Below are 68,240 nucleotides of genomic sequence, written 5' to 3'. Positions count from 1 at the left end.
CAGCCCGGCCCTCTCAAGGCTGGCCGGTAAATAGCTGCTTCCCTTCCCGGGCTGGGCGCCCCCGTCCTGGCCCCTTGCAGCCCCTCCTGGGCGCCGGGCAGCAGCCCTTGTCCTGGCTGGGGAGACCCGGCACAGAGAGAGTGTTGCTGTTCACGGGGCTGGGGGCTGAGTCGGGACGCCTTGATGCTGCCAGCAGGGCTCTCCCGGTGCAGCAGGACTCTGCAGCCCGCTGGGGACGGAGGACGCGTCTTGTCCCCTCAGAGTGGTCACTCCCACGAGGAGCTGGAAGCCAGGCCGGCTGGGCCCCGGCTGGAGTTGGGCCGCTCCCCAAAGCAGCCTCAAACGCCACCACGAGTGGGACGCTCCCGAGCTCGGCGCGGCCCCCCCGAAGTGCAGGGAGGGGCCCATGCGCAGCGACAGGGACCCCCGCCCCGCCCCACCCGGCCAGCCAACCTCCGAGGCAGCCGCGAGGGGTGGGTGCAGCCCTCCCTCCTGGCCTTGGTGGGGAAGTGGTCCCTGCGGCCCGGGGCCTGGGCTGCGCTGCCTGCATGAGTGCAGCTTGGCCATGCGCTGGGGCCCAGGGAGCAGGTGTCCTTCCACAGGACACGCTGGCCCGCCTCCGTGTGGGGAAGGGGCGGCCATAGGAGCTGGGCCTGGGGGCTGCGTCTGCCCTGAGCCAGAACCGTTACTGGGAGGCGGGGCCCCAGAAAGCAGAGTGAGAGAGGGGGACTCAGGCAGAGTGCCCGAGGCCCGGTGCCCCTCCCTGCCAGGAGCCCCCATAGAGGGGAGTCAGGGTGCTTCCCCACCCGCACGCCACAGAGGAGCACTCGGGGGCCTGCCCCTCCCCTGCCTGCCTGGGGAGGGCTGGGGGCCGCATCAGGCCTTCACAGTGAACAGGCCCCAGGCCCCTTCACTGACCCTCAGGAGAGGCAATCGGGGTGTGGTCCTGGGCGGGGCCCCAGGGCATCCTTGGACAGATGCGCCTCTGCTGCACCGCCCGGGGCCCCAGGCAGACAGGAAGGTTGGGGCGCAGCAGCCCTGCCCCCACGGCCCCCATCGGGGACTCGGAGCACGGCCGAGGCACCTGCCGGGCCACCCATCCCCTTGGGAACCAACGGGGCCTGGGGAGGTCAGCCGTCCAAGGAGGCTCTGGGCAGCTGCAGCCCTGGGGACCCTGCGTGTCCAGGGGTGGGGCTGGCTGTTGGGAGAGGATGACCCACTAGCGCTGGCATCTCAGGGCCGTGACGGGCTGGAGACTCCCATGGGACAGCTCTGAGCTCCCCCCAGCCCTGTGCTGGGCAGCTGTGGGACCCTGCAGGCATGGGTGAAGGGGTGGGACTTCCTGCCGCGCAGGGCATGTGGCACAGCTGCCCAGCCCAGGCTGGGGCAGAGGGAGGGCCTGCTCTGAGCTCTCTAGGAGACGCCGAGGCCCTGGCGGTCCTGGCTGCACAGACTGGCAGAGGAATGGGTGCTCTGCAGGCCTAGCTGGAGACTTGATGACCCTTTGGGCCCAGGGCTGCTGGCAGCACGGGGCCAGGGGGCAGTGGACCAAAGTCCCCGTCTCAGGACCTTTGGCCTGACTGTCCCCTCTGGCCTCACCGGCACTTACCTCCAGGGGTCCTGCCTTGGCGTTCATCTTGGCTTTGCCACAGACGCAGGCCCTCAGCTCGCCAGCGAGAGCCCGATCAGGTCCCACCTGCCTCCTCTCTGCAGCCTGCTGCTTCCCCTTCTGGCCACTTGCTTTTCTTCCTGAGTACCTCCCTCTACGCCCTTGACAGACATCTGGAGGTGGGTGGGCCAGCCAGGGGGTGGGGCTGAAAACTTTCACATCCAGAGAAAATCCCTCCCCACCCCCCAACCCCAAGTCACAGGCTTATGCATCTGAGTTAGTTTTGGTGCCGAGACACTTGACTTGAGGAACCAGGGCTTGAACGTTGTTTTTCTCCATCACACTGACCAGATTCTGGGGCTGGCAGCCTAGGGATGGTGCTGGCTCCACAGCCATCAGGAGCCAGGTCCCTCCAGCTCACAGCTCCCAATCCCTAGGGTTGACTGGCAGCCTCATGGCCCCATAATTGCTGCTGGAGCTCAGCCATCACCTCATGTTCCTAGCAGAGCATAAGGGATATCCCAGAGGAACCATCCTGGAGGTCCCACAGGGCACTTCCATTTATGTCTCATGATTCAGAACTTAGTCACATGGCTGCATCTAGCTGCAAGGGAGGTTGGGAAATGGAGGCAGCTAGGACCCCCATCCGGGAGAACGCAGGTCGGTGGCTTACTGGGCTGCCTGCAAAGGCACGCCTGGCTATAGTTCGCTGGTGCTCAGCCTGGGTCCCCAGCAAGGATTTCTGCCTCCGCCTGCCCCATCCCGCCACCACCCTGCCGACCAGGACTCTCTGAATACAGGACCCTTTCACCCCCCGCCCACCCCATGCCCCCTGCCCCCCCCGCCCCCGCAGACAGCGGCCTTTAGAATAGCCCTTCTCTTTGCTTTTTGTTTTTGGATTTGGTTTTCTTTTCCTCCCTTCGGCTGCTCTCTTCATTCCTTCCTTTTTTTTAAAAAAATAAATTTATTTATTTTTAAATTTCTGGCTGCGTTGTGCCTTTGTTGCTACACACGGGCTTTCCCTAGTTGTGGCAAGCAGGGGCCTACTCTTCATTGCAGAGCACAGGCTCTCGGCACACGGGCTTCAGTAGTTGTGGCGCGTGGGCTCAGCAGCTGTGGCTCACGGGCTCTAGAGCGCAGGCTCAGTAGTTGTGGTGCACGGGCTTAGTTGCTCCGCGGCATGTGGGATCCTCCCAGACCAGGGCTCGAACCCGTGTCCCCTGCATCGGCAGGTGGACTCTCAACCACTGCACCACCAGGGAAGCCCTCTGGATTGTTTTTCTTATTCCATTTTCTCCTGTTCCCTTCATTCTAGGCTTTGGGGGATGATGCTTTGTGATGGAAACTCACACAGACGCAGGGGAGGACTCTGCTCTGGCCACCCTGTGGTCCGGCAGGTCACCAAACAGGTCCTGACCGATGCCTTGTGAGTGAAAGGGCGTTACGTCAGTTCTCTTCTGAAGCCTTTAATCCCGGGTGTAGGAAGCACCACTCTTCCCTCCTGTCTGTTCGGGGCTCTGACCGTGCAGCCCCGATGGGAGAGCTCCTCGGGCTCGATCGGCAGCAGACTTCGCATCAGCAGTAACTACGCTTTGGTTGTGCTGATCCACCGGTGTTAGGAGGTGGTGTGTTTCCACACGACTCAGCTTATCTTTAAAATTTCGCCCCACAGACATGAGAAGATATATACATAAGAAACATCGTTCCCTCTTCCTGAACTATGTGAAGACGTCTGAATACTTCAACTCCAGTGATCTCCTCCTTATATTCTGCTGTTGTCATTTTTTTCCTAAATTCCAGCTTGTAATACTATTATTATTATTATTTAAACCCCAAAGGGAGTTCCCTGGTGGCCTACTGGTTAGGATTCCGGGCTTTCACTGCCATGGCCCGGGTTCCATCCATGGTCAGGGAACTGAGATCCCACAAGCCGTGCGGCACAGCCAAAAAAAACAAAACAAAACAAAAAGAACCCCCCCCAACAAATTTTGCATCTTATAATTATTTTATCCACTCAGGGTGTGTTTAAGAATTACTCACTTTTATGGATTTATCTACTCATCATTCCTTCTTTTATTTCAGAGCTTCCCTCTGTGATCACCGTCCTTCTTCCTGAAATAATCTTTTAGAATGGACTTTATATAAAATTTATATTTTAAGGCAGGACAGGAAAAAATTAAACGTAAAGTTCTCTCTCTGTGTTTGTTTGGGCCTCCTCCCTCCCTAGTGTGCCAGGTGCATCTGCGTCACACCTTAGCCAGAGGTCCTCAAAGGTGGGCCTGCCTGCCCCCCTGTAGAGATTGATTTTTCCTTTCTTCTGACGCTGGCAGTGCAACTTCTTAAAGAATAGCGTTCCTTCCCAGCTCTGTAGGGGTCACGGTGACCCGCTGCCCACTTTGTACGTGCTTCCCTGGGCTGTGCCTCCTTGGTGACCTTTATGTAAAATGCCGCATGTCATTCTGACGTACGATCCTTTGTCCCGAAAATGTGCGTGACTGTGTCTTCCACTCCGAGCAAGCAGGACCGTCCTCAGAGCTTCTGAGAATCTGCTTCCCCAGTGAGAATCCTCAGTTGGCTTGAATGAAGTTCGCTTTTTTCTTCTTAACTTGATAGTTCCTTGAATTTTCATCAACAGACTTGACTAATCGTTCAGCTGGGGATAAAATTCTCAGTTGCCCATTATTTTCCATGAACTGGGAGCGTGTTGACAAATGCTCAGTTTTTAGTAACATGAAAATGTCTCTAATTCTCCTTCATTACTGAAATGACTTTTCTAGGTACAGAATTCTTAACTGACAGTCATTTTGTCTGGAACCCCAAAGTCTTCCGGGTTCCATCATCATTGGGAGACCTGCTGTCACTCCTTTGCAAGGACTCCTTTGCTCTGCTTGTGTTTAGCGGATTCTCGTTGTCGATGTCTGTTACCATGATGTAACTAGGTGTAGTTTCCTTTTCTTCCTTTTGTCCTGGCATACATTATGCTTCCTGTAGCCGTGGATACATGTTGTATTCGTTTGCTAGGGCTGTTGTAGCGAAGTATCACAGACTGGGCAGCTTAAACAGCAGAAATTCACTGTCTCCCAGTTCTGAAGTCTAGGAGACCCAAATCAATGTGTCGGCAGGGTTGGTTCCTTCTGAGGCCAGGAGGGAGAGGGAGGCTCTCCCCTCATTTCTGGGGGCCCCTGGGGTTCCCTGGCCTGTCTGTGGCGTTCCCCCTGTGTCTTCACGTCATCCGTCTCTGTGCCCACATTTCCCTTTTTCTAAGGACACCAGTCATGTTGCATTAGGGTCCATCACAGCGACCTCATCTTAATTTGATCATCTGTAAAGACCCCATTTCCAAATAAGGTCACATTCGCAGGTCCTGGGTGTTAGGACTTTAACGTCGTTTTGGTGGACACAATTCAACCCACAGCACATGTCTTTCCCAGTTCTGGAAAATTCCTCTCTGTTCTCTCTGTGAATACGTCCTCTCCCCTGCTCTTCCCTTTCCCTTGTCAGGAACACCAAGTAGATATGTTCCACTTTGTCACTCAGTCCTCTCTGCCATCAACCCATCTCACAGCTTCTACTTCCACATTCCTGTGCATTGCATTTGGATAACTTCCTCTCGTCTTTCTCATCACTGACTTATTCTTTTCTTTTCTTATAAGTTTATTTATTTATATTTGGCTGTGTTGGGTCTTCGTTGATGCAGGCGGGCTTTTCTCTAGTTGCGGTGAGTGGGGGCTGCTCTTCGTTGCGGTGCGCGGGCTTCTCATTGCGGTGGCTTCTCTTGTTGCGGAGCACGGGCTCTAGGCACACGGGCTTCAGTAGTTGTGGCACGTGAGCTCAGTAATTGTGGTGCACAGGCTTAGCTGTTCCGTGGCATGTGGGATCTTCCTGGACCAGGACTTGAACCCGTGTCCTCTGCATTGGCAGGTGGATTCTTAACCCCTGCGCCACCAGGGAAGTCCCCGCTGACTTATTCTTATTTTAGCTGCGTCTAACCCGTTATTTAATTCTCTTATTGAGCTTTTTACAAAGCTTTCTTCTGAGTCATTATCTTTCTCAGTGTGATGCCTTTCCAGCTCTGGCTATAGTTTATATTCTTTTGCTCTTTTCTAATCTTTTTTTGGGTTTTTTTTTGGCCAATCTGCACGGCATGTGGGATCTTAGTTCCCCTACCAGGGATCAGACCCATGACCCCTGCATTGGAAGCACGGAGTCTTAACCACTGGACTGCCAGGGAAGTTCCAATACAATTTTATTTGTTATTTCATTCTAGTGTCGCTCATGGTGTGTTTTATGACCTTTGACCAGGAGTTCATCCTGGGCTAGCCGTACTGTGGGGCAGTGGAGGGTCCTGGGCTGAAGAGGCCTTTCTCCAGACATGATTTGCATTTGCTTTTGTGGGAACCCGGGATGGCGACCAACCCAGAACCACTCTGTGTACATCACTCATCCTGGAGGTTCTTTACCCATCTGGGGCTGTATACATAAATTTGAGCCCCAGGCCCACGTGACACAAAGGAAACTGAGAAGAGACACACGTGGGTGGCGTTCACGGCTCTTCTTTCTTTCTGTAGGTTTGGAAGATGCTGGCGCAACGGTTCCAAGTTGGATTAATGAAAGAACAAGCTGACATCGAGTCCTGGACCCAGAAACTCTTAATACGAGTCTTTACCCAGCCAGGAGGCCTTGCGGTGGGAGCTCCCAGATGGCATCTGCTCCGTCTCCCACTGACGGCATAGAGATCTTCAGGGATCTGGTGTGTCTCCCTGGTTTTTTTCCGCTGAGGTAGCTGACTTACAATGTTGTATTAATTCTAGGCGTACAACACAGTGATTCAGCATCTGTAGAGATTACACTCCATATAAAGTTATTATAATATAATTCCCTGTGCTGTACATCACATTTCTGTAACTTACTCACTTTATACCTGGTAGTTTGCACCTATGCTCCAGCTCCACGGGGAGAGGACAGCTGGCCCCACAGGGCACCCAGGGCAGTGCTGGGCCGGTCGCAAGGCAGGGGGCGAACCGGGAGGAAGCGCCTTCGTTGCGGTTTCTGCGGGAAGGGGGGGTGAGGCAGGGCAGGCAGGCTGAGGATGGGCCGGTTATGTTTGAAGGGCATCCCACCCCAGAAGCTGCTGGGAGTGTGCCGGGCGTATAGCTTGAGGCTGTGAGGACTCCAGGTACCCCAGGCGAGTCTTCATGTGCTTAGCGATGGCTAACAGGCCCTCAGGTGGGTGATAAAGCATCAACTTACAGATAGTAAAGTGTGGCTAACACCCTCCCTGACGCCTTTTCCTAGCGCAGCCGGCCCGTCAGTACCCGCCGAGCTTGCCTCTGTGCAAGTCTGTGGGGCCCTACAGACGGGGTGCTGCGTTTCTCCTTCACTTACGTGTGTCTAACCCATGTCCCACTATCTTCCACGTATACCAGGCAGGGCCTAAGGCTTTCTGTTCGGTATCCTTTACACAAGAGAGTTTTGGGGGGTTTTTGTTGGGGTTTTTTTTTTTTCATCCAAAGCTGGGGCAGAGACAGACAGGTTTCTTCAAGTTTGAAGGCAGGGACTTACTTCCCTGGTGGCGCAGTGGTTAAGAACCCGCCTGCCAATGCAGGGGACACAGGTTCGAGCCCTGGTCTGGGAAGATCCCATATGCTGCGGGGCAACTAAGCCCGTGCACCACAACTACTGAAGCCCGCGCTCCTAGAGCCCACAAGCCACAACTACTGAGCCCGCGTGCTGCAACTACTGAAGCCCGAGCGCCTAGAGCCCGTGCTCTGCAACAAGAGAAGCCACCACAGTGAGAAGCCTGCGCGCCGCAATGAAGAGTAGCCCCCGCTCGCCGCAACTAGAAAAAGCCCATGCACGGCAACGAACACCCAATGCAGCCCAAAATAATAAATAAATTAAATCAATAATTTTTTTAAAAAAGTTCGAAGACAGGTGGATTTTTGCCTTTCTACCCTGACACAGAGAGTGTAGCCCCTACAGAGGCCCCAGATTGGCGTAGCACTCCCCGCTTCGGTGGGCCTGTGGCTGGGGCCAGAGGTCATCAAACTATAGCCCTGGGCCAAATCCAGCTGAGTATGATCCTTGGCGTTCATCTCATCACAGCAAACCTCCACTAAAAACAAACTCAGTGGAGGTCTTTCGGAAAATGATCAAGGAAGGAAACATGGAAATCCAGGAGGCAAAGTAGAATACCAAAGGTACATGCAGGGAAAGGCAAATGGACTTTAAAACTGACAGCCGAGGCCCTCCCTGGTGGCGCAGTGGTCGGGAGTCCGCCTGCCGGTGTAGGGGACGCGGGTTCGTGCCCTGGTCTGAGAAGATCCCACATGCCGCGGAGCGGCTGGGCCCATGAGCCATGGCCGCTAAGCCTGCGCGTCCGGAGCCTGTGCTCCGCAACGGGAGAGGCCACAGCAGTGAGAGGCCTGCGTACCGCAAAAAAAAAAAACCAACAAGAACTGACAGCTGACTCTGGGGTTTACGATGTGTGCAAGGACAGGGCAGGCGAGGGGACAGAGCAGGTCCGGGTACAGAGCAGGTGTGGGACAGAGCAGGCGTGGGGAGCTGCTTGGGTACAAGTGACCTGCGAGCGGCTCTGGGGTGGGCCGCTTGCTCCTGCTGCCTGTCCCTCTTGCTTCTGGGTCCTCCCTGTAGCAGGAGGTGGGGGACAGTATCGCCCCTGGGCTGGAGGCACTGGGTGATGTGATGTCACCCCAGAGCGGGTGAGGCCTCAGACCCCTCTGAAGCCATAAAAAGGGAGAAGGAGTTGGGAGCAGCTGGGCCCCAGCACACAGCGCCAGCGCCCCTCCTGCGCTACGTGCACACGGGATGGCCTATTTTATAGGGCGCTCTTGGACCCTGCATCACTGACCGGCTTGAATAAAATAACTTTTCTCTCTTTGAGGAGCAAACGTCCGGAAAGTTCCCTGCTTTGCTTTCTTGCCTAGGTCTCCCCCTGGTGGCAGCATGTCTGCATCGCACCGTGCCGGTCTTGGGGGTCAAATGGGATTTTCCAGCCCAGGAAGGGAGACCCCTGGGCTGAGCACCCGGGGGTGGCAGGGAGCCCCTCCCTGCACCAAACACCACCACTGGAGAAATGAGGCCAAGGCGACAAACGCCGGCATGTTGCCACATGACAGAAGAATGATTTATTAGAACAAATTCCATGACAAATCATATAAAATAACCATTTTCTGAAAGACATCCATAGACCACCTGAGGACAAGGTGCACGGAGGCGCCTCCAAGAGCCTGACAAACGAGTCACCAATCCCAGGGCGGAGGCTGGAGGGCGGAGCGTGAATTTGTGAAGAAAACAACTGTGCGGCGACGACCGCGGGGGGTGCGAATGGGAGTGTGCTGGACGGACGGCCACTGCTCGTTTCCGGGGGACAGGCTGTGGGCAGCTGCGCGGAGCGCGCGGGGCGGGGCACCAGGACCAGCACCCCCTCCGCGTGCACACATCAGGCTCGCGGACGGGGCCGGCCGCGGACCCCACTGCCACTCACACACGTACACACCGGGCAGGGGGCACAGGGCCGGGGCGTGGGCTCCACGTCAGCTAATGTAAACACGGACACACGCGTCACCCACCGCGGCCCCAGAGCCGCGCCCGCTGTGACCCCGGCCCCCGCAGTCGGTCCTGCCCCGCGATCGATATCAGCGCAGGTGCCAGGCAGGGTGGGGGCGCCCCAGCCCCACCCGCCGCAGCCAGTGGGCTCTTTGGCTTCGAGGCTGCGGGAACATCAGCCCCCGGGAGGGGGCTGGGCTCTGCTCGCCTGGCACGTTCCCAGCTGAAAGAATCCTGAGAAATAAAACTGTTCCTGGGGGGCTGCCCCTACCCCCCCCCCACAGGACCTGGAGCAGAAAGGCCCGGGAGGCACCCAATTAATGCCCACAGAGTCCGCAGGACAGCGGGGAGGGGAGCGGGGGGAGGGGACGTTGTCCAGGGAGCTTCTGAAGCCCGGTTTTTGGTCACTTTGGTTAATCGCTCCCCTCCCTCTGGCCCAGAACCACCGGAAGCGGGTGCCGGGCCCGCCTCCCTCCCTGGACGTGCCGCGTGGGGGGCTGAGCCTGGGCTGTGTGAGCGCAGACGTGCCTGACGAGTGCTCGTGCCTGTGTGCACGGCGCCCGGCCCACGCGCTCGGTGAGTTTGGCAGTTGTGTTGGCACCAAAGGCTCGAAGCAGTGGGGTTCCTGCCACAAATGTTTCCACAGGCTGCGTGCCCGCCCCGGGCCACTGGACTCTGGGGCGCCTGGGAGCTGCCATCGCCCCGCCCAGCACGCACTCTGCCGCCTCAAGTCCCGGGGCGTCACGAGGCGTCTCCCCACCACCCTGCTCTGTGTTTGGCACTGAAAGACCGCATCGCCCAGTCCTCTCCCCCAACCTGGTCCCAGCCAGCACAGAGGAACAGGGCGGGTACGCACGTGCCCCCAGCCCACGAGGCAGAGTGGGACCCCCCGGGCCGGGGAGGCTGCTGCAGTGGCACAAACTACTCCTTCCTTGAAAGCTAACGACAAAGTAACAGCGATGGAGAGGAGGCTGGGCACACGCCCGGACACTGGCCCTTGGCATCGGCCACAGTGGGAGCTGGGCCAGGAGGCCAGTGGGGCGGGGGGGCGCTGGGAGCTGAGGAGGGGGCCTGGGCACCCACGGGGTTATGGCACGTGTGGGGGTCTTTGTGGTGAACTGTCCAGGCCCAGGGTGTGGGGAGGCTGCCCAGCCAACACCTAGATCAGGAACTGCTCCGTGTCGGGGAGGAAGGAGGGGTCCGGGAGGCCGGGGGTCCCGCAGTTTGCCCGCTGCGGGAAGCTCCTCGCCAGCAGGGCCGACGGGGGTGAGGACGGACTCTGGGAGGCCGGCCGGCCTCTCCCGAGCTGGGCCGAGCCCGCAGAACCCCGGTTTCCGGTCAGCAGGTCCAGGTTCCCACTGGGGTCCACGATGGCGTTGATAACTGGGGGGGTGGGGAGGGTCAGGCCGGCCGGAGGGTCCTGCCCTGCCTCCCGTGCCCAGCCGGGGGCCTCCCGGCCGGTTAGCTGTGAGTGTGGGCCAGGCTCCCCAAGGCCCCCGACGGCCCTCCCAGCGCCCCGCACGGCCACACCCACCTTCCAGCTGCTTCTGCACTCGCCTCAGTTCCTTCAGGATGGAGGTGATTTCCTGGGGGCAGGCGGGAAAGAGGCCGCTGGAGCCGGACCCCAGCGCTCGCCTCTCCCTGGGGTCCCGGGCTCGGGCAGCTCCCCCCAGTCTCCCTGCAGCCAAGCGGGCCGGGGGCGCAGAGGGGCCCCTCACCTTGTTGGACGTCTTCAGGATGGGCACCTCGTTCTCCGCGTTGATCCTGGCCTCCAGGTCTTCCCAGGCTCGCCCTGTGTTCTGAAAGAGGATCCTGCACCCCAAGGGGCGGGGGTGGGAACAGGCAGAGGACAGTGACCAAGAGACCCAGGCATGGCAGCCTCCCAAGCCACGCCACCAGCCACGGGGAGGTCCACGCCAGCCCCTCCTGGGCACACGGGGAAACTGAGGCCTGGAGCAGGACCTGGGCAGGCCGGTCCCAGCGTCCTGTCTCTGGGCCTAAAGTGCGGAAGGCTGGGAGGAAGGAGGGGGCAGGGAGGGAGGGGCGGGTCATCCTGGGGGCTCTGGCCCTCCCAGGCCCAGGGTCTGGTTGCCAAACCGCACGCGCATGCGTGCGTGCACGCACACGTGGCACAGTCCTGGCACACAGGCACACGTCTGTACCCGTGTCAGGGCCTCAGGCTGGGTGTCCGCTAGGCAGTGGTGGCTCCCCGGCCCGTCCCAGGGGCTCTCACTGGCCAGCGGCACGCGGGCCGACTCACTTCATCTTCTCAGCGAGGTGCTCCGTGTTCTCGCGGATGGCCTGGGATAGCTGCGACACGGGGTTCAGCATCAGGTTATCGAAGATCACCTGCGAGGACCTGGCATCAGCCCGGCGCCTGGACGCCCCAGGAAGCCCTGTGCCCTCCATGCCCTGACGCGGCCCAGAGCCCAGAGCGAGCTCTCCGAGGGGAGGGGCGCCTGCCTCCTCGCGGTTCCGAGGCCGCGTCTTGCCGGCCAGCGGGTCCTCGCAGCGGTCGTTCATGTTCTGGTCCAGGTCCTGAGAGCGCGGGGTGCTAGGTGGCACCTTCTGGAAGTTGAGGCTGGCCTCGGGGATGCGCTGCACCAGCTGCAGAGGTGGGGGAGCAGGGGCGTGGCCCATGGGGCGGGCAGTGGACAGAGCAGACGCCGCCCGGCCGCTCAGGGTCCCTGGGCACCCCGCCCTCGTGGAGCAGGTACCGGGCCCGCACTCTCAGGGTGGCTGGTGGGGGGCGGTGCTGGGCACGGGGTGTGGCCCCGGGGAGGGCTCACAGCCACGGCCCCCCACCTGGGCGTGCAAGGGGCTGCCGAGGGCAGGCTCACCTCCTCGCGGGCGGAGATGGTGGAGGCGGGGGTGCCGGGCACACTGGCGCGAGAGGGGCTGTGGGCAGGCCCCGGGCAGCCCGGCGAGTCGCCGTCTCCGGCCACATCGTGGATCTCACGGGCCAGGGTGGCCACGTCCTTCACCAGCGTCTGGCTCAGCCTGCAGCGGCAGTAGGGAAGACAGGTCCTGCGGGGTCCTCCTGCGCCCGGCCTCAGTGCAGGGAAGTGTGGGGACAGGAGCCAGACGGGACACGACGTCACCCCCCCACAGGCAGAAACCCCCATCCCCCCCGCCCAGGTGGGGTGGGAGTCCCTCCCAGGAGGCAGCCACTGGGTCAGGAGCAGGGCCAGGGGTACACAGCCTCCAGCCTGGCCCAAACTACACCCAACCAGCCACCAGCAGCAGTGCCAGGGGGACTCCCACTGGGCGCCTCAGCGCCCGACCCCCTGAAGATGAGGGGGCTGGGGCGGGGCCCTGGGAGGAGGGATGGGCAGATACACCCACAGGCTCCTGGCCACCAGGGCCACATGAGCCCCGCTCCACAGGCAGGGAGACGGAGGCAGAGTCACTGACAAGGGTCAGAGCCAAGCAGGCCCAGAGGCCAGGGACTCTCCACAGGGCAGGGAGGCCAAGCCTGCAGCCCCAGAGACAGCGCAGACCTCCGTCCCCTCCGCCCTGCCGATGGTAACACACACTTCCCTGAGAGACTCCCGGGCCACCCAGGAAAGGACACAGGCCAGCTGGGAGCAGCTCCCTGCCGCAGACTGCCCGTGAAGCCCCAGGGCTGGAGCCGAAAGCCTCCGTCGCCCGCCCTCGGAGCACCTCAGCCCCACGGCCGGCGCGCTCTGCGCTACTCCAGCCCTTGGCCAGGCTCGGGGCAGGGGGACGGGCTCCGGCCTTTGGCTCCCTCAGCCCTCGACGCCTGCTGTCACTCCAGGGACGGGACCCCAGGACCCACCAAGGACCAAGGACCAGGTCTCCGCACACAGCTGTCCCAGCTCTGCTCAGGGCGCCCCCCGAGCCGGCCCTCGTACCCGTCCACTCTTCGCGGCAGCTACAGCCCCTCCCGACAGGCGCTGGGCACAGCTGGAGAAATTTCCCCGGCTGGCCTCTGCCTCCCACCAAGGGCTGCCCCAGGCCCCATCAAGATAGGGGTCCCCGACTTGGTCCCACCCTTCCGACATCAAAAACACAGAAGGACCCCCTTTGAACTGCTGGTGACCTGTGCCCCTGCCCCCAGCCAGCCCCGCCCTCCGCTCCCTCTGTCCTCCGCAGCCTGCAGGCTGGTGTGTTCAAGCTCGCCCACTCGGGAAGCCCCCTGGGGCCCCCACTTCCCCTTCCTCTCTCCTTCCACCTCCGCCCCCTTCCCCTCAGCCAGGTGGGGCGCCCCCTCCAGAACCCCACACCCTGTCTCCTGGGCCGGCCCCTCGGCCCCCTCCCAAGCATCACTCTGCACAGGCAACTTCCCCCCAACCACCCTCCAGGTGTCCCGAGAGCCCTGCCCCAGCCCTCTTCTCTTCATGCTCTCCACACCCTCACACCGCCCACAGCCTTGGTCACCGTCTTCATGCTGGTGACGCCCACACCTCCATCCCCCACGTGGGCCACTGTCCTAGGAGCCACTGCCCCCGCTCACCTCCCTCCAGGTGCCTCACCAGCACAAGCTCAGCATCCTTGGCACCAACACTCACCACTCACCAGCCCCAGCCGCTCACCTCCTGCCCTCTCACAAGCCTGCAGTCAAGCCGTCACAGCACAGACCGCTACTCAGCGAAAGCCCACTCTCCTTCCCTGCCACCTCCGCACTCACCACTCACCAGCCCCGCTCCCCTCCTGCCCTCAAGCCATCACAGCACAGACCGCTACTCAGCGAAAGCCCACTCTCCTTCCCTGCCACCTCTGCACCATCCTTTTCAACGCCTGACCTGGAGGCGATCCTTCCACTGAATGACTGCATGAAGGAACTCATCTTTAATAAAAACCTTGGTGAAGACCTTCCTGTACCAGAGGTTCCCCCACCCTTCTGGGCAGATCTGCATCCATCCATCCAGCCACCCGCTACCCATGCAACTGCCCACCCATCTATCCATTCATCACGCACCCAACCGTCCATCATCGATCTATCCACCCACTGCCCATCCAACTACCCATCCACCCAACCGTCCATCATCGATCCATCCACCCAACCGTCCATCATCGATCTACCCACCCGTCCATCATCGATCCATCCACCCACCCATCATCCGTCCATCCATGCACCTATCCATCCCCGACAAGCATTTCTCAAGCCCTTTAGGAACTGAACCCCCAGCCCAGTCCCAAGGGGAGGCGCCCTGTGGATCAGCAGCGTGTGCCGTCACCCGTCACCACTCACCTGGCAATCTCAGCGATCTCGGCTGTCTGCACAATGAAACCATAAGGGTCGGGCTCTTCTTCCTCGTCGTCTGTGTCCCGGAGGCCAGGGGCCCGGGGTCGGGCCCGGCCAGAGCTGCCAGCCCGTGGGGTCTGCGTGGCTGTTGAGGCATGGGGGCGGGCGTGTTTGGGGGAGCCGTGGTGGGAGCCATACTCCTCCTCGGATGTGGATGTGCAATCCGAGCCCTGCTGCCGGCGACTCACGTCTCGGGTGAGTGAATTGGTTCCAAAAGGAAGAACAGAACAGAGCGGCCGTCAGCACCTGCGGCAGCCCCGAGGCCCCTCCAGGCAAGGGCCCGGCACCCCGCACTCAGACGCCCTTTGACTGAAGAGCCAGCAGCTGCTGGGCTCCGGGGACTGCAAGGTCACTGCCAGCCCAGAAGCACGCACACAGACGGGCAGCCTGGCGTGTCCATGGGCCCTCGTGGAGCAGCTCAGGGTCGTGGCTGGTTGGCGGTGGCAGGGGCCACGTTCTGGGGGAGGGGTCTGTGCCCATCAGGCAGAACCAGCGCCCTTGGTTAGGGTTAGGGTGAGGGAACTGGGAATTGGTGTCTGCAGACACGCCGGGTGGGGGTAAACCACTGCCGTGGATCAGCGACGGCCCTGGGCTGGGCCGTACGTGTGGCCGCACAGCCCGTGGTCAGAACCCAGCTCAGCCACCGCAGCCCCTCCCTGCACCTGCCCGCCTCAGCCCCGACTGCTCGCCCACCGCTGCGCTGAGCCCCTGTGGCGGCCGCAAACATGCACAGTACAAGGAAGGGTGGGGCAGCAGGTTCCCACCAAGCAGGTGTGGCCCTCACCCCTTGGCCATGGGGCAGATGCCACCTTGGCCCCCTGAAGACCTGGCAGGCAGGGAGGGGCCCGAACTCCAAGGCCGTGGGTGCGGGAGGGGTCGGGGGTTGGGGCAGGTGTGGAAGCAGCAGCACGGGGCTGGACCAGCAGTGCTGACACCTTAAACCAATTCATTCAGAGGATGGGTCAGTCCCCACGCAGGGCGAGCCTGGCTGCAGGGATGCCCACATCCACCCCGGCAGGAGCCGGCTCCGGTGCCACGGCAGCCGTCCCTCCCTGCTGCACACACGGGGGCCGCAACTCCAGGGAGGGGCAGGCCCAGCCCCCTGTCTGCAGTCACCCAGGCCTGCTTGCGAGTCGGGGCAGTCCCTCCAGGCTGGAGATGGTCGGGGTTTTCTGCGTTCACACCAGGACCGCCTGGGGGCTGCAGGAGGCCCGCCACCCGTGCACAGCCGGGTGCACGTGTATGTGTGTGTGTCAGAGGGAGAAACACCTGCCGACGGGAAAAGGGGCTCCTCCAGGGCCAGCACTGGGGGCCCCGTAGCTGGTGCAAGGCCGACGCACAGAGACCTGCAGACACACTGCGCGTGCCGACCGGACCCAGGGCCGCCCTCCCGCTCCCCACACTCACTGGGTGAGGAGTACCGGGCGCTGCCCGGGCGGGCCCTGCTGAAGGGCTGGCGGGGGGGCGTGGTGGCGTTGGCGGCCTTCCTGGCCGTGGCCCGAGCCTCGGCCACGGCGGGCTTGCGGCTGGCGCAGTACAACTCGACGCTGCGGCCGGAGAAGCCGGCGCGGGTGGGGGCCGCCTCCGAGTCGCTGGGCCCTGTGAAGGAGCCGGCCCGCTTCCGGGGCATCGCCAGGATGTCCAGGCGTGACAGCTTCTTGGCCTGCTCGGCAGCCGGCTGCCCCGCTGGCTCGGGATTGGCCGGGGGCCCCCGTTCGCCATCTGCGGCCTCTGTGTCCGAGGCATCCCCCAGCCGGGCCCGCCTCAGCCGGGAGGCCCGCGTGGGCCGTGGGGCGGACAAGCTGTTGGAGCGGGTCAGCGCCTGCTGCACCTTCTGGAGGCCGGCTGAGCCGCGGCTCTGCTCTTCCCGGGCAGCAGGGGACGGCGGTGGGGCCGTGGGTTTCCGGCGAGGCCCCCGCCGCCCTGCCCCCACGGCCCCGGAGGTCTCGTGGTCAGAAGTGACCGTGTCCACACCGGGCAGGTGGGCAAGGCTGGAGCCTCGTTCCTCATCGGGCCAGTCCAGGGACCCTTGGGGCCCGTGGCCACGCCGTGAGGCCAGGCGCCTTGCCGGCTCCCCACGGCCCGCGTCCGCTGGGCCCGGCGGGCGACGCTGCTTCTCTGAGAGACGCTCGCGGGCGCTGCTCAGGCCGACACCCCCCACATCCTGCACTGCCGGCGGGGACGGCGGCTTCTCCTTCTGCAGCCCCGAGGGCTGCGGGCTGGGCCCGTTCTTGCCGCTGAGAAGACTGACGGTGCTGGCCGTGTCCACGTCGGAGTCCCCGGACAGGGAGTCCTCTGGCGGCCCAGGGGCGCCGCCCAGCTCACCCTCCGGCTCCTCCACGGACTTGGAGAGCAGTCTGGCCTCCAGGGCGGCCAGCGCCGTCTCTGTCTCCTTCAGGATCAGGTGGGTGTCCTGAGGGTGCAGGTCCATGCGTGAGGCCCGGGCCGCGGCCAGGTCCTGCAGGAGGGGGTGGGTGCTAATGTACGGCAGCTGGCCAGGAGCTGCAGGGCCGCTGGCCGGCTCCTTGGTGAAGCTCTCCTGCCGGACGAACGCCGGGGCCTCCTTGGTGGGGGCCGGGGCGGGGCCCTCAGGCTCCGGGGGCTGCCCTGTCCGCAGCTGGATGACCATCCTCCCACTGGTGCTAACGTACACGCTGTCCCGTGTCGGGGGGCTGGGCTGCGCTGCCCGCCCCGGGCCCTCCACCTGCCCTGGAGCCACAGTCGCTTTCCTGGGGAAGGCCACCTCCCCGTTCTGGTCCCCAGCGAAGAATGAGGTGGGGGCCGGCTCCCCAGGGGCCCTCGGTGAGCGCCGGCCCCTTGTCCACGCCGGTCCCTCCTGGGGGCTCCCACGTCTTTCTTCCTGCAGGCCCCCGCCTGGCTCAGGGCCCCGGCCTCCGTCCGACCCACTGGCGTCACTGAGGCTGTCGGGCTCCAGGTCTTCCTGTCCCAAGAGGCCGGCCTGCTCGCTGCCCAGCTCTGGCGGCCCCGGCCCGCTCCTCCTGGTGGCCTCGGGGCCGGCGGGGCTGTCCGCCCTGTCGCTGGGCAGCTGTGGGAGCAGCCTTCGCTGGCGCACAGGCAGGGCCCCCTCCAGCTCTCTGGCTCTGCGGCCGGGGCCGTCGTCTGGAAGACAAGGGGGCTGGTTCGAGTGAGCGCTGCCCGCGGGCCCACACGAGGAGCCGGCCCTCCCCCGGGCACAGTGGCCTGCGCTCGCGTCTGCCTAGCTGGTGGCCTCGGGCTGCCCCCTCCCTGCTGCGGCACTGGGGCCACTTACCTGACAGGCCCGGGTCCGAGTAGCTGTCGGCCAGACTGGCCCAGCGGGACACCCACTTCTGACCCCCGGGGGAGCCCGGTACTGGGAGGCCCTACGGAGAGGAGGGCAGGAGCGTGTCCGCGGCAGGGAGAGACAGGAGCCCCACGGGGAGGTGCTGGGGGCAGGAGGGGGCGAGGCAGCCCGCCCCAACACCTGCCCCCCAACAGAAGCAGCCAGAGGACCCCCGTGGCCTCACCTGGCTTGCGTAACTACCCACGTCTCAGCCCGGCTCAGTGGCTTGGAGGTCAGCGGTCCCTGCCCCCCCAAGACTCAGCCGGGCCCCGCCCGTGGGCACATACACGCAGGCACCCCCGACCCTCTGCACAGGTGGGCGCCAGGACCTGGAGCCCACAGCTCGGGCAGGACCAGAGCCTTCGAGTGCATACAGGACGCAGTGACCGGGGCCCCGGCCCAGATGCTGTCCTCTCCCCGCCCAGTCCCTCCCCAGGGACGTGTCTGGGCTCAGTCCCACACACCTGGAGCTCCACCGGGGGGGTTCCAACCCCGCCCACTGGCCGGGAGGCAAACTCCTGCAGCAAGGCCATCCGCTGGGCCACTCCGTCACCGGACTCTTCTCTGTCCCCTCTGATAACTGGACGGAAGGCGGCCGAGGACGCCCTGGAGAGCTCAGGGGACTCCCGTACCCCAAAGACCTGCCGGGAGGGACAGCCGGGCAGCAGGTCAGAGCCCGCGCCCGAGGCCGGCCTCCCGGGCTCCGGCTGCAGCACGCCCACCTGGTCGATCATCCGGCGGGCCTCCTCCACCTCCCGGTCCTGCGCCTCCGTGTCGATGGTGTAGGTCCCTGCGTCACTGAGGCTGTCGTCCTCCTCCTGCTTGCGTGCCTTTGTCACTTGGGGGTCAGCAGGGGGTGGCGGCGGCGGCGAGGGGGCCGCGGGGCTGGCCCCGCGGGGTAGCGGGGGGGCGGGCGGCGTCGGGGGCGTCTTCTCGGGGCCTGACCGGGCAGCCGGGGAGCCGTCCCGCAGGCACTGGGCCATGAAGTCCTGGGCCAGGCGGGAGCGGCGCCCCACGCTGCCGAAAGGGCGAGCTGAGGCCCGGGCGGCGGGCGAGGGGCCGCCCAGCCGCTCCTCCGCCTTCTCCCGCTTGAGAGAGCCGGCCCGCTGCGGCCCCGAGCTGCCGCCCGCCCCCCGGGTCGAGGCCGGGGCGGGGGCGGCCGGGCGGTCCCTGTCGGTCGGCCCGGGGCCGCGGCGCCTGTCGGGCCTGGGGTCCCCGGGCGGCGTGTGCGTGAAGGACTGGGAACGCTTCTTGCGGGGCGTGTCCTCGTCGAAGAATTCGATGACGAACGCCTGCTGGCCGTGCAGCAGCTCCTGGGGGTCCCGCCTGAGCTGCCTCTGTAGCCGCACCTGCTCCCCGCCAGCCTCCGAGGGGACCCCAGCTGCCCCGGCCGCCTGGGCCATGGGGTCCTCCGAGTCGCTCTGTGTGCCGTCCTCGTGCTTGTGGCCTGGAGGGGGCGGGGGCCCGACGCGTGAGGCCGAGGGAAAGGAGACGCCCGGGGGTCGACACACAACCACCGCCGTCGTGTGGTCGGGGACACACTGCCCCACCATGGACCCAGCCCACGTGGCCCAGAGAAGCAACAGGACCAGGCCGGACGGCCCCCGACAGGGCAGGCGGCTCTCGGGCAATGTAAACGGACCCGGGAGACGAGGCCACCGAGGCGAGGGCGGGCAGCCGTGCACTCACCCTTCAGGGTGCGCGTGTGCACCGGCAGGTCGCTTTTGGTGCTGTGCCGGTCATCGGCGGGGCCGGCCCGGTGCAGCAGGCTGGGGTCGCTCTGCACCAGCCAGTCGGCCACCTTGGTCTCCGCAGAGACCACCTCGATGGCTGTGGGCTCCCTGCCAGGGGGCCGGCGCTGGCGAAGGGAGAACTTGGTGACGTGGTCCTTGATCTTGACCTTGCCGGGGCTGCAGTCGTCAAACTCGATGGTGAAGCAGGCGTGGCTCTGCACCACGGGGGCCACCCCGCCCCCGCCCGCCTCCGCATCCCTGGTAGGCGCCTCGTGTGCCGGCACCTCTGGGGCCCGCGACGGGGGGACCTCCTTGGTGGGGATCTCGAAGTAGCTGGGCTCCCGCCGGAACGAGTAGCCCTGCGGCTCCGCGGGGGCCCGGAAGGCGGCCGTCGTCCCCACGAGGTCACTGTCCCGCTGAGCCAGCTCCTTGGGCCGCTCTGTGGGGGAACACGTGCTCAGGCCAGGCACGTGCTCACGGTGGCTCCCTCGCCCCACCCACCTCCGTGAGGACCATGGGCGCCATGTCTCCCTGCCCACGGCCCCGCCGAGGGCACCTCCAGAGCAGGCTGCCCTCCAGGACTTACCCGTGTCGGGCTCATCCTGGCGCCGCTCCTCGGGCGGGCTGCTACCATCGTCCTCACCCCACCAGGAGGGCTGCCCGTACAGGGGTGTGCGGTAGGCCGCCGCCTCTGCAGAGGAAGAGTTGGAGCCTGGGTCCCTGTGGCCCCAGCACAGACAGAGGCGGAGACCCGGAGCTGGGGAAGATGCTGGGGTCTGCAGGGGGCCCCGGCACCACCTCCCAGCTCGGGTCTGCAGCTGCCCAGAACCTTCGCCAGCCACCCTGAGCCCCATTTCTGCAACCCTGGTGGGTGACAACGGCAGTGACAACCTCCCCATGGGGCGGCTGTTCCAGGGAGGCTCGTCCCTGGGGTTGCACTGTCCTTAGCACTGCGGCCCTGGGGCAGGCAATCCCTTGAGCCCGGCCTGGGCCCTCTGCCCCTAGGGCCTGCCCGACAGAGGGGCGGGAGGACAGCAGCGAGCCCCACCCAGGGCTGGCCTCTCCCCCAGGGCCTGTAAATGGTTCGGGTCACTAATAGGTGACCTGGGGCTGAGAGCCACTGCGCTCTGACTGAACCACGTGGAGCAGGTGGCTGTTCCTACAGGGGTGCAGGAGTGCACGGTGAGTGTGGCTACAGGGGTGCAGGAGTGCAGGCACACATGCTGGGGGGCTGTGCGGGGAGGGGAACGTGTGTACGTCGGGGTGAAAGGTCAGCTCCTGGATGAGGTGGACCAAGGCCTGTGTGCACACCCCTGTCCCTCCCGCACCCCTCTGCACACCATCCTACCTGGCCCCGGTCTCCGGTCCCCCCTCTCTGGCCTGGGGTTCACGGCCTCGCAGTAAGGCGCCTGCTCCGGCACAGCCTCGCCCGTCTTGGGCGCCGGGCTCTTGACGCTCACCTGCAGCTGGCTGGTGTACTTCTCGTGCTGTGGGCAGCGGCTGGGGTGAGGCGTGTCCTCGGCAGGACGGCCCCGCCCAGGGCACCTGCGTGGCCTCTCCTCTGCCCCACAGTGGCATGAGGTCCCCCTCACAACCCCCGCGGAGCAGACAGCCTAAGGCCTGCCGGTGTCACGAGGCTCGAAGCTGGGGGGCCGCACCCAAGGCTGGGGGCATCCTCAGGGCCACAAGCTTCCAGGAGGGAGTGGACAGCAGCCGTCAGAGGGGAGACTGCCACCCACAGGCCCCTCCAGAGAGGGGGTGGGACAGCCCTCAGGAGCAGTGGGAGGTGGGGAGCAGCAGCCTGTCCGTGCGTGCGCGTGCGCGTGTGTGTGCCGGGCCCCACCTGGCTGAGCTCGGCGGTCATCGGCCCTGCCCCTCACTGGCTGTGTGACTCTAGGCAGGCCACCCACGCTCCCTGTGCTGCCCATGGTTACTTTGGAAAATGGGACTAAGCCTCCCCCCCCAACCCCCCGCCATGGGGCTCCTGGGTGCGGCTCTGGGCAGGGTCCCCTGAGTCTGCTCCATGACGCCTGCACAACGGAGCAAGGGGAAAGGAGAGGCTCCACCTGCCATGACCGACCCTGGGACCTTCGAGCCCCAGCTGAAGGAAGGGTGCTCGAGGGTGCCCCTCACCCAGGACCTCCCACGAGGCTGTCCCCAAAGGCTGCCTCCCTGCTAGCCTCCAGACTGCTCCTGGCCACCTCCACCCATGGTAGCCCAATCAGGGTCCTCCCGGTACCCAAGATGCTGGGTGGGCCCGGGCCCTCCCTCCCACCCACCCACTCCTGCTGGGCAAAGCAGCCTCCTCTGGGGCTCCAGCCACACCCGCCATCTGTGACTGCATCAGCCGGGGGTGCGGTGGGGCGAGTCGCCTGACTATCTTCCCCACCTGCCCGACTGGGCCATCCGGCAGGGCAGGCCAAGCCAGGCTGACGCACAGCGGCCCAGAGGCCTGGGGGAGATGGGCAGTGGGAAGCGGAGGGCTGTGGGGACACAGGGATGCAGGGGCCCCAGGCCAAGCACCAGTACTGACCCTGAGCGCCTCCTCAGGGACGCGGTGCTGCACCCGCTCCAGCACGTACATGTTGGAATGTGACAGCGCGTTAAGGAGAACAGGATGCAGGAAGGGGGCGGGGCCCTCGGGCCCAGGCGTGGTGGATGAAGAGGGAAGGCGGGCTGGGCGGAGCGCTGGTGCAGATGCCTGCAAACTTCCCCCAACGTGTGTGCACTGGCCATGCGTCCACACTGCAGGGACAGCCCGCAGGCCGTGTTGTCCCCGGTCAGGGGACAGGACAGAGGCTGCTCCAGGCCACCGCACACACGTACCTTAGGTCTGCGGGGATGCTCTCCACCCCACTTTCAGCCCAGGAGCCCAGCGGGGCCCCAGAGGCCATGCCGCCTGCATCCAGCTCCAGTGCCCGTCCCAGACCACCCCTCAGCCCCCGGCCTCCTGAGGCTTCAGGGTGCGGAGGGCCTGAGCCAGCCGCTGGGTCCACACCCGCCAGCGGGTGTGCCCAGGGCGGAGGCATGGCCCCCACTCACCCACGTCCTGAGCACAGAAAGCCATGCCTGGGCGGCCCCCAGAAACACCAGGACTCCGGGTCCCGGGAAAGTTTTCCCATTCCTCGGGCTCTCTGTGAGCTCAGCCCCGAGCGTGGGCAGAAGGTGTCCGTGGCTGGGGCCTTGGCTGGGGGGCAGGCGGCGGCAGGGGCTGGAGTTCAGGGCGGAGCCTAGCCCGGGCTTCACCCTCCTGTCTCTAACCCCCTGAGGCCCCCACCCACTTCCAGCATAACAGGGCGACTGAGGCCCTGGGGACAGAGGGGGAGGCCAGGAGGGGTGAGCGCCCCCGGAAGGATATCGTAGCCGAATCGGATGACGTCATTGAGCTTCAGCGTAACGTACTTCTGGTCCGGGATGCGCACGTCGTTCACGAATGTCTGCGGAGTAGGCAGGTGGCGGAGATGAGCCGGGGCAGGCGGGCCGGCGACTCTGGAGGCCCCAGAAGTGGACCACCAGGCCCTCCTGTGCTGCTCTGGGCCCGGCACCGTCCTCCCAGCACGGGTGCACCAGCCTCACACCCCAATGGGACCACAGGACAGACGGCCGCAGGAGGACCAGCCGAGGGGGCCGAGGCGCCAGACCCCACCCAGCATCCAGGGACCCTGACACAGCCCCACAAGCACAGAACCCACGGACACCCTGTGAGGCGGCCCCTTCTCTCATCCACACAGAGCTTCGTGCCGGCCCCCAAAGCCCCCAGGAGCGGCGAGGCACTCCCACAGGGTGGCCCCAGGGCAAGGCCGGTCAGACGGTGTGCCGAGGGAGGAGGGGCTGAGGGGGCAGAGACCCCAGCAGAGCCTGAGACCCTCGGCTGGGGGCACTCTGAGGGGGACTGGGGGGTGGCAGCCAGCACTTGCTGGTGTGCTCACAGGGCCGAGGCAGAGCCAGCCTGAGGCTGCTGTGGGACCCCAAGCTCAGGACGCAGGGCGTCAGACTTCACAGGCTGGGGGAGAGGGGGGAAGGGCCCTCCTCAGCTGGTATAAGGGGGTGGAGGCTGGTCGTTTGTTTTCTTACTGAAACAGCCTCCCAGGCCAGGAGACCAAACACAGAAAGAACAAGGCACCCAGACAGGTGTTGGACCCTGGAGAGAGCCCCGCCCTGTCCCTCCCACCCTGCCTCCACCTGAACCCCTCTCTGCTCCTGCAGCCAGGAACTTCCTCTTGGTCACCTCCTTGTCCCTGCTGCCCCCAACTCACAGAAGAGCTCACATATACCCCTTAGGACAGGGTACCCCAGCACAGCCCCATCCGTCACAGGAGCCCCATTTCCCAGCCTGCAGGAGGTCCCATTGCCTCCCCTGCCCACCAGAGGGCTCACTTCCCTCCTCACCCAGCAGGCAGCCCCACCTCCCAGAGGCCCTACCCAGTGGGAGCCCTCCCAAGGAGGCCACCGGAGCAGGAGGTCCTGGTGGGAGCCAGGTGGGGACAAAGCAGAGGCGTGGGGCAGTGATGAGGGGGCAGACCCAGGGTGAGGATGGAGCTGGGGCAGCGCCAGCACTGAGGGAGGGGTCATGAACGGGGGTGGGGTCGTCACTAGGGGGAGGGCCATGGAGGGGATGGAGCCATGGGGGGCCCAGCCGGAGTGGGGAACCAACGCAGAGGGGTGTGGCCATGAGGGGGTGGTGCCAGCACCATGGGAGGGGTCATGGAGGGGTGGGGCCAGCACAGGAGGCGGGGCCAGCACAGGGGGCGGGCCCTGGAGAGGAGCAGGGGGTGGGGCCACAATATGGGGTGGAGCCAGGGTGTGGGTGGAACTGGGCTGGGAAGAGGGGTGGGGCCAGCACAAAGGCCCTGCACTCACCCCATTGAGGCTGCCCAGGTCCTTGACCCAGTGCTCGTCCCGGTCTCGGTCGTAGTTGATGACAGCATGCTGCTTGTCCACACTGCGGGACTGGGGAGACACACAAAGCCTCGGGTGGCCGACCGGGCCAGGCGGCCCAGGAGGTGGAGGCACCCCGCAGGAGGCCCTGCTCCCCACTCTCCAACCCTCCCCCACCCCACCACAATACCACCACCAGGCCCCTGGCCACGCAGCCCATGAGGTCGCACCCACACCTCCACACCTCAAGCGTGTGCCCCAGAAGGCCCACCCAGGCCTGACCCGGCCAGCCGTCCTGGCCACGGAGCAGGCCGCGGGGTTCCCCCTGCCCCAGCCTGCCTCCCGGGCCCCTCCCGTTGTGACCAGCCCTCCACGGCACCAGGAGGCCAGTGCCCCCCCTGCCATCCCAGCCACTGCTCCTGGGTCAGCGTGGGAGGGGCTGGGAATGCTCGGAAGATCTGGGACACGCTGTTCACTCCCAAGGGCAGGCCGGGCTGGACGGGGGCGGCAGGATCAGAGGGCTGACCCCTCCCCCCACCAGCCTGGCCCACAGCGCACACCTCTCGGAGTGACGGACACGCGCACACACGCGCGACGTGCCTCAGACCCCACTGCCTTCTGCTGGCATGCACAGGGCTCACGTCCTGAGCACACCCTGCCACCCAGATGCCACACGCACGTGAACACATGCAGGTAGCTCTGCCCCGGCCACCAGCCGACCCAGGAGCCCTCCCCAAGGACAGTCACCCAGCTCCCTCACACAGTCCAGCTGGAGGCCACAGCCCCTCCACTCCAGGGACAGAGAAGCAGGGACAGGGCCACAGGGTCACGTTCTGCTGCACCAGGCACCGCCAGCACGAGCCGCCTTGCCCAGCCAGGGGGCGGGCAGTCCTGACACAGAGCGCATCACCACCGCCCAGCCCACTGCCCACACCTCACTGCTGGAGGCCCCGTGGGTCTGGGTGGCAGCTGCGTCCCTCCCCCACCACCTGAGGAGCCCAGGCCTGGGGCAGCCCCAGGAAACACCAGCAGGACCGGCCAACCGTGGGGTGCTGGGGCCCAGCCCTGGGCAGATGACGGTACCTGCCCGGCAGGGCTCCCACGAGACACCCAGGACCCCCACTTCCAGAACATGTCACGGGAACGACGGGACCCACACACTCGCTCCCCACCGCCTGGGACAGGATGGCCCGGCCCTTGGGAGGGTGAGCCAGCACCTGAGTCCCTGCGTCACCACCCGCCACCACCTTCTCAGTTCTCACAGGTGAGTGCCCAGACCCCTCCCCCAGCCAGAGGCCACCTCCACAGAGCCACTTTCTCTGATTCTCTCCACCTACCCAGCACCCCCGGCACCGTCCAGAAATGGCCAGTTTCCGGGGGGTGGGGCCCAATACCCTCCCCCGAGGACTGGAGCTCCCAGGCCTGGGCCTCCCTCACCCAGAGACAGGAGCGCACAGCAGGGTGGGGTGGGGTGGACATGGGCTCTGGCCGAGGTGCCAGGGCAGGGCCTGGCAAGGAGACTGCAGCAGGCAGGCCTGTGAGGGCTCCAGCCTCTCCTGGGCTCAGAGGCCTGAGGTGGCTGGCTTCATGCACAGTGATGCTGCAGCAGCAGGGGCCCGGCCCACTCCTCATGCTGCCACGGACCCTGGGTCCTCCAGAAGGGAGCAGGGGTGCAGGGGAGGCTTCAAGGTGAGCACAGAGTCTGCGGGGCCAGCCGGGGCCTCCTGGACACAGAGGCCAGCCCGGAGCCGCCTGCCCCAGCACCACCCCCGTGAGCCAGGGGAAGCACGGGCCTCCCTCCCCGGGAAGTCCCCAGGGCTGATCCTGGCGGGGCTCCAGCGCCACCTCACCTGCCTCCCAAAGCAACGGGTCTCTGGCGAGGTGAGTCTGACCTTGAGACCCCCTGCCCCACGCCCCTGGCCTCATCTCTTTCCCCGTCCTGAATTCCTCAAAGTCGGCACCCACAGCTAGACAGCTCCGGGCCACCCTGGCCGCAGCCTGTGCCCCGGACGTGGGCACCACCTCCTCCACTGGACTCTCCCGCTGGGCCCCGAGCCAGCCCTTCCCACTGTCCTGGCCCAGGCAGGGTGGGGGCAGGGCACGCTGGGGGGGCCCACACGCCCTCCTCTGGGCCTCGGTCTCCCGGCTGCAGGTGCTGGCAGAGCTGCCCCAGGCCCCGGGCCCCGGGCGGCCTAGACAAGGATCAGCAGGTGTCCCAGGGGCCTGCGTGCTCGGGCTCGCCCCACCGCAGGCCAGGGAGCTGCCCCTCTGGGTGGCCCCGTGGGTCAGGCATTCCTTAGAGTCCAGCCTGGCAGCTGGGAGGCCTGGGGCTCACTGAGGGGCTGTGCCCCCTCCGTGCCCAGCCACCTGCCCGCCTCAGCCCTGCCCAACACCTGGATGCCACTGGGGCCGGACTCTGCCCTCCACGTGGCCGGGTATCGGGCTCCCGGGGACCGCAGGCCTGAGAGGGGCTGCTGGTGGCTGCACACCGGGACGTGGCGGGACGGGGGCTCTTCTCGGCCTGAGGCAGACGTGGTGGCCGACAGCAGGAGGGTGCTCTGTGCCTCAGGCTTGGCCACTACCTTTGCCAAGGTGTGGCCCCTAGAGGGGCTTCTGGGCTGACCTTTCCGGCCTGAACACCTTCTCTCCCTCTCCAAGTTTCAGACCTCCAACTCAAGCCCAGCCTGGCCAAACCCAATTCCTCCTCCCTGCCCGCCTGGCCCTTCAGCCTCCCTGGGGAAGGCCACCGACCAAGCCCCCAACAGCCCTGGCTGCTCTGGCCACACCCCCTCAGCCCCAGCAGCGGCACCCCTCAATCTGCCCCCCGCCTGCTTCCCGCAGCCCTCCCCAGCCCTCCCTCTCGCCGCTCTGCCCCGGCCTGCCTGCTGGCCAGACACATTGCCCCTGCAGGTGCCATGCCCTCTCCTGGGCCACGCTCTCCCGGTGCCCACCTTCCCTTTCCCGGCAAGACACCCCCCCACCCCCCCCCCCCCCCCCCGCCTCGCTCAGCCCCAGGCTCCCCGACGCTTGTACCCAGAGCCTGGGCTGCCCCACCCCCTCCCCAGACTGCCGAGAGCCAGGAGCCCTGGGCACAGGCAGGAAGGGTCCCGCAGCCAGAGCCCGCCCGCCCTCCCTCCCTCTCGGCCCAAGCCCAGGTGCCCAGAGGCTGGAAGCCCACGCCAGAGGGGGAGGTGGCCCCTTGGCCCAGGCAGGACTCAAGACTTAGAAGGACACAAAGCAGGCCACGTGGCAAGTGGAGCGGATGGGGCGCAGACGCGTAAAATAGCTGTAAGAGGCTCCAAACACACGGACTTTTGGAAAAGGACCTAATTGTAGTCACTTTAAAGCGGAGTAAAGATGTGCTTCCAAAACTTGGGTCTGACGCCCTCCAGGAGCGAAAGCCCCGCCCAGCATCTGCCCTCCAGGAGCGAAAGCCCCGCCCAGCATCGGGCAGCGGCCCAAACCCCAGGCTCGGGGCACACCCTCCTGCCAGCTCACACCCAGCGCCACCCCAGCGGGGCCACGGCGCCCACGACCTGCGTGTGTGCAGGGGGAGCCCGAGCTGGGTCTCTGGGCCGCGGTTTCCGGGTAAGGATGTGTGCAGATGAATCCCAGCTGTCACCCCTCCCACGTGGCAAGCCAGGCGAAGGCAGAGAAGACACCTTGCCACAAACACGCACAGGCTCTCTCTCTCACACACACACAGACATGTACAACACCCACACACATGTGCACACATGCACCTGTGCGCATACGTGTTTGCGTGCGCACACGTGTGCACAGACGTGTGCCGACGCACAGGTACTCGCCCGCGCACATCCACACGTGTACACACACACACGCCCTGCACCAGAGCCCAGGGACACAGGGGCAGGAGCCACAGCAGGCAGCCTGGGCTCGGGCGCCAGGCAGACCTGGGCCCATGTCCCCGCTCACGTCCTCACTGGCCCAGCTTGTGCCAGGCTCGCCCTGGGGGCCAGGACCCCTGGCGAGTGGGCGGCCCGGTGGGAGAGCGTGGCGGCACGAGGCCAGGCTGGCGACTCTGCCTCTGGGACACAGCGCCCCCCCCCCCCCCCGAGATCCACACGTGGGTGCTCCTGCCTGGGTTGTGGTGCAGCCTCCTGGACGGCCCCTGTTCCCCAGCCACGTCTCCTCGCGCCGCACTGCCTCACCCTCCCCGCCGGGCAGAGGGCCCCCCCCGCCAGCCCCCCTGCCAGCACCGCCCCTCCCACTCCCCAGCTCTCAGCACAACGTCGCCATGTCCAGTCGGCCCCAGAGCCCCCCCTACCCCGGTCCCAAACCCGGTGCCACCTTTGGGTTTGGCTCCTGGGGGGTCACCTGGCTCCTGCTTATGTGTTTGTGGGCGGCCCAGCCCTGGAATGGAGACCCCAGGCTCCAGCGTGGGGCCAGTGACCATCGAGTGACAAATGTGGGAATGGACACAAGGACACACAGAGGGCAGGCCAGGGTGCTCCGGGAGCACGTGGCAGGGAGAGGGTGGGGACGGGGCGGGCGGGCACGATCTCGGAAAGCCAGGCAGGTGGGGAGAGGCTGTGGCCCCCAGGAGGCCTAGTGGCCGGGGGTACCTATCCCTGCACCCGGGGATGCCTGAGGCACGAGGGAGGGAGCGGGAAGGTCGGGCTTTGCCCCTGAACATCCGGCGGCGGCGGAGAAGGGGGCTTGTTCGGCACCAGGCTCGGGCTGCCCCTGAGGTGCCCAGGAGCTGATGACGCGCGAGACTGGGGACAGCACGGTGACAGGCACCATTTGCATCACGTGAGCAGAGGTGGAAACCGAGGCTGTGGGTATGGACAGGACCTCCAGGGAGGGGTCACGTACACCCAGAGCCCAGGCCAAGTGGGAAAGCTGCAGGGGCCGCCAGGCACGCGCCAAGAGGCCCGGGAGCCTGGAGCTGCCATCCTCGGGAGAAGCTGTGGGGGGCGGGGGGCACGGCGTGTGCAGTGGCCATCCGGGCGGTGGCGTGGGGACTGAGGCCGTGGTGTGCAGGTGAGGAACTCCCTAGCAGGGGCTCCACAGAAGAGTATGGGGTGAAGGGGGCTGGCAGGACAGCACAGCAAGAGGATGGGCGTCCTGAGCAAGGGGCAGGTGGGCTGGAGGGGGGAGGTGTTGGGAGGGGGCGGCATTCCCACACCTACTCTACAGCTACGTGACCTCCCTGAGCCTCAGTTTCCCCGTGTGGTGGAGACATGGCCACGCTGCCCAGAGCAGCCTGAGGCAGAAACGCAGGTGCACCCAGGCCAGGGCCAGCCCAGCATGGAGGGCTGAGGATCCCCCCTCCCTCCACCCTGCTCAGGGCTCCACACTGATCGGCCCAGAAACTAGGAATTGGACCCCAAACTCACACTGCGCACCCTGCCCACCCCCTGCGGAGAGAAGCGGGCAGGGTGAGGGCCTGGTGCAGGGCACAGAGCTGGCGGGCGGGGGAGGAGCAAGCACGCTGGGCCCCCAGCGCTCACAGGCTCCCGTCAAGTGCCGCCTCCTACGAGAGGCCCTCCCAGCCACCCCGGGAAGGGCAGGGCCATCGACAAGCCGCACAGTCACAGCAGGGCACACACAACTCCCCGCCAGGGCTCAGGGCCCAATGTGGTGACCCCTGTGGATCTCTCACCAATGGACAGACGGCAGAGGTCATGTCACGTGACACCATCACGGAGCCACCGGCCACATCAAGACCCCCGCATCGGCCACCCCAGGAGGCCGGGGGGGGGGGGGGCGACCTACGGCCTCTGCTTGCTTTACGTGGCCTAAGAACAGTCTTTACACTTTACCTCCTTCAGGACAGGTGAAAATGATATGAAATTGACATATCAACAGACACAAAGTTTGACTGGCGCGCCCGTTTGTCTCCCCAACAATAGCAAAGCTGAGTGGCTGTGATGGAGGCGTGTGGCCCGCAAGGCCTCAGATGTATGCCCAGCCCTTTACAGGAAGCATTCACCCAGCCCTGCACAGACCCACCGACTTCCAAGGCAAGAAGCAAAGACAAAAAGGGAGACTGCCCTAGATCAAAGATACTGAAAAGACCGAACAAGCAAGGGCGGGTCCTGCTGCGTCTGGAGTCAGGCAAATTAGAGGACGTTTGCGGGAAGTCAGGGTGTCTGGACATGGACAGGCCTTCATTTGCTGCCCAAGTGGACATGCACATGGTTGGGACCCCCGGCTGCAGCCCAAACCCCATGCATCCCAGGGAGTGAGTGGGCGGCAGCAGCCAGGGCGGCGCATGGAACAGGGGAGGGGTCTCACCCTGCACCCAAGTGGGCCGCTTGGTTGGACCGGGCAGTGCAGCCCACCTAGGACACCCCCTGAGAGTCCCACAGTGGGAGCATGGAGCTTGGAGGGCTTGGGGACAGGGACGCAGGTGCTACGCTGAGGAGGGGTCAGGGCTGCAGGGAACCCGACTCAATCACCCCACGAGGGTGAGGAACCCCTGTGGGCTCTACAGGGTCAAGTCCCCCGCCCCCTCCCCTCCTCATTCCTAGGAGCCGGACCCATGCACCCCGTGGAAGCCAAGGTTGGCTCAACTCAAACTCAGGGCCAGAGAGAAATTGCCGAGTGCCTGGTGTCCCGGCTCTTAGGGCCCTGCCAGCTTCTCGAGCCTGAGAAAGGCCCCCAGCCCCCAGCCCAGGGCACCAGCCTTCCACTGGACAGCTCTGATGGTCAGAGCTGACCCTGTGGCCCCCTGATTCACGGCCCTGTTGGGGCCCCCGGACAAGGATGTGGACGGGTCTGCTTTCGGGCACCTTCCCAAGGTGGGCCCCAACACCTTCAGAATCCGGTAGCACCTTCCCATCAGAAACGGTCCAATACGCAGAGGCAGGGACCCTCACCCACGAGTGCCCCGCTGTGGGTCCAGGGCGGCCTCCTCCCCAGGGGCCCCGCCCCAGCCCAGGGGCCCACACTCACCTGCAGCATGAGCTCACACTCATCTCGCCCCACGAAGATGAGCTCTCGGGGGAGCCGGTGGCGAGTGCCGCTGCCGCTCACCAGGAACCAGGAGGTGGCGCTCATCTTGGCACTGGCGAGGCCTGTCCGGCCCTGGGGGGTGAGGGGTCATCAGAGCAGGGCTCCCCTGCCTGGGCCCGGGCCCCTGGACACCCCAAAGACCAGCACAGATCCTGCCCCGATGAGGTTCAAGCACCTTCACGGCACCACCGCAGTGGCCGCTTCCAGAAATGCTGGGCTCCAGGCCAGCCCCTCACCGAGTGTGCCTGTCCCCTGTGGACACCTCCCAGGCTAAGGTCGCCCGGTCCTCCCTTACACTCTAGGTCCACACATAGCCTCTTCTCTCTCTCTCTGGGTGCCAGAGATTGGGTGCATGGGGCGCTAGCCACACTGCCTGCGTGTGGACCCACGTGTGTCCCCGTGACCTGCAGGAGCTGCTCCCAGGTGGGACTCAGCGTGGCCCTTCAGGGTCCCCACAGGCTAGGCCCACACCCAGGACACAGACTCTGAACCAGAGCCTCTGCCTCCCCTGCTGGAGACTCTGGGGTGGGCCCAGGCAGGGGGCAAGGAGGAGATGGCTGGAGACCGGAGCCCTGAGCCATCAATACGCCTGCCACTGAGAGGGGGTTGAACGTCCCTTGGCAGTCACTGTGACTGCCCTGCAGACGCCCCCAGGCCAGGACAGTACCAGGTGGTCAGGGCAGCAGGCAGTCCCTCCAGTGCCCAGGAGGGAGGTGGTGCTTTGGTGCCTGAGATCCTGGGGGCTGATATGGTCAGGACGGACAGGGGAGTATCAGGGTGCCTGAGGGGCACAGTGGGGACAGCCTGAGTGACAAGGGCCGATGTCACCCGAGACCAGACCCTGGGGCAGCCTGAGGCCCCACGCAGCCAGTGTGCACGTGCTCTCACACAGATGCCAATTGCCCAGAGCCGTGTCTCAGGGGCACAGGTACCAGAATGTGCAGACACACCTGCGCCCCACACATGTGCACACAGCTTACACACACACCCGGAGCACCGCCTACAAGTGCCCTGGCCACTCTCCCGTGGAAGCTCACACACGCGTGCGCGCACACACACACACAGTGGGTAAAACGTGTCCTGAGCACTGCCATGCGCCAGGTGGTGTCCTGGGCTCTGAGAGACACACTCCCTGCATCACGGGGCTTCCCTCCAGCCAGGGAGGTGGGCAGCAAGAAGGGAAACCGCTTGTGAGAAGGTGCGAGTGACACAGAGAGAAATAGGGGTGGGGACAGCAGCGCAGCCGCGAGGGGTCCATCTACAGAGGGTGGTCAGGGAAGGCTCAACTGGGAGCGGGCGGATGCAGGCATGTGAACATCTGGGGGCCGTGCTCCAGGCAGAGGGAACAGGCAGGGCCAAGACGCTGGGCCGCGTGCTCCCGGGAGTTCTGTGGCTTGTCCGGGAGCGAAGGGGGAGGCCCTGGAGGGCCCAGGACATGCTGCATCCCTAAGTGCAGAATGCAAATGCAGTAGGCCTGTTCCAAAATTATGAAGGATTTCAAAACAGCGAGAGCAGAATGCTAAACCCAGTGCAGGGTCTGAGTGCGGGGCCCATGCAAGAGCATGTGTCACACACCCGTGAGGCCAGCCCTGGAGGTCCTGGGTCCATGATCTGACTCACAGTGTGCAGAACAGATGGCAGGTCAAGCAGGAGGCTAGTTAAGCCATGAGACAATAACGAGGGAGAGAGAAGATGGTGCTGGCACCTGGCGGGAGCAGAGGACCTAGGGAGCATCCCCAGGCCCCGTCCCTGCGACACCCACACCCAGAGCCTAGCCTGAGGCTCCTACGAGCCAGGTCTCAAACCAGGCCCCACCCATCGGTGAAGGCCCAAGTGACCATGTAACCCACGGCAAACCCTCATGTCACCTCGGGCAAGCAAGTGGAAAGGTGTCGAAAAATCCACCCAGAACACAGCCCCAGCCGGCCAGAGCCCCTCATCCCGGAACCCCTGCCCTTCCTCAGGGTCCAGCCAGAGGGGCAAAGCTCTGGAAGCCGAGGGGGCGGGGACTCCCGAGCCCCTGCAGCCTACGGAGGCCTCAGCAGCACAGCCGGAGGAGATGACAGAGCTCTCTCCAGGAGAGTCCCCACCCAGCCCCCAGCCCAGCCCAGCTCCCACACTCTGCCATCACCTGCCACCAGGTCGTGACGGGCAGTTGGCAAGGGAACCCCACCCAGAGGAGGCCACAGCCTCTGCTTATGGCAAAGGGAGGCCAAACCCCCAGAGCCGGGTTATGCGGCTGTGGCGGAGCCAGGCCGCCCCTGCTGCTGCCAGCCCATCTCGAAAAGGCCCAGGCCTGGAGTCGTGGACGCTCCCAAGCTGCCTGCGGCCGGTTCAGGGCTAGGCTGGCCATCGTTGCTAGGAGGGAGAATACTAAACACCCCGAACTTGTCCCCCCAGAAGGGCCACCCGCCTGGAGGGGAGGGGAGGAGGTGGAGTCGCCCAGGGGCAGGGGCCGGGAGGGGCAGAGAGCGGCGGCGGGCGGCTGGAAAGCGCAGACTGAACGGAGGCCGGGACAGCGGAGAGGCGGCGGCGGCAAAGGGAAATGAGGAGAGAGGGAGGTGGAGGAAGACGGAGGGAGGGACCGCGGGAGGGGAGACCAGGCCGGGAGGAGGCCAGGCGGGAGCGCCGGGCCCGCAGGGGGAGGGAGCGACGCCTTCTCCTGAATCAGCGCTGGCCGGGGGCGGCCAGGGCCCAGCCGGTGCCTGGGCGGGGACCCCGGCGCCCGGGCCAGCGCCCCCCTCTCCAGGCCGCGTAGACGCGCGCCCGGCGGTCCCTCCCGGCCTGACGCAGACCTGGGCCGCCTCCGCGGGGGCGAAGACCGACCTGGCCAGGTGCGCCGGCAGCCCCCACCCCCGCGCCTTTGTCCGGCCCACCGGGCTCCGCTCGCCCGCCCCCTGCCCGCTGCCCGCGCGGCCCCGTCGGCGCGCAGGTGCGGGAGCAGGGAGGCCCGGCCGCCGCGGGCGCAGAGCGGCGCGTCTTACCTGCGGCTCGGTCCCGACTCGGCCCCGGCTCGGCCCCGGCCCTCCCGCCCGGCCGGCCGAGCGCTGGGCGGGGCCGCCGCCTAGGACATGCCCGGCGCGGCCCGCACGCTCGCGGCAGCCCGGCGAGCCCACGGGCAGAGCGGCGGCCCGGCCTCGCGCGGCGGGTCCCTGACGTCTGCGGGCGCCCCGCCCCGCCCATGCCAGGCCCCGCCCCCGCCCCGCCCCGCCCCCGGAAATCCAGGTTAGGGCGGGCCCGGAGCGCCAGGTGAGCGCGGCTCCCGCCCCCGGCGGCTCAACGGGCCCCGCCCCCGCGCCCCCCCCCCCGACCCCCTCCGACCGGGCCCAGCCCCCTCCCCCACTCGCCCCCACAAGTCTGTCCCCAGACCCCTCCCCTCACGGTCTTCGTACCGCCTCGGCTTGGGGACCCGCCCCTGCGTGCCGGGGGCAACCCGGTGGCCGCAGCAGCCCCGCGTCTTGGCTCTGAGCCCGCGGTTAACGCTTAACCAAGCTCCGGGAGCCCGAAACTCGAACCGCACCGCTGGGCCCTAACCTTTGGCCCCGCCCGCCCAAATGAGGGGTGGAGGGCGAAGGAGGTGTGGTGAGCCCCAGAGGCCCGCGCCCGCCCTCTCGTGCTCCACGCGCCCCAACCCCGGGATTTCGGCCGGGCTGGGTGAGGTGGGTCGTGGGCGTCGACGCAGTCCTACCCTCTGCTGACTGCGGGCCGGGCCCTTCCCGAGGGCGGGGCGTGGGTCGCGGAGTGAGTTCTCACGCGCTGCTCGCTCCGCGCTGGGCGCTACAATAGAGGTATCCGGTGTCCCGAGAGCGAGAGGGGGAAAGGGCTTAACGCTGCGGGCAGGGGTGCTGTGGGAGACGCCTAGGTGGGGATTTGCCCTGCAGGCATTCCTGCTTTACTGGTGGGGACTGGCCTTGACCGAGGGAGGAGGTGCGCAGCGAAGCCAGGGAAGTCCTGGGAGCTGGGGTTGAGGAGGCGTGTGCCGGGGAGTCTGGGCTTTGTGGCCTGGGCGGCTGGCGCTTCTGAGCGTTCACGGTGCCCTACACCGGGAGCACCAACCCATGGTCACCAGCCCCCGACAGAGCCAGGCCTGGGGGTTGGAGTGCGGAGGGGGTCCAGCACCCTCGAGTACAGAGGGGAGCCCCATACCCACTACATAGGTGGAAACCCACCTACAGAGGGAAGAGCTATGAGGGTGCAGGGAGTGTGCCGGACGGTGGGCGGCGCCACCTGTGCGGGACGCACCGGAAGAACCTGAGTTGGGAGCGCGGACTGCTAGGGGTTGGGGTAGTGGGGGGAGGGGCAGGCCAGGGGAGGGACCTGTAGCCAGGTGATCAAGGAGCTTGGACTTCGTCCCAAGGACAACGTGGCGCCCAAGGAGCGTTTGCTGCTGGCTGAGACCTGCTCACATGAGGCTTTCAGAGAGCTCCAGGTGCCAAAGGGCATGGAAGGAAAAAGAACAGGAGTGGGGGGTGGGGAATGGTCAGGTGTCCAATCCTAGTCCTGGAATGGAAGAGGTGGGGGCAGAGAAGTGGGCTGGGCCTTCCCGGTTTGCCCCCCAGACCCACCTTCCTCCGTCCCCATGGCCTGCGCTCTAGGCCGCATCGGTGGCCCCATCCCCCACTCTCCCCTGGCTTCCGGGTGAGTTTGGAAGCCAGCCCAGAGGTTGGGGAATTTCCCCAGCTCCCTCCCGGCTGGGCACAGACCTCTCCTCTCCCTGAGGTCCTCTCCCTGAGGTCCTCTCCCTGAGGCCCCAGTCCCTACCCTGAGGCCCTTTCTACCCTCTTAGGGCTCTGAGGCCAGCCCCTACCCGGGTCTTCACCACCCTGTTGGTTTCGCCTACCCCTTGCCTGCACCTTGGTAAATGGACCTTTTATAAAAGTCCTTTTCTCTCTTTGCACCTTTCTCCTGCCAGGACGCTGACTTCCTCCAAGTCAAGGAAGAGAGAGGAGGCAAAGACGGCACCCAGTGGTCACCTGGACCCCCTACTGTCACTGGGAAACAGGTGAACAGGCCAGGAGAGCAGGTGTGCAGGGGTCAGCTGTTGAGAGTTTGATGCGGAACGATGGAGAGACCTGGGGACACTCAGGTGAGCTGTTCGGGACAGAGCTAGGGGCAGCTGGAGGCCTCATCAGGTGTGGGTGATACTTGGAGCCAGAGGGAGGGTAGAAAGAACAAGGTAGACTAGCCAGGAATCCACAGTGAGGACTGGAAAGGAAACCCAAGGAGGGGTGAGGCCACAGTCTCCCCAAGGTTGCATTGAATGCAACCTGTAAGAGTAGCTACAGGATTTTTTTTTTTTATAACTATGTGAACCTATCCTGAAATCCATGAGGAAAATAAAGGTGCAAGAATAATTAGCCTGCAAGTACTTGAACAGACATGTCTCCAAAGAAGATAACCAAGTGGTCAACAAGCACGTGGAAAGATGCTCAACATCATTAGTCATTAAAGAGATGCCAGTCCAAACCACAGTGAGGCGCCACTTCACACCTGTTAGCATGACGACTATCAAAAAATAATAATAATAATCAGTGTTGGTGGGAATGTCTGTGGAGAACTGAACCCGATGCATTATTGGTGGGAATGTAAAATGGTGCAGCCTCCATGGCAAACAGTACGGCAGTTCCTCAAAAAATTAAAAATAGAACTACCATACAATCCAGCCATTCCACTTCTGAATATATGCCCAAAAGAATTGAAAGCAGGGACTCGAATAGATATTCGTACACCTGTGTTCATAGCAACGTTTTTTACAATAGCCAAAAGGCGGCTGCACCCCAAATGTCCTTCAGTGGATAAATGGATAAGCGAAATGTGGTCCATCCTTACAATGGAATATTATTCAGCCTTAAACAGGAAAGAACATGGATGAGCCTTTAGGACATTGTGCCAAGTGAATTAAGCCAGTCTCAAAAAAGCAAATTCTTTATGATTCCACTTCTACGAGGTCCCTAGAGTAATGCAATTCTTAGAGATAGAAAGGATGTTGGTTGCCAGGGGCTAGGGGATGGGGAGTGAGTGTTTAATGGAGACAGTTTCAGATTTAGAAAGATGAGAAAAAGTTCAGGGGACTTCCCTGGTGGCGCAGTGGTTAAGAATCCGCCCGCCAATGCAGGGGACACGGGTTCGAGCCCTGGTCTGGGAAGATCCCACATGCCGTAGAGCAACTAAGCCCACAAGCCACAACTACTGAAGCCCGCACGCCTAAATCCTATGCTCCGCAACAAGAGAAGCCATGCCAATGAGAAGCCCATGTGCAGCAACGAAAGCCCAGTGCAGCCAAAAATAAATAAATAAAAATAATCTATAAAATTGTGGTAAAACACATAAAAAACATAAAATTTACCTTTTATCAAGAAATGTGAGCTTTCTTTTTTTAATGTTTATTTATTTATGTTTGGTTGCGTTGGATCTTTGTTGCTGCGTGCAGGCTTTCTCTAGTTGTGGCGAGCGGGGGCTACTCTTCGTTGTGGTGTGTGGGCTTCTCTCATTGTGGTGGCGGATCTTAACCACTGCGCCACCAGGGAAGCCCCCACAATTTTAAAAAGTAAAGAAAAAAACCAAAAACAATAGCCTGGGCTTCCCTGGTGGCGCAGTGGTTGAGCGTCCACCTGCCGATGCAGGGGGACGCAGGTTCGTGCCCCGGTCCAGGAAGATCCCACATGCCGCGGAGCGGCTGGGCCCGTGAGCCATGGCCCCTGAGCCTGCGCGTCTGGAGCCTGTGCTCCGCAACAGGAGAGGCCACAACAGTGAGAAGCCCGCGTATCACAAAAAAAAAAAAAACAACAAAAAAACCCCAAAAACAATAGCCTGTATAATTCTAAAAAAGAAGGCGCCAGTCCTGCCAGAGGGTAGAATCTGTCACAGAGCCGACCAGAACATTCTGTTATAGGTGGTTGACTGAACACACAGATCAGAGGTCCGTGTGATCATTTAGCATACTATTATTTGGCATTTAAAATCTGCGAGGAAAAGGGCGTTCTTTAATAAAGGGTGTTGGGACAGCTGAGCAGCCATCGGAAGGAAACATGACATTGGACTCCTATCTCACTCCAAAGTAAATTCCACATGGACCAGAAATACAAATGCCAACAACAAACCCACAAAAGCATTTGAAGAAAACACAGGAGACTGGAGGCAGTTTAATAGTCTCACCATGAGGAAAGCTTTTCCCAGCATGATAGAAGCAGAGGTCATAAAAAATTTTTTGATAAATTTAAGTAAATTACAAATTGCAACATTTTGCATAGATATAACCTTTTAAGTCCTAGGATGTGCCGCAAACTGGGAAAAGCTTGTTGCTAACTCATACCTCAACGGAAGGGCCAACTCCCCAGCAGAGCGGGCCTGTGAATTAGTAAGGATGGGGGCCGAGCGTCTCACTGGAAGTTGGGCAAGCAGCCCAGACGCATGCAGAAGGAAACCCACATGGCTGTTAGCTGAAAGATGCTTAACTTCACCCATGAGCAGAGAAATGCAAATGCACGTGACCTTCAAACTTTGGAGGTTTCGAAGAGGGACGGGACGGGAGTGGTGGGGAGACGGGAGCTAGGGTGTGAGTCTGAGGTTGGAGGTGGGGCGACAGTGCCCATCACCTTACAAAAGCCCTCGTCCAGCCAGCCTGTCTGCTTCCCAGGATCTGTCCTGCAGGAATACTCGCGCATGTGCACCAGGCCTAGTCGAGATTTTCATCGCTGCTTTGCACCTAAAGCAGAGCTAGAAACGGCTCGGCCTCGGTCCGTCCAAGGGCACCGCTGAGGGACGCCAGATGCCGTGCAGCCGTGGGCACCACTCCGTGGCTCCCTGGGGGGCACAGCACCAGCTCCTCAGTGTTCTCAGAGAACCCGCAGCCCCCTCTCCCTCCTCTGCACTGTCTGGTCGCGGGGTGGCCCCTGCACGCGGGAACTGGGGTTGGGGAGACCTCATTTCCACCCTTGGCCCGAATTTTTTAAACGAGGAAGCTGTATTAACAATGACAAGATTTGCTGTTTTCTGTAGGGAATAGTCAGGAGGGGGCAGGGTCCCTGTGCAGAAAGAGGCGAGGGGGCGGAGCGCCCAGCATATCCTGGGGACACGTGGCTCCAGGGCTGGGCGGGGCGGGGCACCAAGTTGGTGCCTGGGGCTTGAGGTAGAGCTGCAGACCCCCTGGGGGGTGGGAGTGGAGCCAGGGGATGCAGAGAAAAGATAAAAGCAGGCCTCCCATCCCCCTCCCATCCGGTCCCCAGCCCTAGGGCCTTGCTGCCCTTTGAAGCCACTGGACTCGGCAGCCTGGCCCACGTTCCTCTGGCCTCCTCCTCAACCCCGTACCCCGCTCGCCAGGACTTCGCCGAGGTTCTCTGGTTGAACTCACATAACCTGAGCATCTGCCAGCCTAGTGGCCCTGTCCTCTGTGGTCGAGAACCGTGGAACCCCGGCTGTCCCTTTGCCTTTGGATTTTTGCATTTAGTCCCTAGTTTCACATGCATTTGCTGCTAGTGGGAGAAAGAAACCTCAGTGCTGACACAGAGGTGATGGGCCCAGCCCCTGCACCTTCCCAGAGTCAGGCGCAGGGCCCGTTCTTCCCATCCCGATTGTCTGTCCAGCCTTGCTGACCAGACACCAAGGTCAGCTGCAGCCAGGAGCTGGGCCTTCCTGAGGGGCCGGCTTCCCACTTGTGTGTCTACTGCATGGCTGCCCAGGCCTGTTGGAGCTGCCCGGCCCAGGACACGACAGGGATCGCCTGCAGGCCTGGGCCCTGCCACACCGGGGAGAGTCCTGCGGGGCTGGTCTGGGCCAGGCAGCTGGGGCAGGGTCCCGCTCAGAGGGGGGAGGCAGGTGGCCCAGCGGAGGTGGGAGGACCCCTGGCCACTGTCCCTGTCCTCTGGGCTCAGCCTCAGGGATGAGGTAATTATCCTAATTATCCGCGAATGGCAGGGGGGCAGTCCTAAAGCCTGGGCCGCACTTGTCCATGTTTCATTATTCGGCCCAGCTGAGCCCCGCAGCTGAAGGGTCAGGCTCCAGGCCAGGGGATGGGGGGCACAAGTCCTGCTGGGGCCTGGCATGGGAGCAGCGGGTGCTGGACTGTGGCAGGACAGTCGTTGGCCCCTGCACCCCTAAACCTGAGGGCAGGTGGGAGGGGCTGCCAGGCTATATCCCCATAACCCCTGAGCCTCCCTCTTGAAGGACACAGTGTCGGCCTGCACCCCACGCAGAAGTCACCCCTCAAAGGGAACCCAAGGGTGGGCAGGGCAGTGGCCACGCCCCACACACCCCGCCGGCTTCATGCCCCCATTCTCTCCCTCCTCCATTCATGCCCCCTCCCCTAGGTATGCCCCCTCCCCCATTTGCTCCCCTCCCCCCATTCGTGCCCCCCTTGCCCCCCTCCCCCATTCACATCCTGGCCACGTGCTGTGAGCATTGTGCTCCTCTGCTGTGGGTGTCCTCTCTCGCGCCCTCAGGCTGGAGGGCAGAGTCCATCTCTGCTCCGGGTCCAGGCTCTTATACTCCCCCCGCACACACACACCCCCATAACCCTGCAGCTCCCGTGACGGACAAGGCGGGTGAAGAAGGGCTGCAGGAGTCACCTCCTCCCGACTCGGGGTGACCCTTTCTCAGGGATCCCCCAGGGAACAAGGAATAGCTTTGCTCACATCTGCAGCACCGCCTCAGCCCTCCTTCCACCACGGCAATCCTGAGGGCACCCACTCCAAAGCCTCCCGCCCTGTTCCTTCCAACAGAACCAGGTGCTTTCAGCCATCAGGGCAGAGCTCTTGATCTCAGGGAAGATGCGCCAGACGCAAAGCTGGGTGTGGGCACAGGCCCAGTGTTTGCCCAAGTGAGGCGACTTCTGCTGTCGGCCAGGGAGTGGAGAAGGGTGCTTCTGGGAATGCTGTTCCTCCCATTGAAGAGATGAGGTGAGGTAAGACACTGTGAGACACAGTGAGCCATCTGCTCACCGCCTTTGCTGGCTGAGGTGTGATGCTTGGAGCTCCAGCAGCCATGATATGAGCAAGAGGAGAAGACCAGGACCTGGGCAGCAAAGCCAGTCCAGATCCCTGCCTTTGCTGCTGAACTGGACCCAGAATAAACACCTCATTCTTATTAAGTCAGACAGACAAGAAGCCCTCATTGTCTCTTAAGCTACTTTGGGTTGAATGCTGTGTTCATTGCAGCCCAGCCATCTGTGTAGCATAACATGTTCAGGTCGGCTTTCTCCAAACTGTTCTTGGAATATTAGTAATCACTACATCTATGAAAGAAAAGGCCATTTTGGTGATTTTTTTTTTTTTAATAAAAATGTGGTACCCATCCCCCCACCAAGCATGACCACCTGGAAACCACCGATGAGGTCCCTTCTCTCTAGGGATGGTGACATTGGACATAGGCTCCATTAGCCCTCCTCCAGGATGAAGCATGTGCCAGAGACCTGGAGAACCCCGCTGGGGCTGAGCTTTTGAGAATCTGGGTGTCGTCCATTCCATCAGCCCATACACCTCAGGCCATGCTGAGGAGCACATGCTAGGACGGAAGGCAAAGAGCACATCGACATCTGCAAGACGTGCTGTTCCTCCAGAGCCTTTGACCTCGAACTAGGAGCATCACTGTTAGATGTTAGACGTGAGTTAGATGTGAGTGGAGGCACCGTGAACATGTTGGAGGAACGGTGCGCGGCATCCCTTCCCCTCCCTTCCTATTGCGACAGACTCGTTTGGCAATTTTCTGTCAGATGTTAATTCTTGCAAATGCCCTGTGCCACCCACCGCTGGTGAGCGGTGGCACTGGTGACAATGGTGACCACTGCCAGTGTAGTAGCAGAGGTGACCCTCTCGAAGCTCTTCTCCCAACGGGGTGGTGGTGCTGCCATCTTATCGGCCATCCTTCCCAGGGCTGAGACCTGCCTGTGGATCTCTGAGTGTTACCTCAGGAAGCAGCAGAAGAAATCAGGCTCCCGACAGGTCAGGATGCTTGAGCGGGCGGCACTCAGACAGCCTGGTGGCCTTCCTCGTGGCCACTTGGATTCTCCTCCTGCGTCTGAAGTGGGACAGTGAAAACTGCCACTAGAACTCCAGGCCACTGAGGGTCACTGGAGGAAGACAGTGGCTGGAGGTGAGGTCACCCCGTTGGAAGGTGAATGGTAACATCCACGGGTGATTTGTTGAACAGCTAATAAGAATGGATTCGGTGTACAACCCTCCAACGTGGTGCCCCGTGCACATGCGTGTGGCAGCCTGCGGGGCTGCCGAGGTAACGCCATGGGCCCTCTGTAGTCAGTGAGACTGCATCTGGTCTTTAATGAATCGTGGCACAAAAAATCTTCTGTGACAGCCCTAACCAAGGACTTCTTAATATGTTGAAATGCCCCTTCTTATTAAGCAAATGCCTTTTTATTTTGATGCACAGAATGGAATTTTTTGCTTCATGTCTCAGATTTATAATATTTTTTTAACTCTCGACATTTACTTCCTTTGTGTATTGTAAGTCACGTACATGTGCTCTTTGTACAGTTGTAAAATTTTAATAAAAATCAACATTTTTTGAACTGCATTACATCAGCATTTATAGACGTCGTTACGCACAACCTACCTTGGAGTCCCATGTGCGCGCTGGCCGGCGCCTGGCATCTGCTCTGTCCCCTGGCAGCGCCCACGGCCCTGTCCGCTTGTTGCTCCAAGCCAGGTACCTTGCTTCACAATTTCAGCCCATATCATGATGACCATCAATGTTTGTTGCACCCCAAACACATAACGCTGTGCAGACTCGTTTCTCCTAGTTCCATGGCTCAAACAGAAAGTATTAAAACGCAGCAAGATCTTATGGTCTCAAACCGGACCCAGATCAAATAAGCAGAAACCAGAATTCTTCCAAGTAAAGATAAGTGGTTGCAGCCTCCCTGAGGCAGGAAAGGCCAGACGAACGAACTCCCAGGTATCAGAACAAGACTCTGCATGTGGCTAGCACGCTGCTTCCCTTTGTGGTACATAAGCGGCTTTCAGACTGTTCTGGAATGGGACTAGGGCTGAGTTAGGTGTAAGATTCCCATGCAGAAACCACTCGCCTGGGGAATCACACGGGCTTAAGATTCTTGTGCTCTCTCAGGTGAAGTTTCATGAGCAGGAAAAGAAAAGATAAATAAATACTCTATCTTGATATGTTTCCTTTCTTAATATAGTTCTTACTAAAATAAATGCAACTTGATTTCTCTTATTACTGTTATAAAATTTAAAACACACAGGGACTTCCCTGGTGGTCCAGTGGTTAAGACTCCGTGCTCCCAATGTTGGGGGCGGGGCATGGTTCGATCCCTGGTCGGGGAACTAAGATCCTGCATGCCACATGGCGCGGCCACACACACGCGCACACACACACACACACGCAATTTTGATAATTTCTTACGTCAAGTAAATCAAGTAGATTATTTTCACCACGTACCAAGCAAGTCCATAGCACTCATTATAGTTTATAAGACCACTTAATGTTTAATCGTGCTTCCAGATATGACAGATAGCAAACATCAGACAAAACCTTGTACCAAAAGCAACTCTAAAAGCCATATTTAAAAATACATAGCTGGGGGGACTTCCCTGGTGATGCAGTGGCTAAGAATCAGCCTGCCAATTCAGGGGACACGGGTTCGAGCCCCGGTCCGGGAAGATCCCACATGCCGCGGAGCAACTAAGCCCGTGCGCCACAACTACTGAGCCCGTGCACCTAGAGCCCGTGCTCCGCAACAAAGAGAAGCCACCGCGATGAGAAGCCCGCGCACCGCATCGAAGAGCAGCCCGCACTCGCCACAACTAGAGAAAGCCCGCGCGCAGCAGAGAAGAGCCAACGCAGCCAAAAACAGATAAATTAATTAATTGATTTTAAAAAATACACAGATGGGGACTTCCCTGGTGGCCCGGGGGTTAAGACTCCATGCTCCCAATGCAGGGGGACAGGGTTCGACCCTGGTCAGGGAACTAGATCCCGCATGCCGCACCTAAGACCTGGCGCAGCCAAAATAAATACATAAACATTAAAAACCAAACAGCTGTTTGAAGGCATCGGCGAGCAACCGAGGCAGCCGGGACTCGAGGGGCTGGAGACCCTGACCGAGGGAATCACCTTGAGACGAGCTGTCGTTCTCGGCCGCTTTCCTCCGTGGGGAAGGTTGCTGATTTGTGGGTGATGCTGAGACTGGAGGCCAAGGAGAATGTGGCAGCACAGCCACGGCCCGGGGCAAGGGCCTGGAACCACTGAGCGTCGAGGGGAGCTGGGAGGCCCCGTTCCAGGGGCAAGGTGTGGGAGCCTGGCCAGGAAGTGGAGACAGATGAGAAGGTTTTATTTATTTATTTATTTTTGGCTGCATTGGGTCTTCGTTGCGGCGCGTGGGCTTTCTCTAGTTATGGCAAGCGGGGGCTACTCTTCGTTGCGGTGCATGGGCTTCTCATTGTCGTGGCTTCTCTTGTTGCGGAGCACGGGCTCTAGGTGCATGGGCTTCAGTATTTGCAGCATGTGGGCTCAGTAGTTGTGGCTCGCGGGCTCTAGAGCGCAAGCTCAGTAGTTGTGGCGCACGGGCTTATTTGCTCCGCGTTATGTGGGATCTTCCTGGACCGGGGCTTGAACCCATGTCCCCTGAATTGGCAGGCAGATTCTTAACCACTGCGCCACCAGGGAAGCCCAAGAAGGTTTTAAACGTGTGCTCTTTTCCAAGTTGGGAGAAGGTGGCAGAACTGGACTTTGAGACACCTCCGCACGCAGTGGAGGGACCTGGGGAGATGGTCCCTCTGTCCCTTCCGAGTGACCAGATCCCCAACCAAGACCCTAGTCTCAAAGCCAACCCACTTCTCCTTTTCAGTAGCAGGTGCTCATGGAGAAGGGGCTCTGCTTTGCAGGGGCAGGCCCTGGACTAGCCTGCGGGGAGGGGGCAGGGGGCCGGCACGCGGACAGGTAGTGTCCTGCCACCCCGAGAGGCCCTGGGGTCACCGCGGGCAGGAGAGGGCAGGGGAGTCACGAGGCGGCCGGGAAGCTCTCTGCTAAGCTGGTGGCTGCTGTGTTCCTGCAGAACTTCTTGGGGCTGGAGGACCTGAGCCCAGGACCCTGAAACCGGTCCAAGCTCAGCTGCGCCTGCCAGGGTGTCAAGTACATGAGACCCCCCCCCCCAATCCCCAGTCTGCTACCTGCCCCTCGCCACACCTGGGGAAGAGCACGGGCCAGAGGAAGCGGGAAGGTGTTGGTCCATAGGGAGCAGGGGAGGAGAGGATGGAGGCCGCTGGGACGAGGTGGCAGGGTTGCGCTCAGCCCCATTTCCTTTTCGGGGATGGGAAGGGCAGCGAAGGGCGTCAGTGCAGAGAGTGCAGGTGTCGGAAGAGGGAGCCCAGACTCGGTAGGAGGGGCCCTGGGGCCTGGGGTGGAGAGAGTCAGCACTGGCCCCAGGCGGGAGGGAGGGACCCCTCAAGGACTGAGCACTACCCTGTGCCGGTCCCTGGAGGCCTGGCCTTGCCTTGTCCCTGAGAGCAGCGCACACCACCTCCACTTACAGGTGGGCCAGCCAGGAAGTCTCTGTGACCCTGACGGGTGACAGCATGGGTGACACGCCCAGCAGAGGGGCTGGCCTGTCTCCTCCATGCCCCGCCCCGGGGTGGGGGGCAGGCTCTGGGCTCCCCCTCCTCGGCCCCCAGACCTACAAGTTGGGGTCTCACAGTTACACCCCAGGCTGAGAGGAGCCATCAGCTAAAAGACCCCCGGCTCCAGGTGGGCAGGAACCGGCCATCAAGGCCTCCTGTGATGAGCGGGGAGAGCCGCCCGGGAGCTGGTGGGGGCAGCTGGTTTGTCCTGCAGGAACCCAGGCCGGGCGGTGACAGCTGGGGGCTGAGTGGGGCTGCAGGAAGAGCAGACCTCTGCTCGCTCACCTTCAGAGAACAGACAGCCTGAGCGCTGACTCTATTCCATTCCACAGGGAAAGGCGGGACCCCTCCCCCGCAGCTGAGGACAGATGGTACAAAAAGATAGCCACCCCACTTATGAATATAGATGGAGGTGGGAGGATTAGCATAAGCAATGAAAAAGAAGAGTGAAAAGCCCCCTCTTGTTGAGGAGGATATGCCTGAACACCAGACAATCTAAGAGGCTCTAGTAAAAACTACTGGAGTGAATAAAATAATCTGGTGAACAGTCAGGAAGAGAAGAATATAGAATAATCCATCACTCTTTCTATTCCGATAATGAGCCTCTAGAAATGAGGAATGTATTCCATTCCCTACAGTGACAAAACAAACAAACACACAACCTTAAGAAGTCCACTAAGGAGGGCACAGTGTCTATATGAAGAAAGCTATAAAATCTTACGACATAAAGCAAGACCTGAACAAAAGAAAGGAGTACGTGCAGAGCCCAAGAAGGTCCTTTCAGTGGCTAAAATAATCTTAAAATTTGTATGTAAGAATAAATGCCCAATAACAGGCAAGAAAAGACTGAAAAAGAGCAAGGGAGGGTCTGCCATCCCAAATATGAGGCCAACCTCTAAAGCTACTAATCCGATTAGATGCGGTATTGATCTAGGAATAAATAAATAGACCCATGCACCAGAATAGAAATGCTAGAAATAGTCACTATTTTCCAGCAGAATTTCATTCATGACAGAAGAGGAAGGTAAATTCAGTGGGAAAGGATGGGTTATCTACTAACCATGTGCTGGCACAACAGATAACCATCTGTAAGAAAAATTTACATAGTGTGTCAACGTTAGAGCCAGATTGATTAAGTAATAAATGCAGAAGCCAAAAGAACTGGAAAAAACACATATGTAATCAGCACACATGTAATCTAGTGTCAAGAAGAACATCTTACCTCAATCCAGGTACCCTAAAGCTATATGAGAAAGGTAGATATATTTGACTTTGTAGGAATATTAAATTTTGTGTGGAAAAAGAAGCCATAAACAAACAATATAAAAATGATAAATTTGGAAAAATACATATTTATAAAGCAGACGACGGACAAATGATGAATACCTATAATAGACTGAAGGCTGTTGGAAATTGACAAGAAAAAGATTTTTAGGAACCAGTAGAAAGATGGACAAAGGATATAAATAAGCAATTCACAGAAGAGCAACTCATTGACAATCTGTTGAGAAACAGGAGGAGACGTTCAAAGTCACGAGCCATCAGGGAAATGCCAATTAAAGCACCAGTGACACAGAGCTCCACCCTCAGGCTGCCAGACACTGAAAACGGGCCTAGTGGTCCTGGGAGTATAAGGGATCAGGGACCCTTGTATGCTGATGGCAGAAATGAGAATCATTACAACACCTTGGAAAGCAGTCTGAAAACTGCAGATACGATTAAAAAGACAAGTGGACATCAATCCCCTGATGGAGAATTTCTGCCATAAAAATAAAACCTCCATTGCAGGAAACATATGTTCACAGCTATCCAGTGCAGCACTCTTTGTCGTGGCACAAGAAAAAAGCTACGGTAAATGAAGTGAACGCCGATATAGGTAAATGGTTGTCATTGTTAATGCTCTCAACAGTTACGTACTGAGCTATGGGCCTGACACTGTTAAGCTAGCATGGCAACAAACAGGTCCAAACTCTAGCCCTTATGGAAGTTTATTCTTGTGAAGGAGACAGAAGACAAGCAAATATATATACTTAAAATGTTAGGTAGTGGAAAGTACCTAAGACCACAGATAATTCCGGAGATAAGAGGAAGTTAAGAAACAGTTCCATCTAAGATAACATCTAAAAGAATTAAATACTTAGGAATAAACCTAACCTACTTGGTGAAAGCCATGTATGCTGAAAACGACAAAGCACTGCTGAAAGAAATTAAAGAAAAATGAAATAAATGGGAAGCCATCCCGTGTTCATGGACAGGAAGACTCAACATTGTTAAGATGTCAACATTGCCCAAAGGGATCTACAGATTCAGCACAATCTCTGTGAAAAGTCCAACGGCCTTTTCCCGTAGAAGTAGAAAAGCCAATTCTCAAATTTATATGGAATTGCAAGGGGCCCCAAATAGCCAAAACAGTCTTGAAAAAGAATAAAGTTGGAGGACCCACACTTCCTGATTTTGAAACTTACCACAAAGCTACAGTAATTAAAACAGTATGGTACTGGCATAGGACAGATATATACACCAATGGAAGAGTACAGAGAGCCAAGAAACAAACCCTCACATATATGGTCAAGTGATTTTTCGCAAAGGTGTCCAGACCCTTTAACTGGGGGAAAGGACAGTCTTTTCAACAAATGGTGCTGGGAAGTTTGGATATCTACATGCAAATGAATGAGGTTGGACCCTTACCGTACACCGTACACAAAAATTAACTCAGAATGCATCAAAGACCTAAATGTAAGAGCTAGAGCTATAAATCTCTAAGAAGAAAACATAGAGATGAATATCCATGACCTTAGATTATTAGCCAGAGTTTTCTTAAATAGGACACCAAAAGCACAAGCCACAAAAGAAAAAATAGATAAATTTAATTTTTCAAAAAATTTAAAACTTCTGTGCTTCAAAGGACGCTCTCAAGAAAGTTAAAAGACAACCCAAAAAATGAAAGAAAATATCTGCAAATCTTATATCTGGTAAGTCTAATAACCAGAATATATAAAGAACTCTTACAACTCAGCAATAATAAAATGACAAGAAACCTAATTAAAACATGAGCGGAGGATCTGAATAGACATTTTTCCAGTGAAGACACACAAATGGCCAACGAGCAATGCTTCATAGGCGCAGAGGGGGAATGTTCTGGAATTAGGTCTTGGTGGTGGGTGATGCTCGCACAGCTCTGAATATACTGAAAACCACTGAATTATATACACTTTAAATGGGTGAATTTTATGGTCTGTGAATTATATCTCAGTTCAAAGTTCTTAAAAAGAAAAGAGACTGAAAAGAGGCGTCACAGACATTGTGTTATAGCCAATATTCTACAGGCGTTTTTCAAGAGATCTGCGCCTGTCATTGTAAATTATACTGAATTATATGTCAACAAAAAATAAAGGAATAAAACATAATAACAGCAAAAGGATGCTCCCAATGCAGGGGACCCGGGTTCGATCCCTGGTCAGGGAACTATATCCCGCGTGCCGCAACTAAAGATCCCGCGTGCTTCAAGGAAGATCCCGCGTGACGAAACTAAGACCTGGTGCAGCCAAATACATAAATAAATATTAAAAACAAAGAGTAACCTACGAAAGGGAAAATTTTCAAATCGAAACTATGGTCCGTCAACAGGAAATTAGAACTATTGGGTTGGCCAAAACGTTCATTCGGTTTTTTTCCGTAACATGTAATGGAAAAACCCGAACGAACGTTTTGGCCAACGCATACAACAAAATAAAGATGTGGTAAGAAGAAGAGTTAGGGTAGAGTTACCTCTTAAAACACAGAAAGCTTGGAAATTACTTTAGCACCTTATTGGAACCCGTATCCAGATAAAGATCACGTCTCAAAGGGAAAAGAGACGAAGACTAAGCAGCAAAGTGAGTCGACATTTGAGGAAAGATGCCTCCGTTTACGGGGGGCTCTTAAAATGGGGGACTAGAGAAATACACCGACGTGGCAGGTAAGGTAGAAGCATAAGGGACTCCAGCTGTGAGAATCGCAAGCTCACGAAAGAATAAGTGACAGAATGGCTGTGGTTAAGAAGTGTGAAGGAAGCATCCACTGGAAATGGTCTTTCAATGCAAACATGAGATCCTACATTGAACTGTGATCAAAGCACAGGAAAGTCTCCATCTAACTGACAAATCAGTTTTAAGCAAGCGGAAGGCCTGCAAGTTTTTTCCAAAACGTGTGAGGAAGGTTGATAAGGAAATTATGGAGTTTAAGGAAAATAGATATAATTTGGTTTCTATGAGGAGCTCATCGAAATGACTCAGACGATCAGGAATACACTGTCTCAAGCTGTGTGCGCCTCGCGTTGCATACCTAGAATATTGGAGGGTGCGCTGTTTGAAAGTCTATTTCCCAAACCTTATGAGAACCAGATCACATTTTTAAGTGGAATACTGTTTGCATTTCCAATCCCTGGGAGGCCAGGACACCTGTTTCTCTCCAGTCTGTTTTGCCTATTAGGCTGTGAGCTTCTGGAGACCCAGGATTTTGTGTTATGACCTCCTCTTTCCATGGTCATATTAGTGAAACTTGCATTGTAAACTTTCTCAAGAAAATGTTCATGAGTGAATGAATAAAAATGGAGAGATTTGCAGTAAAAATGAGTGAGTTAAGTTAAAAAAAAAAAAGCACAATAAGCACATGTTTGTATCCACCAAAAGAATGTGCCAGAACCATCAGAGTGGCTTTATTCCTAATAACCCCAAACTGGAGAAATCCAAATGTCAGTACATGGACCATCAGCTGCTGAACCATGAAAAACCAACTACCGTTCCTTGTACATGGTGGATGAATCTCATGGACATGTTATTGAGTGAAAAAAAAAAAAAGTTGGATGCAGAAGAGGATGTACCCTGAGTCCACTTAGAGGAAGTTCAAAAAAAGGCAAAGCTGGTGTGGTGTGAAGGCCAGAGAAGTGGTCCCCTTGGGCCGCGCTGAGTGGGCACAGGGGTGTCCAGTGGGGGCACGGAGAACGCGGTTGTTTACAGGGATGTCTACACAAGTAAAAATTATATAACTGTCCACTTAAGATTTGGGCGGGTACTGCGTGTACAGGATACCGCAATAAAAATGCGTTACATGAAGAAAGAAACAGCATGCTTTTTAGCACGTTGCTACTCATGTAAGTTTGAAAATCACACAGGTAACAAGATTAAACTTTTTTTTTAACCAGCATGAACACTTTATCCTGGGAGCGGCCGAGGCCGGGAGGGACTCCGGGAGAGGCCAAGCAAAACGATGGAGGAGGCGGCAGCGTTGGGCACCCGGGGTCGCTGCCCTAGTCCTGCGGCCACCGGGGCCGGGTCACCCTCTCTGCCTCCCCTGACCCCGCTCATCTACCCGGCCATCCCTCTTTCTCTCCGAACTCACCGGGGCCCTGGGTCCCTGAACTCTCCTCCGGCCTCCCCGAGTCCCCAGCCCGCTCGCTCCTGCGCAGGTAGGGGGCAGTGATCCGCGCGGTCCCCGCCCCCGCCGTCCAGGCCACCGCGCCACGCCCCCCTCCCCCCGCCCCCTCACGGAGGACCCGACCCCGCGAGAAGCTGCGGGCAGTTCCCCCCCACGAGGGATTCCCACCGCACCTGGGACCACCCGACACAGGGCCTGGGGCACGCGGAGGCGCAGGCGGGTCCAGAGACCCCAGAGGGAGAGGCTTTGGTGATGGCTTCGGAGAGAATCGAGCAGATGGGGGAGCCCGGGGCGCTGGTGTGTCCCCACACCACCAGGCCTCAGCCCCGGGCTGCCCGGGCTCCCGGCGGGCAGAAGAGGAGGAAGGGGCACAGGGCAGGCTGGGTGTGGGCACCGGAGCTGCCTTGAGGACATCACCCCGCCCCCTCCCCCGGCACACGAGACCGTTGCCGGGTCCCCACCCGCACCTGGCCCAGGGCTAGCTCTCCGGGTGCCCCCTGGCGCTCCTCCAGCCCTGCCTCCACCCACCGGTGGGCTGGGGTGGGCGGCCGGCCCGAGGATTCACCACAGGCCCGTGCTGGCCGCTCCCAAACCCTGGTCACCACCACCCAGGCCTCTCTCTGCCCCTCGGGTTCCATCGAAGCGCCAGAGCTGAGGTGCCCCCGGTGCCTCTATCCTTCTCCGTCCAGCTGCTACCCAGCCCCGGGCACCCTCCCTTCCTCCCTCCCTCCACCGGCCGCCGAGGCCTTCAGCACTCGTGGGGGCGTCCAGGACAGCCCCCGCCTCAACTCTCCCAACCATTCTCCGCTGAGTGCACAGAGCAGCCCTCCCGCGCGCAAACCCGACCGGGTCGCGCCTGCTTAAATCCCCTGTGCTCCCCCATTTCTCCTAGGACCCCCCCGACACAGTTTAGCCCCCGTTCACCCCGCTCCTCTCTGGTCACCTGCAGCCCCAGGACTGCTGCTGCGCCCGGGTCAGGCGGGACCGAGCGTCCGGGCTGCCGGCGTCTTGGCAGGTGCGGCCCCCGCCCCCGCGACGCCCCGCCCCTTCCCGGAGAACTGGGCGCAGGCTTCCAGCTCCCCCCGCGTGAGCGCCCCCCGCCCCCGCGGACCCTCGCCGCCCTCTCCCACCCCTCTGGCCCAGCGCGGGTGGACGACGGGCGCTCCGGGTCTCCACCCCCGGATCCTGCGACCCTCCCCTCCCCGCGGGGCGGGAACCCAGATTCCACCGGCGTCAGCTGTGTTCAAAGGGCTGCGTTTGCTCACAGTTCTGCGCTCCGAAGGCCGCGGGTTAGGGGTTTCCGCGGAGAAGCGCGTTAGCGGCAGGGAAAGAGGGGAGGCCCGCGCGGGGTGCTATGGCGGAGCGACGCCGCCAGGTGGCGCGCTGGCTGCGGGAACCAGGCGGCTCTGCCTCTAGAAGCGCCGCGGATGCTGACAGCGCCCCCCGATGCTGAGAGCCCTCCGTCCGGGATGCTTGAGGGCGCCTGAGCGCCGCAGGAAAGGGGCCTCTCCATGCAGACACCTGGTTCCAGGCTGGCGCTCCTCTGCGCAGAGCAAGAGCGCAGGGTTGGCCACCGTGTGGCCTGAGGATGACTTGGGACGCCCAACTTTCTCAGTCCTCACAACTTCCCAAATAGACCAAATCTTTCGCTCAGGAGCCCTCATTTGGAAACTTTAAAGCCCTCAGTTTACCCTGCAGGGCTTGGCTGAGTGAGCCCTCGGGGCGGTGCCCGCCGTGGCCTGAGCGTAAGAACCGAGATCCTCCAGCCTCGCCGCTGAGCCCCGCGCCCAGCCCTCCCTCCAGCATCCCCCCTGTACTGCTGTCCTGCTCTATCGCAGCGGCCCCCTCGCTGTCCCCTGCTCCTTCCGTCTTTGCCCTGTGTGCTGTCCACACAGCAGTTGATGCAGTCAGAATCCAGTGGATTGAACCCTCCAGAGCTCCCACTCAAAGTAAAAATCGAAATCCCTACAATGGCGGCGAGGCCTCTGTGCCCTTCCCTGTCCCCCCTCCTCTCCCCGCCTCAGCTCCAGACACACTGGCCTCCTTGCTGCACCCGCAACACACCAACAATCTCTGCCTGTATCTTTCCCGCCTCTGCTCAAACGTCCCGGGTCAGCCAGCCAGCCCTGCACCTCCCACCAATATGCCAAGCTGGCACCCCAAATATTTACTTTTCTATCTGCTTATTGGGCCACGGGATCCTGCGACCTGCCTTCGTGGCTCCTACCCAGAAGGGCCCTGGGGGCATTCTAGAGTCCCCTGGAGTCCCCAGGTGAGCTTCCCCAGGAGAGCCCCGACCATGCCCCAGAGTATACCTGCACCTCTTTCTTATCTGTGCCTCACCTCTGCCCCCAACCTGGCCCAGGAGAAAGCTGCCCCCCTCCTGCCTTCTCAGCCCATCGACAGGTCACTGAGTCAGGCATGAGCAGAGGGTAGCGGGGAGCAGACAGGGTAGCAAAGTAATCCACTGGAGGACGTGATCCAGGTTTCTGAACCTCCCAGAGCTCCCAGGCAACATCCCTGGTGATCCTGCCTCCACCCAGTCACCTTCCTGTCCATCCATCCATCCCAAACATCCACCTGCCTCCACCCAGTCCTCTTCCTGTCCATCCATCCATCCCAAACATCCACCTGTGTCAGTTCTTCTGAGGCATCCCAGTCATTAGGGTGTAATGAGCTGTCTCTGGCAGTCCCTGTGCTCTGTCCAATCCCCCCGTTCCCTCCCATAATCACATCTCAGGCTCAGGCAGGGTCCACAACATTCAGGCATCAGAACATCCCGGTTAGTTTAAAATACCCATCTCATACCCAGTTTCAGCCCCGCTTCCCTCCCTAATCCCTCACTGCTGGCCACACCCGTGACTCACCCGACCTGAGTTGGGGGGGGGGGGGGGTCAGCTCACCTGCTCTAGAACCCGGGCCGAGGAGAAGCGCGATGGATCTGCCTCCGGAGCAGGCCTTTCCCTCCCTCTCCTGGCTTCTGGCCCGTCTTGTTTGGGGGCGAGGAGGTGTGGCAGGCAGCAAGGGCCGTCGCAGCGGGGACACATCTCTGCTCTTGCCCCTGCCTGGCCTTTATTATCCCTACAGCTTGATGTCTCCGCAGTAGTGGCGGATCATTTGTGGTTGTCCTGGGGCAGTAGTCAGCTTCAGCCGGACCCCCCCCGTTGCTGAGCCCCCAGAGGGCAGCTGTGTGTCCCATGGGCCCCAGCAGCAGTCCCTGGCTCCAGGCCCTTCTCCAAGGTGGCAGCCCCCAGCCAGCTGACCGCCTGGGTGTCTCATGTCCTGGCCTCCCTTTCACCCCTCCCTTTCACTCCCTTTCACTGGAGCCTCTACCCTGCTCTGTGCCCTGGGAGGCTGGCCCCTGTGGACTGCACCAATGCGGGCTCCCACACCAGCTGGCTTCTGGCGGGTTCAGCCCGAGGGGACACGAGCAAGTGACCTGGGAGGGAATTCTTTGGTAGTTTAGGTAATCTCTCTGAGCTTCTGCCCAGCGTTAGTGCCAGGTCTCCGGCAGCAGCCACGCCCCTCCATGACAACAGCCCCTGGGCAGCCCTCCTCCATGGGCCCAGCTCCTTGTGGGCTCTGGAAACGTTAGCTGCTACCCTTATCCTTTCGGCTCGAAAGGTGGTGACGGTTTCCTGACTTTGAGAGGCTCCAGTGCCTCTCACCACCTCCGCTTTGCTTCCCAAGGTGCGCCCACAACTCCACAAGCAGCACCTTTTGTAACGTTTCTGCATTCAAACGGTCTGGGATGAAGAGAGCTTCCTGACTGATCCTGGAACCAGTGCTGGTTACAGGAGTGTCCCAGGAAAGCGACCTTCCAAATGGGCCTCGGGACTGGTGGAAGCGCGGGCTCCCACGAAGGGGCCACGGGGCGCCGAGACTCCATGCCTGCAGTGACCTCAGTTACGCAGGTCATTGCCAGAGGTGGGTAAGATGCAGCTGCCTTTCTGCAGAAACGGGCCTGGCCTCCTGACCATCCCTCAATAACGTCCCTGGGGTGGACAGTCACCTAGTTCCCTGCCTCACCACTGTCCCTGCCGTCCCAGCACACCCCAGGGGACCACTGCAGATGTGGTCCAGGAGGAGCTAACGGGACACCAAGTGAGTTACCAGAGCTCCCCAATTCACATCGGCAGGCACTCCGGAATCATTCTGTCCATGAAAGGATGAGACCAAAGGGGTGAGGCCAGGGAGGGTGGAATGCGAGACCGTGTGGGGCCCTGTGGGTGCTCACGTGGGAGGCCTGTCCCAGAGGACCGTGGGCACCAACCACGTGAGCTGGGGAAGGAGAACAGCCACATCCTCTGGGAGTGGCCACATACTGGCTCTGAACTAATCCCTTGGGCCTCCAAGTGCCACCACGTCAGAGGGGAGGCTTAGGAAGTTCAAGTGATAGAAAAAGTTTGACCCAAGTCCATCTCATAGTGAGGCCAGTGGGCCGTGGACCGTCCCGGTCATTTCCCCGCTCCTGGATGTATCGGACTTAGACAGACATGGCACGGGAGTCATTTCCATATTGGCTCCCTGACCTATGGGATAAGAGCTAAGAAACTAGTTTAAGGGAAACTCATTTCTTCTCACAACACTCTGGACCCCAGGTGTGGGGGTTTCCCACACCAAGCACCCTTCCAGTTCTCAGCGGACACCCACTGGGTGTCCTACAGTTCAACTCAATTCTGAAACTATCTGCCTGGAAATAGCACAGATCCCACAGGTTGAGGGCTCAGTCCCACAGGGCTGCCCCTTACCGTGCCAGTCGCAAGTCCACGCTGTCACCTGTGCTTCTGACTCCAAGGCTGTAAGTCGGGGGTCCCATGATGCCCTCCTCAGGTTCAATAATTTGTAGAACGGCTCACAAACCTCAGGGAAATGCTTGCTACATTTACCAGTTTATTGTAAAGGATACAGGAGAAAAGCCAGATGCAGAGGTCCAAAGGCTGCGGTCCAGAAGCGTCTTGGGCACGGGAGTTCCCATCCCCATGGAACTGGGGTGCGCCACCCTCCCGGCACCTGGATGTGTTCCCAACCCAGAAGTCCATCGCATCTTGTTGTTGGAGAGTTTTCATAGAGCTTAATCTGAAGCGCCCCTCCCCCTTCCCAGGAGGTCAGTGGGTGGGGCTGAGCGTTCCAACCCTCTGCCACTGGCTGGGCCTTTTTGGTGACCGGCCCCATCCTGAAGCCACCTAGGGGCCTCAACCCAAATCGTCTCATTAGCATTAATCCAGGTGTTATCAAAAATGGCTCCTTATGAAGAATAAAAGACACTCTATCACTCAGGAAATTCCAAGGGTTTTAGGAGCTCTGGGCCGGGAACGGGGACAAAGACCAAATACATTTTTTATTATTCCGCGGATAGAAAGGGCCAAGCAGAACAAGGCTGCACTCCAACCTCGCCAAAACTGTGACGCAAACCCACAGTATATCCCGGAGGGGAATGAAAGGAATGTCACCGTGAAAGTCTTGAAAAACACAGGGGCGGTGATTCTTTGAATAATGGTCCCCCAAAGGGGTCCATGTCCCAACCTCTGAACCCCTGGAACCTGAGGATATGGAACCTTATGTGGTAAAAGGGACTTTGTGGCGGTGATTAGTGCAAGGATCTTAAAATGGGGAGATGCTTCTGGGTCACCCAGGTGATCCGTAGCGATCACAAGGTCCTTACAACAGGGAGGACAGGGGCTTCCCTGGCGGCGCAGTGGCTGGGAGTCCGCCTGCCGATGCAGGGGACGCGGGTTCGTGCCCCGGTCCGGGAAGATCCCACATGCCACGGAGCGGCTGGGCCCGTGAGCCATGGCTGCTGAGCCTGCGCGTCCAGAGCCTGTGCTCCGCAACGGGAGAGGCCTCAACAGTGAGAGGCCCGCGTACCGCAAAAAAAAAAAAAAGGAGGGGGAATCAGAGTTAAAGGGACCAGGGGTTAGGCGGTACCTTGAGGGTGGAAAAACAGCCTTGAGCCAGAGGACGCAGGTGCCTCGAGAAGCTGGAAAAGACAAGGGGACGGATCTTCCCTCAGAGGCTGCGGAAGGAATACAGCCCTGCCGACGCCTTGATGTTAGACGTCTGCCCACCAGAACCGTGAGAGAACAAACGTGGGCTATTTGAAGCCCCTGATCACCACAAGCTAACACACATCCCATTCGGTGCGTTTATTCCCCCTCTGCATCTGCAGGTTGGGCGTGAAGAACCACGGGATATTGTGATCATTTTAATTAGGTGGCGACATCTGCAGCTTTTCCAGATGTTGTGTCTTCATGGAGCACACCACTGCACCCTTTGCACCCAGCACGCGGCTAGTGACCTGTCTGGTGTTCTGTTTTGCTTTCCCCTCAATCCCGACTAGCCTAGAAAATCAGAAGCCGTCTGCTTTCACTTGGCAGGGGTATCAGTGAACGCTGCCGGTCTCCTCATGGCACCGTCCCCCCACCCCCCGCACCTGTCCCGGCGTGGCTCCCAGGGAACTGGGTCACACTGACGTGCCACAATTGATACAGTGCCCTGTGCGCCTGCACTGACTGTATAACCCTAACTGGATGCAGTATTAGGAAGCGGTAAGGACACCAGATGCCTTGGGAAGACGTGTGTCAGAGGGTGGGAGGTGAGCCTCGTGGAAGTACAGGTGGTGATGTTTCCAGGGTCTGGTGATCTGGAGCGTGGTGGCCAGCCCTCCCTGCAAAGTGAAAGATGAGTAGCTATCCTTTGTGCCGCTCACCTCGAGACACGGGGCGCCGTGCTTGGCCAGCCGCGCCTGGCGGCTTCAGGGTCTTAGTTCCCCGACCAGGGATGGAACCCGTGCCCCTGCAGAGGAAGCGCGGAGTCCCAACCACTGGGCACCTGGGAGGCCCCGCACTGAGTCAGTTTGGATTGGGGAGGCAGCACGTACCCTGTCTGGATATGTTTCCCCAACGTATTTACTGAGTGACACGTGGGCTTCCAGGTTTGGGTGGGGCTCAGAGCGGGAAAGAGAGCTCTCGCGTGGGGCCAGGCACGGTCCAGGCTGTCCTGCCATCTGGGGCTTATGACTCCTTTGGGGTTCGCGCTGCTGAGGGGCCCACAGAAGGTGGAGCTCTGTGGGGAACCTCTGGCGGCTCTAACAGGAGAATCACAGGGAAGACCCCGAGATGTCTGGAGCGAGGTCGTGCTCCCTTCAGCTCATAGCTCTCCGTGGGAGAGGCTCCTGGTGAGCTGCTGGGCCTGGGAGATGAGACCGCGGGCCCTGGGGTGACTGCCGCGCTGCCCTCGCTGACCGTCCCTCCACACAAATGGAAAAGTGAGCATGCCTCGCAGCGTGCCCATCCTTAACTGAAGACAGTGGACGTGAGCCCAGGCCCCCCAGATCCAGAAGGCGAGAGTGTTTGCCTGATACGGCTGCGCCTCCCGAGACGCTGCACCTCCCGAGACGCCGCGCCTCCCGAGACGGCTGCGCCTCCCGAGACGCCGCGCCTCCCGAGACGGCTGCGCCTCCCGAGACGCCGCGCCTCCCGAGACGGCTGCGCCTCCCGAGACGGCTGCGCGTCCTGAGACGCTGAGGCCGCTGCTCAGCCTCCGCCCTCAGGGTGTGTTTGTGGCCTCACGCGGTGCCCAACTGACGGGTTAACAGAAGAGAGAAGATGGGAACGAACTGGCATGGGGTCTGAGCGGGCAGCTGTCCTCACAGCGCTGCAGCCCCCAGGGAGGCCCTGGAGGACAGTGGTGAAGCCATTACCAGACAGGTCACAAGGACAGCCTGGGGCACGACTGCCCTGGTTCACGAGGTGGGGTTCACGAGTGGGGTGGCAGGCGGCGCGGAGGGTCGGCGAGAGGTGTTCTAAGGGACCACGTGAAATGGGCAGAGCCTGACGCCACCCGTGTTCTGTGGAAACGCCCCCAGGAGCATCCCCTGCCCCGGAGACGCTCGAAGATCAGGTCAACAGAATGGCCCCTTCTGCGGTGCCGGTCACCTCGTCCCCCTCGCACAGCGGGCTCAGGGCGGCAGGCATGGTGGCCGCAGCCCCCACATCCGGCCGGCCCCCGCCATGCCCCGCCATGCCCCTCCAGCGGCCCTCACTGCCAGGTGCCCGTCTCAGCAGCAGAGAGAGGGTCTGAGCCACTGACGTGGCTCCATCCCCAGGGGCCGCCTAGCTTCCTGGAAGCAGGGGGAGGGGTCGGGGCTGGTCGTGTCCCAGGATTGTGTGTTCCCCCCTGGACAGCTCCCCCGAGCGCTGCCATCGCGGATTTGCAGGATGCCTCACTTGCTATCCTGGTGAGGAGGACTGAACACCTGTGCCCCCCACATCCAGATGTTGAAATCTCACCCCCAAGGTGATGCATTAGAGAGGTGATTAGGTCTGGAGGGCGGAGCCCCCAGGAGTGGGATTAGTGCCCTCATAAGAGAGCTCCCGCGGGGCCCCCGGCTCCGCCCACCACTTGAGGGCACAGCAAGAAGACACAACAGGAAGTCGTGAACCAGGAGGCAGGTTGGCCCCTGCCAGCACCTTGATGTGGGACTTCCAGCCTTGAACCGCGAGACATCAGTTCCTGTTCTCCGTAAGCCACGCAGTCGCTAGCACCTTGTTACAGCCCGAACGGACTGACACTTGCATTCTACAAACGGTACTTCTAATCAAGGGATTCATTTCAGAGCAAGGACATGTGGCAGTGGCCTCGTGTCCACGAACTTCTCTGGGCTTGTCCCACGCCCCTCACCCGACACAGGTGGCCTGGCCTCCTGGGGCCCCAGTGATGCTGAGATTCATCCAGCAGGACGGGGTACAGTCTCACAACAGGGACCAACGCATGACGTGTCTGGGAACCACGGGGTAGAGGCAGCACGACCTCTCACTGTGACGTCTAATAATCTAGCAGAGGATCTTCTCCTTCCGTCCCGGCCACGCGGGATCCACAGGACTGGGGGTCCCGGTCCCCAGTCGTCCAGGGAACGTGGACTGTTCCTGCACGTGGAGCAGAGACTGCCCGGGGCCGCTGGCGTCCTCCTGCTGTGGGACCAGCGGCTGGTGAAGGGGCTAGTGTGCCAGCCAGGGGGTCAGTCCTCATTGCCAGGGAGACGTGGGGTGGGACAGAGCCCCGTGTCAGGGACCCAGGGCCTAGGGGGCCACATGACAGCCTCCCGGGTGGTGGTAAAGGGCCGTAAAAACTGTGGGACCCGGAGAGAACCACTGAGGACCCGGAGCTTCGTGAACGAGGGTTCGGGTCCCACCATCTGGTGAAAACCCCAGCCGGCTAAGTGCTGGCAGCGAGAGAGAAGCATGTGGCACCTGGCAGAGAGGAAAGAGGCTGTGATGGGGAGAATCATGCCCCCAGTTCATAGGCCGCAGTGCTGACCCCGGCACCTCAGCATGTTGCCTTGCTTGGGAATAGGGTCCCTGCAGACGAGATGGGTTAAGACAACGTCGTACTAGAGCAGGCGGCCCTCATCCCACGTGACTGTGTCCTCACAAAAGGGGACATCAGACCAAGACACGCACAGGGAGGAGCCACGTGAGGACTGCGGCAGAGACCAGGGTGGCGCTTCTACGAGCCAAGGGAAACCAAAGACGCCAGAAGCTCAGAGGGACGCCCGGGACAGCCTCCCACGCAGCCTCCGAAGGAACCAGCCCGCCGACAGCCTGACCTCACACTTCTGGCCTCTGGGACCACGAGAGAAAAGACCGTAGCTGTAAGCCACCAGCGTATAGCACTTTGTTACGACAGGCCTAGCGACCCAACACAGAGCCTGTGGCCGACAGTGGCCTCACGACCGGCTTCTGCAGTGTGGACAGCAGTGGACAGTGCAGCCGTCGGGCCCAGAAGCTGCGGCCCATCCGGGGCCGCTCACTAGAGTTGCCTGCAGCCGGGGGATGTGTCCCTCACAGCCCATCCCCCTTCCTGCCCGACCAGGCACTGGTACCTGGGCCCCAGAGCTCTGGCCCAGATGGCCCGAGCTGCTCCCCCGCTTGCCAGGCCCTTCTCTGGGTCTGGCCCAGGGTGGGGGGTGCTCTGGTGTGTGCAGGCGGTGACAGGCTGGGGTGCTGACACTCTCCTTGGGGGACCTCAGGGTGCAGGTTGGGTGGGGCCTCCCATCTGTGCCTGGTCCTGCACTCAGCAAACCTTAGGGCCGAGGCTGGCGGGACGCAGGCTTTACGGTTAATCTGCTGTTTCTTTTGACGCCCTCTCCCCCCCCCCACTTCCCAAGGAGCCGGCAGTGGAGGCCAGCGCTCAGCTGAGGGTTCAGTTGCGCGCGTGGCCTCGCTGGCCTTGCCTGGTGACTTCGCTTCCTCCTGCTTGGTGGGGGGACTTCAGCCCGGCAAGGGGCGGGAATGGCCACACAGGGCTGGGCCTTGCTGGGGCTCTGTCCCTCCCTCCCGCCCCCTGACCGCCACGTGCCGCCCGCTGCCCGCCTGGCTCCCTGGCCGCTGGATTCCTGCGGGTGTGGCCAGTGGGCCTGGGCCTGACGAGCACGCGTTTCTGAGCTCTTCTTTAAGAAAAAAAGTCTTTTTAATATATATATAAAGATCCAGTCATAGCTATGGGCTGAATTGTGTGTCCCCCAGATTTAAAACATTCATTGCTGGAGCCCGAACTCTGAGCACCTCTGAATGTGACTGCATTTGGAGATAGGGTCTTTACGCAGGTAATCAAGTTAAAGTGGGGTCGCTAAGGGGGGCCCTACTCCAGTCTGACTGGTGTCCTTTATTTTTTTTCTTTTGGCCACACCGCGTGCCTTGTGGGGTCTTAGTTTCCCAACCAGGGATGGAACCCGGGCCCTCAGCAGTGAAAACGCAGAGTCCTAACGACTGGATGGCCAGGGAAGTCCCAAGACTGGTGTCCTTATAGGAGGAGGAGGTGAGGACACAGACACACACAGAGGGACGACCACGTGAGGACCCAGGGAGGAGACGGCCGTCTGCACGCCATGGAGAGAGGCCTCAGGAGACGCCGTGCCTGCTGACCCCTTGAGCTCAGCCTTGCAGCTTCTGGAACAGGGAGACAACGGATTTCTGTTGTTTAAACCACCTAGTCTGTGGTACTTTGTTTTGGCAGCCCAAGCGCATGTAGATATACATCATATATAATGTATATATCTATACGTACACACACACACATATATATCTTTCATATATACTTAGATTCATTTTTTATACAGCTTTTACAAATTTTCAAAAACATGTGACAATGAGAATGCATTTCTGGGGTCCCTCCCAAAGCCGTGGAAGGGCTGGTGGGGGTGAGGCCCCTGAGGCTGGAAGCCCACTGCCCTCAGAGCACAGCAGCCCAGCTTCTCCGGCCCCTCCACAGAGGGGCCCCCCACCCCGCCCTACACCCCTATGAACCGCACCCGGACTGCCACCTCTGCATCTGAACCTGCAGAGTGAGCTGTTTTCTGCGGCCCCCGGGGCCTCCCGTGGCCAGGCCCACCTCCCACCCGTTGGGTGCCCTCTGCTCTAAGGGGCCTCTCGCTCTCAGAAATACTCCGGGGAGTGGGCACTGTGTCCCGGAGTGCGGCCCGCCTTCAGGGAGGGTAAACCCAGCCCCTGCGGCTGGCTCTGCTCCGACGGGGTGGGTGCCGGAGGACTCCGCCACTGGAGCGAGATGCCCGTCTGTCGTGCGGGCACTTTGGACCGTGGAGCCCTCGCCAGGCCCTCGCCTTGCTCCAGGGCTGATGGGAAGCAGGGGCGCTGCCTCTGCCTGGACGCTGTGCGGCTCCCCCCCTACCCCGTCTTCTCCGGGCTCAGGCAGGACAGGTCAGGGGTGGGGGCACGTGGCAGGAGGCCGGCGGCCCTGGGTGGCAGCTCTCAGCAGAACTTGTTTTGAAAGCGCAGGGAGGGGAGTCTGGGTCAGCTGCTCCAGCTCTCCTCAGGGTGTGGGGGCCTCACCGCTAACAGCAGACGCCACCACTCATACCTGGTTACACGTCCATCCGCGGCCCCCGCTCCACTCACCCGGTCACTGTTGCTCGGACGATGGGCTGGGGTCCTCACCTGCTGTATGCGTGTCCTGGGGCTGCTGTAACAAGGCACCACAAATCGGGGGCTTAACAGCAGTTTATTCTCTCTGCTGAAGGCCAGAAGTCCAACGTCAAGGTGTGGGCAGCGCCGTGCTCCCTCTGAAGGCTCTAGGGGAGCGTCCTCCCCACCTCCTGCAGCTGCTGGGGCTGCTGTCAGCCTGGTCTTCCAGGGCTCGAAGCCGCAGCCCCTCCACGTCTGCCTCTGCCGTCACATGGCCTTCTCCCCTGGGGTCTGTGTCCAAATTTCCCTCATCTTATAAGGACACCAGCATATCGGATTGAGGCCCACCCTAGTAACGTCTTCGTAACTTGACTACATCTGTAAAGGCCCTATTTCCAAATAAGGTCCCATTCGCAGGTACCGGGGGTTGGGACTTCAGCGTAGCGTCTGGGGAGACACAATCCACCCCATAACAGTTGTGGATAGAGGAATTCACTCTAGCTTGTTTAAGCAGATACGGATTTATAAGGGGCTGTGAGAGGGCTCGAGGATCTAGCTAAGCTTCCAGGAACAGTACCCAAAACCCCTGCCAGGACTGGTCTGGGTTCAGGCTCTGCTGCCTCCACCACGCCCAGAGCTGCTGTGTCGGCAGCAGCAAGAAGCTGACACCACCCCCCGCCCCAGAAATAAGCTGCCTTTGCTGGGACCAGTCCAGCAAAACGGTCGCCCCAGCAGCCCACTGGGGTCCTGGTGCAGCCGCCCTCTCCCAGGTCAAGTCAGACATCTGCCCCTAGTGGTGAGGGGAGACTGACCAACGAAATCCTTCTGGATTCTAAGTGGGAGAGAAAGAATTCACGATGTGGGAACTACCAAACTGCAGAGAGGATATTCAAAATATGCTGGGCGGTCGCAATGCCAGACGTCTGCCACAGTCATAACTCCACGCTCTTCTCCCCTTCTCTCTTCCACTATAGACACCGGAAAAGCTTAGTGCCCCCTCCCCCAGCTGTGCTGCAGTAGCGCTGGTCATGGGACACAGTTCTGGCCGGTGAGATGTCACCGCCGGAAGCGGAATTTTGTTTCCATGATAAAAGAGATAGACATCCCTTTCACTATCCTTTCCCCTCTTTGTCCAGCCTGGGACATGGATGCGGTGTCTGGAGCTGTGGCAACCCTCTGTGAGCACAAAGGAAGCCTGGTATGATTGCAGAGATGCTGGTCTGACATGACTGGGCTGCTGAACTAACGCAGACTTTCCTGTCTCCAGGATTCTTGTTATGGGAGAAAAATAAACCCCTATTGGTTCAAACCACTGCACTTGTCATAATCTCTGCTACTTGAAGTTAAAAGTGCTTCTAACTGATATACTAGCCACCCATTCATCCCACGATCCATCCATGTATCTGTGAAAATTAATAATGGGAAGCCTCACTCAAATGGAATCAGGAGGCCAGAAAGAGGAGCTCACACACAGGTACTACTCAATACATGTACCACATCAACACAGATTCGGACAGGAAGAGCGGTACCTTCATCCCCAGCAGGAAGTGACACTGCTTTACCACTAGCAGAGGAAGGAAGATTTTTCTCCTTGCCTGGCAACAGCTCAGCCAATGAGAGACAGTCACAATCTGGCCAATGAAAACCCACCATACTCTGATCTCCCAGTTTCCTCCAACAGACTTTTTTTTTTTCTAACAGCCCATCCCAACTTCCCCTTCTCTATAAAAGAGTGTCCTCTCCTTTGCCTTGCCAGACTTTCGTGTGGTTTGCCATAGTCGCAAGTCCTGAATTTCAATTCTTTACTGCTCCAGAATAAACTTATTTTTCTGGTAAAGATAACTGGCTATTTTGTTTTTGGTTAACATAGCCAACCATCCATCCATCCACCTAGAGTTAACAATGGTTTTAAGGAAATGAGGGACATCTGCTTAAATTTACTTGAGGGACTTAGAGGAGACAGGAGGCATAGAAACCAACCGGAAGTTAGAAGTGGGCATGGAGTAGGAGTTCATGCCAGGGATGTCCTCTGTAGCAAGTTGTTTACTGTCAGAGGTAAGATTAGGGAAATGGAAAGTTTTGAAGAATTCCTAGATTTGTACAAAACCAAGCTCTCCAATGGGGATACCACTTGCACTATAGCCGTCTAAAGTAGTGAAGGTTCTTCTCCTAGAGCTCACTTATCTCAGGCTTTGGAGATGGGTCAGAATTCCCCTCCATCCCATTGCGGCCTCTAACATTCTTTTGCCTCCTGGAGAGAAATCCACGCTCCACCGCAGCTTCCTGCAAGCTGGTTCCATCACCCAACCGCCCTGGTGAGCTCTCGGTGAGCCCAGCTGGGGACAAAACCGAGATGTCTCCCCAAAGCCGGGCCCAGTCAGGCCGTGGAAGGGTTCCCATTTGGAGACTTGGACTTGGAAGTAAGAAATGCAGACTGCCTTGCTGAGAGTCAGAACAGAGCTGCCCTGCCCCTGTGCCCCAGGGCTGAGCAAGGACCAGCAGGACCACACGGTCGCTACTCATCTGTAGGGTTGGAGCTGCACACGGGAAGCAGGAGGGCTCAACAGTGGGTGCGAGGCCTGAACAAAGCCCTAGACTCAGCAGATCCCATCCGTGGGTAGGCTTTCGGTCTCTCCTCCAGTCACCCAGGACAGGCATTGGCCTGTCCCTTGCTGTCCTGCTGTCCCACGGGATGGCCCATCTACCATGCCCCTTATTCACGCCTCCAACATGAAGTGACCGTGCCGGACACTGATGGACAGGCCGGACAAGGCCGGCCACCGCCCGGTCAGTCGGTCAGCGAACGACTGAGCCTTCACTCCTGCAGCCGCCCACACTTAGCTTGCAGGACGTGCCGGGCACGGCGGGAGCCCAGCGGACGGTGGCGCTCAGACCACACACCGCGGCACACAGCGCCGTGGACGGGCCATGAACAACACGTTACCCACCGCCCACTGCCGCCGGCCGGAACCCGCCGCCCAGCGGCTCGCGTTTCCGGGGGAACTTCCCGGTGCGACTCGCGCGCCGTCCCACGTGACGCGCGAGCGCGCCGGGGGAGGGAGCGAGCATGCGCGGCCTGCGCCGGTCACTTCCGGGCGAGCTGCGGGCGGGGGTGCCCGATCGCTGCTTCCCGGGGCCCGCCAGGCCCACTGCCCGCCCCGCCCGCCCCGGCTGCTCCCTGCTGTTCTTATTTGGACTTGTCAGGGCGGCTTCTCCAGCCGCCCGCCTTTCGTCGCCACCCGTCTGGCTACAGGGTCAACTCGGGGAGGGGGGCGTGGCGAGTTGTCCCCTCTCGAACCTCCGCAGGTGGCACCAGAGGACAGGCAGGTCGTTCGTAATAGTGAGGAGGCAGCGGGTAACGTGGGACCTGGGGGGCGAGAAGGAGCGGGGTCCGCGGGCCCTCGAGCCCCAGCCCCCGGACCCCAGATCCCAGACCCTGGACCCCAGACCCCCGGTCCCGAATCCCAGTCCTCGGACCCTGGATCCCAGACCGCGGACCCCAGCCCCCACCCCGGCCACCCGTGAGCCGCTGCTAGGACAGCCATCCCCGCCAGAAAAAAACCCAGCCTGGCAGGAAAACACCCAGCACGCTTAGGACCTGGGCCTGGGCTGTGACGCCAGGCCTCAGAGAGGAAAGGCTCCGGACGATGCTGGGAAATGAGGTCAGAGGGAGGGCAGGGGCTTGGTCACTCGGGGAGGAAGGAGATAGAATGTCTTTGCCAGTGCGGTGAGGAACCAGCGGGGGATTCTAAGCCACGGGGGGGGGGGGAGTGTGTGGCGGATGTTTGCGCTTGGAGTAGGGTGTTGGCAGTGGAGGAGAGAGATTGGACCTCTGTTCTGCGGACAGGCTTCAGAACTCGCCTGGGCCGGGGGGAGTGAGGCGGAGGAGGGACCCAGGGGTGACATCCAGGCTCTCAGCTTGAACAGCAGGCTCGCTGATGCCCTCATTTACCGAATGGGGGCAGCCGGGTGAAGAGTGGGTTTGTGGGGGGAAGTACAGGTTTCACTTTGTGTTCCTGGAAGGCACTCAGGAGTTGTGTGGGTGTTGCATACGTGACTGGGCTCAGAGGGGAGCTCGTGACAGGCAGCGTCAGTTTAGGAGGCCCCAGCAAGACATGGCCTCCCGCAGGATGGGAAAGGATGAGATTCCCTAGGGAGGGGGCACTAACCGTGGCGGGGCCAGGGGTGGTGCCTAGGAGGGCTGCTGAGGAGAGCCAGCACGTACAGAGAGGGGACGGGGTGGAGAGCAGCCAGGGAGGTAGAGAGAAAACTGGGAGATGCTGTGGAGGAGGGTTTGAGGGGGGTGGTCAGCTGAGCCACGTGCTGCTGAGAAATTGGTACAGGGCACAATGACAGCAGGGCCTCTGACCTGGTGACCTGGAGTTTCGGTGGTGTGTTGGGAGAGAAGCTGCTTGGAGAGGATTACAGAATAAACAGCAGCTCTTCTCCCTGAACTAGATGAGCTGACTTGAGAGTTCAGTGGGAAATGAACAGGCAAAAATAGCCCCCTCCCCCAAAAAAACAGAAAAAAAGAGAGATTGGAGCCGCTCGCCCCGCCAGATATCAGAACACGTGATGAGGCCCATTCAGTCCAGCCCTGGAGCTCGGCTGCGGGGACTGTGGGGTGGGAGAGCAGCGGGAGGGGCCAGACCTGGACGCGCGTGGGGATTTGTGGCGGGGCCGCTCTCCAGTCAGCGAAGGGGAAGGTGGACACTGCAGTAAAGTGTTGCTCGTGTGAAGAGTGAGAAAGTTAGACCCTCAGCTTGAGCATGTACCCGTTAAAACGAAAATATTGATCAAAGATATAAATGTAAAAGAAGGGAAACCGTAGAAATGCTAGAAAGGACCGGGTGAATTCCTTAGCCTTGGGGTAGAAATGCCTGTGGGAACGTGGGCAGAGGGCTGAGCACAGGAAAGCAGGGAACCTCACACGTAACAAGAGACACGCAAATAAA

At 60.7% G+C, this 68,240-nt stretch overlaps 2 protein-coding genes and 1 long non-coding RNA gene across 8 annotated transcripts in view; 1 reads left to right on the top strand and 2 right to left on the bottom strand.

Annotated features, from left to right (window-relative positions):
• Positions 1-1,737, bottom strand: part of PLD4 (phospholipase D family member 4) — a 12,368-nt gene extending 10,631 nt beyond the window's left edge. Inside the window, exon 1 of the mRNA XM_027120760.1 lies at positions 1,610-1,737. Coding sequence (XP_026976561.1) covers positions 1,610-1,636 — 27 coding nt within the window. The 5' untranslated portion in view covers positions 1,637-1,737. The remainder of the gene's footprint in view (positions 1-1,609) is intronic.
• Positions 1,738-8,729: 6,992 nt separating this feature from the next.
• CEP170B (centrosomal protein 170B) lies at positions 8,730-34,892 on the bottom strand. Of its 6 annotated transcripts, none has more exons than XM_027120754.1 (19): positions 34,757-34,892; positions 31,305-31,436; positions 24,363-24,452; positions 22,861-22,939; positions 22,036-22,094; positions 20,851-20,989; positions 20,089-20,193; positions 19,459-19,941; positions 18,492-19,216; positions 18,234-18,410; positions 17,719-17,809; positions 15,855-17,567; positions 14,394-14,658; positions 12,019-12,178; positions 11,642-11,785; positions 11,439-11,527; positions 10,897-10,990; positions 10,713-10,764; positions 8,730-10,561 (listed from the first exon to the last, which is right to left on the bottom strand). In XM_027120754.1, the coding sequence occupies exons 2-19, from the start codon at positions 31,407-31,409 to the stop codon at positions 10,338-10,340; spliced, it is 4,794 nt and encodes a 1,597-aa protein (XP_026976555.1). In that variant the 5' UTR covers positions 31,410-31,436; positions 34,757-34,892; the 3' UTR covers positions 8,730-10,337. The 6 variants fall into 6 exon arrangements, with proteins under 6 accessions (XP_026976555.1, XP_026976554.1, XP_026976556.1 ...); XM_027120753.1 differs by lacking the exon at positions 34,757-34,892 and adding an exon at positions 34,349-34,507; XM_027120755.1 differs by lacking the exon at positions 34,757-34,892 and adding an exon at positions 34,349-34,507 and having other exon boundaries at positions 14,394-14,637.
• Positions 34,893-35,031: 139 nt separating this feature from the next.
• Positions 35,032-36,940, top strand: LOC113627725 (uncharacterized). The gene is made up of 3 exons (XR_003435703.1): positions 35,032-35,152; positions 35,722-35,793; positions 36,277-36,940. It is a non-coding gene; the product is annotated as an uncharacterized LOC113627725 (long non-coding RNA).
• Positions 36,941-68,240: the final 31,300 nt, after the last annotated feature.

The sequence above is a fragment of the Aethalodelphis obliquidens genome, unplaced genomic scaffold (assembly GCF_003676395.1).
Source record: "Aethalodelphis obliquidens isolate GAN/ISIS:26980383/991018 unplaced genomic scaffold, ASM367639v1 scaffold21, whole genome shotgun sequence".
In the NCBI taxonomy this organism is placed as follows: Eukaryota; Metazoa; Chordata; class Mammalia; order Artiodactyla; family Delphinidae; genus Aethalodelphis; species Aethalodelphis obliquidens.
Note: the sequence above shows the minus strand (reverse complement) of the source record. Positions and strands in the feature narration are given on the sequence as shown.

Bases quoted from the DNA above. Each gene is read 5' to 3' on its own strand.
- CEP170B (XM_027120754.1), bottom strand. From the start codon at position 31,409: ATGAGCGCCACCTCCTGGTTCCTGGTGAGCGGCAGCGGCACTCGCCAC. The intron at 24,453-31,304 runs GTGAGTGTGGGC...GTGTCTCCCCAG, and splicing joins AGTGTGAGCTCATGCTGCAG to TCCCGCAGTGTGGACAAGCA. The intron at 17,810-18,233 runs GTGTGTGGGACT...TCCTCTCCGTAG, and splicing joins CCCCCCCGGTGGAGCTCCAG to GGCCTCCCAGTACCGGGCTC.